General features: G+C 36.3%; 2 protein-coding genes and 1 long non-coding RNA gene across 6 annotated transcripts; 1 reads left to right on the top strand and 2 right to left on the bottom strand.

The window, feature by feature from the left end:
• The first annotated feature begins 32,619 nt into the window (after positions 1-32,619).
• LOC132600223 (uncharacterized) lies at positions 32,620-35,449 on the top strand. The gene is made up of 3 exons (XR_009567158.1): positions 32,620-34,248; positions 34,794-34,865; positions 34,945-35,449. It is a non-coding gene; the product is annotated as an uncharacterized LOC132600223 (long non-coding RNA).
• A 1,888-nt stretch (positions 35,450-37,337) lies between these two features.
• On the bottom strand, positions 37,338-42,177 carry LOC132598991 (probable cinnamyl alcohol dehydrogenase 1). The gene is made up of 5 exons (XM_060312185.1): positions 41,978-42,177; positions 41,733-41,846; positions 40,282-40,509; positions 39,088-39,527; positions 37,338-37,761 (listed from the first exon to the last, which is right to left on the bottom strand). Exons 1-5 carry the CDS (start codon positions 42,064-42,066, stop codon positions 37,559-37,561), a joined length of 1,074 nt encoding a protein of 357 aa, XP_060168168.1. The 5' UTR covers positions 42,067-42,177; the 3' UTR covers positions 37,338-37,558.
• An 11,502-nt stretch (positions 42,178-53,679) lies between these two features.
• LOC132598989 (RNA pseudouridine synthase 4, mitochondrial) lies at positions 53,680-59,388 on the bottom strand. Of its 4 annotated transcripts, none has more exons than XM_060312181.1 (10): positions 59,018-59,387; positions 58,306-58,350; positions 58,007-58,147; positions 57,836-57,883; positions 57,670-57,768; positions 57,036-57,149; positions 56,824-56,925; positions 55,338-55,449; positions 54,467-54,513; positions 53,680-54,380 (listed from the first exon to the last, which is right to left on the bottom strand). In XM_060312181.1, the coding sequence occupies exons 1-10, from the start codon at positions 59,294-59,296 to the stop codon at positions 54,021-54,023; spliced, it is 1,347 nt and encodes a 448-aa protein (XP_060168164.1). In that variant the 5' UTR covers positions 59,297-59,387; the 3' UTR covers positions 53,680-54,020. The 4 variants fall into 4 exon arrangements, with proteins under 4 accessions (XP_060168164.1, XP_060168166.1, XP_060168167.1 ...); XM_060312183.1 differs by having other exon boundaries at positions 57,670-57,750; positions 59,018-59,386; XM_060312184.1 differs by lacking the exon at positions 59,018-59,387 and adding an exon at positions 58,809-58,892.
• Between the last annotated feature and the right edge of the window lie 12,701 nt (positions 59,389-72,089).

The raw sequence follows: 72,089 nt of genomic DNA, 5'->3' as shown, positions 1-72,089 counted from the left end.
CAAGGCTAGTGAGTACTCAGTTGTGGATCAGTTGAAAAAGACCAATGCTCAAATTCCTATTCTCTCTTTGCTTTTGAGTTCAGATATGCACAGGAATGCATTGTTGAAGATCTTGAATGAAGCGTATGTTCCAAGCGAAACAACTAGTGAGGCGTTAGCTGGGATGATTGAGCGCGTACTTGACAGCCATCGAATCAGCTTCGATAATGAAGAACTGCCGCCAGAAGGATGTATGCATAACAAAGCACTCTATATAACTGTCAAGTGTCGTAACATGTTTGTGGCTAAAGTATTGATTGATGGGGGTTCTGGACTCAACATCTGTCCATTAGCAAGTCTGAAGAAGATCGGATATAATGTTAGTGAGCTCAAGACCAGTGATATGAATATTCGAGCATTTGATGGGGCTCAAAGGCGCCCTATTGGGGAAATAGAGTTGAAAGTGTTGATTGGCCCTGTTGAATTCATTATGGATTTTCAAGTACTTGATATTTCCACGACATACAACATGCTGTTAGGTAGACCGTGGATCCATTTGGCTGGGGCCGTACCATCTACTTTGCACCAAACTGTCAAATTCGAGTGGGATCAGCAACAAATATGTATACACGGAGAAGGAGACACGTCTTTCTATCTAGAGCAATCCACCCCATTCGTCGAGGCAGAAGGAGGGTTCGACGGAGCAGCTTACCACGCTTGGGAGGTTGTGAATGTCACTAAGGAGAGTGAAGTATGTCAAACTCAAGAGTTCAAAAGATCATGTGCCGCAATTATGGTTGCAAAAGAAATGGTGAGAAATGGGTACCAACCTGGATTTGGGCTAGGGAAAACACTAAATGGGCGGGTTGAGCCAGTCGTTCTCCCTACGCAACAATTTACATTCGGTTTGGGATATGAGCCAACTGAGGAAGAAGTGAAGAAAGCACGAAAGAATAAAAGGAAGGAGATTGCATTGCCAAAACCTATTCCTACCATTGATCAAACTTTCTCAAAACCTTCAGATCTGATTGTTGAAGTTGCCTATGATGATATCGTGGAGGGAGTCAAGAACCTGTTCGTCGAAGATGAAAATGATCATGCTGCGATAATCAAAGACTTTGCTGAAATATTGACTTTATAGGCTGCTGAGCCAGGACCTGAGTTGCAAAATTGAACTTCTATCTTAGCCCCGGTTCGTCGGGAGTTTCAGTATTTTAAGTTTAAATTTCCTTTTTGTAGTAGGCCGGAGGCATCAACTAGAACATTTAGTTCCTTTTGTCATGTTGCCTCTATGTTTTGTTACGGCCTTTTTAAATTAAGATTCTGTCATTTTGTTTGTAACGAACTACGTTTGGCCTGACTTCCTGTTGGATACGTAGGCAGCCCACATCGGGTTCGGCCACTCTTTTCAAATTATTTCAACGTCTTTGTTTTGTGGTTGGAACTACGTTTGGCCTGACTTCCTGTTGGATACGTAGGCAGCCCACATCGGGTTCGGCCACTTTTTCAAAATATTTCAGTGTTTTGTTGTATGAACGAACTACGTTTGGCCTGACTTCCTGTTGGATACGTAGGCAGCCCACATCGGGTTCGGCCACTCTTTTCAAATCATTTCAGTATCTTTGTTTGTGGTTGGAACTACGTTTGGCCTGACTTCCTGTTGGATACGTAGGCAGCCCACATCGGGTTCGGCCACTTTTTCAAAATATTTCAGTGTTTTGTTGTATGGGTGGAACTACGTGTGGCCTGATTTCCTTTTGGATACGTAGGCAACCCATATCGGGTTCGGCCCCCCTTTATTAAAAAAAAGAAAAACAAAAAATTCAAAAGTCTTTATTTTTACCACGAACTACGTCTGGCCTGATTCCTTTGGGATACGTAGGCAACCCGAGGCGGGTTCGGCCCTTCTATTTTGAAATTTTTATCTTCGGTTTGGCCAAACATTTTTGGTTCGTATAAAATACATAAGGATTTTTAACAAGATTTTGGTCTTCCCACCGTTTAAATTCATGTGTTTTAGTATCTTGAAACTGGGACAAATTTTTGGAATCGGTCAAATCACTTTCAATTTTTTTTCATTACAACTTTCTCACTTTTCGATCGTTTAGAACCAAGCGTTTCCAGGACTTGAAACTGGGACAAATTTCGAAGTCGGTCAAATCACTTTCGAAAACTTTCATTATAAGTTCTTATTTTTCAATTGTCCAGAATCAAGCATCTCTAAGACTGAAACTGGGACAAATTTTTAGAAGTAGCATAAAAGTGGTCTTAAACAAAAGTCCATCCATATTTCTAAAATGTGAGTAAATTCAAAAATCGAGTCTTCTTAATCATGTTACATATTAGAGCCACTAAGTATTTCCTTTCAAAGTCATCTAAATCTCATTACTTTTATTTTCAAAATACATTTTTTTTTTATAACTGAAACTCCCCGGCAAAGCAAGATATGTGGTGAGACATCGAAGAACGCGGACGCGACCGAGACAAAAGTCAATTCAAGGGCCAAGTTCCCCGACATGCACAAGTCAACCAATTTTCTTTTAAACTCACAATTTTTCTTTGTTGAGACAGGTCCAATTAACATGAACACGGTGCATGTATTAAATTATGGGCGTGATCAAAAGGTTAACTTTCTTCAAAATGCAAATACTCTTCAGCGTGGATGCAAAGGTAGCTTATGCCGAACGGTGGGCGTCGTTCCACTCATCACGAAATTTCAATTGCAACAGTGGACACAAGTTCATCTTCTCAACCAAGGGCTGTAAGTATAATTCTTTTAGACCCAGCTATTGATTCTTATCACTAACAGTTGTTTTAGCTCGTGACATTCATCGATGGATCGAATACATATAATCACGGACACTGACCTTGATCACCTGTTATTGGTTAGAATTCCTCAGTTTCGTCATCACTTCATACATGTTCAAATCATTATCAAATTCTTTTAGAATGAATTATGTTAATAAGATAATAAGATCGAAATATTGCATCGTATATCAAATTGTGGGGGTTAATTATAGATTTAACTTCCGTCACAACGGGACATGGATTAAGATGTGGATATCTTTTTACAATACTATTTCTAAAGTGGACGTGGATTTACATTTACATTGTGGATGCGAGCATGGAAGTGGAAATAGAATTATATCACAAAAAAAATAAATATACATATAATTGTAGAAAGTGGATACAGATTTATGTTTTCGAAAGTAAAAGTGAATTTATTTTTGCGCCGTATATTGCAGACGTGAAAGTAGATGTAAATTTACTGTTGTACCGTATAATACGTATGTCAAAGTCGACGTGGATTTATATTTTGTACCGTGAAATGCGGACGTAGATTTATATTTTGAACTGTGAAAGTGGACTTGGATTTATTTTTCTGCACCCTGAAAGTGGATATGGATTTACATTTTTTTGCCATGGGAAGTGGACATGATATAGGCACCCACCTTAAAATGCGGGTATTTCAATGTTCAATTCAGGCACCCACCTTAGAATGCGGGTATGTCAATTTCAATCAAGGCACCCACCTTAGAATGCGGGTATGTCAATTTCAATCCAGGCACCCACCTTAGAATGCGGGTATTTCAATGTTCAATTTAGGCACCCACCTTAGAATGCGGGTATGTCAATTTCAATCCAGGCACCCACCTTAGAATGCGGGTATTTCAATGTTCAATTCAGGCACCCACCTTAGAATGCGGGTATTTCAATGTTCAATTTAGGCACCCACCTTAGAATGCGGGTATGCCAATTTCAATCCAGGCACCCACCTTAGAATGCGGGTATTTCAATGTTCAATTCAGGCACCCACCTTAGAATGCGGGTATTTCAATGTTCAAATTAGGCACCCACCTTAGAATGCGGGTATGTCAATTTTCAATTTAGGCACCCACCTTAGAATGCGGGTATTTCAATGTTCAGTTCAGGCACCCACCTCCGAATGCGGGTATCTTATATTTCAAGTTCAGGCACCCACCTCCGAATGCGGGTATCTTATATTTCAGTTCAGGCGCCACCTCCGAATGCGGGTATCTTATATTTCAAGTTCAGGCACCCACCTCCGAATGCGGGTATCTTATATTTCAAGTTCAGGCACCCACCTCCGAATGCGGGAATTTTATATTTCAGTTCAGGCGCCCACCTCCGAATGCGGGTATCTTATATTTCAAGTTCAGGCACCCACCTCCGAATGCGGGTATCTTATATTTCAAGTTCAGGCACCCACCTCCGAATGCGGGAATCTTATATTTCAGTTCCGGCATCCACCTCCGAATGTGGATTCAACTTTCGAAGCAGGGGTCGCAAGTGTAACTTCTCCAACCCTGCCTTATTTACATATATTTCTTTATTGCTAACATTTGTTTTTAGCTGATGGCTTTTGGCAATATCAAAGTTGGCATCACACATCAAATCGTGGAACTATTTCTTCGGCAGCGAACTGGGGCAATTTGTCGGGAAGGATAGTCAAACTTCCCGACACGGGTCAAAGATCTACCTCGAACACTCGTCTCTAATTGCAAGTATTCTCTTGCGTTCCAGCAATTCAATTTTCAGAATTCTAAAGTTTCTATCACAATACCCAGTGTTATCATAATTCAGCACTGGGACAATATTTTGCAAGTTTTGCGCCAATTGGGGTTCAAGTGTCGTAATTGTCCCAGAACTACACTCGACCTGATTCTCGTATAGCCCGAGATATGTAGGCAACTCAGAGACCGGAGTCCAGTCATAATCCTCTCAAGTTTCCTTTAGCCGGGACAAAATAGGCTACTAAGTCAACGTCTTTGCCCGACAACTCTTTTCATCATTACCGGGCAAAGAGGGACAAGTTGTTGACACCCAATTTTGTCCCGTCTCTCTGCCAAAATACCTATTTTTAAGCTTCTAATATTTTGAAAAAAATAAAAAAAAATACATTCTGGTTACTATAATTATTAGCCTCTTATCAATACCGACATTTTATTATTCTATTATAATAATAATTATTATTATTATTATCATTATTACTATTATTATTATTATTATTATTATTATTTATTAATATTATTATAATTCACAATTCTTATCATTTCGGCATTTTACCAGCTTACGCATTTATCTTTGCATAAATAAATAATAGTATTTATTTAGTGCGGATTTTCAAAGAAAAGTAACATATATTATTACACGGCTATTATAACACCATATGATTTTATTACCCGAGTCTAGTAATCACATATTTTTTGGTATTAAGTAATATTTTGTCACCCTCGGTATGTTCATTAATTAAAATGGGTCTCTTATTCAAATTTAGAAGTCAAACTGTTTCTTGCACTCAGTCCGTGTTTTGACTTACCGGGCTCCAAATCAAAGTCCGATTAACCCCTAATATTTTTTTGGACTAGTCCATATCTCTTATCTCAATTTTTAGAATAACCTGTGTTTTAATTTATTAGCCTATTCTTCTAATACCCGGTCTAAAAGTTGACCCAGTCCATAAATGGACCGGGTCTGACCCGTTTCGCACCAAATAAGGGAAACCCTTTTAGGGTTTCCCCTCATTTCCGCCGCTCGTCACCTTCTCCACCCTCCTCCTCTCTTCTCCTCTCCATCTCCGCCCCTTCTCCACCATCCTCTCCTCCTCGTCGCCACCCGTCCTCACCGCCGCTTCACCTCCTCCGCCTCCTCTGCTCCACCTCCTTCACGCCTCCACCTCCTCCACCACTCAGCCTTGTCCCCCACTCTGCTCCTTCATCGTCATCGTCGCCTCACATCTCTGCTCCCCACGTTACTCTCCACTTCATCACCGACACCTCTGACACACCCCACGCCGCACCATACCTGTCTCCACCATCATCATCCCCACTCGCTTCTGACACCCCACCTTCTCCTGTCCCCCCACGCTTCTGCCACTCCATTTCGCCCTGCTCCCACGCTCATCTCTCTTCTAGGTAAAAACGAAAACCCTAACAAATCAGCTATAAATGGTCATTTCTGTTGACGGAAAGAGGGGGGAATTTTTTGGAGGTTCAGGAAATTACCTTCAAGAAACAGAGAAAAATTCGAACTAAGTAGGAGTCGCAACAAATCCCTTAAAAGTTATATCCTTTAACCGCCCATAACCCCCATAAAATTCGAGTTCGATTAATAGTTTTTATCTGGTTTTGTTATCAAGTCAAAAGATCGAATCAATTTTGTTGTCGTTTATCTTGGTATTATTGTGAATCCGAGCATCGCAAGTTCGAATTCGATAGTGTTCGAAGTAGATCAAAGATTCGAGGTCTCACTTCGCTGCACCCGAAGAAGGTAATACACCTTCCATTAGTTAAATTTTAGCAAAATGTTTTGAGTGTTTAGACTACTTATGTGATTCGTTTGGTCAGTCACGATTTAGTTCATGTTGTGTTTGTGGCATTATGCACGATTAAGCTTAAGTTAATCCTGTTTCTAACACTGTAGTCGATCAGCTCTATGCTCTGCCTCAGTTCGGGTTAATCATGTGCTAGCTGGGTCTGTATTGATTATTTAGTCTTCATTTTATTGGTCCTATGCATTAATTTCTAGTTTGTCAATTAGGTGCATGTGTTTACTTTTAGTGGTTCTGCAGTGTTTCAGTTTATTGTCTTATCTTGAATCAGTCATACGTATTCAGTTTTAAAGCAGTTTAAGTATAGCTTGTGTGTTCAAAAAATGCTTGTTCGCAGATCAGTTCAGTAGCTGTTGGGATGTGTCATACAGGTCCAACTTTGGTTGTTTATGCATCAGTTAACCTGGGGTTTTGTTTGACTATATCTCTATATGATATCACATGTTGTAGTTTATGATTATTCCTTATATAAATTTAGCAGAAATCCTGTTGGATACAAGCATAGATACTTATTTAGATATCTTAGTAGTTCAGGATAACATTGAATGTTGTTTCAGTCCGATTTCCCTATGTGATTCATGAATGCATTAGTGCTAGTTTAGGCCATCCACAAGGAATCTGTACAACTGTTTAATCTATCCTTATATATCTGGTGTCCTCATTAAGTGATGATTTGAATTAGAACTGGCCTCGTATGTCGTTGTTGTCCAAATGCAGTCATGTCACCTGTTTTTTCTGGATGGTTAACTTGTGTGTGATGTCTAAGAATGTCTACTCACCCTTTTTTATTGATGTATGAGATGCTATCATATGTTTGAGATGTTTTACATGAACACTTTGGTTCTGAATTTCTGTTCATCTTAAAGGTTGTGTTGGCTTAATTCTAAACACATTAAATAAGACCATATTTAATGACATCACTGGTATCCTTCTGTGTTTACCAATGCCTGTGATTTGAGTACTTGTCACGACCCAACCCCGTGGGCCGCGACTGGTACCCTAACTGGGTACCCGTACATACCTACCTGGCCGAATCTCATATCATACAGAGTTATATAATTTGTCACATGTCCCAAAAAAAATCTTGACGTGTGGGCCCCACCTCAGCTTACAAATAATTCGACGTTCGAAAATGCAGGATATAACATTCTCCCCCCCTTTTGAACATTCGTCCTCGAATGTTCGATTGACCTTAGGGGGTCTCGTGACACTTCGGGGAGGTTCCTTTCTTTCCTTCAAAATTCCTTTCAACGTTACGATTGCCATCAACATCTTTCACCTCTTGTCACACTTCTCGGTTCCTTACAACGTTATCATAATTTCACGTTACATCAAACAGGTTCATTACTAGAGGCAGACGCACAAAAGCATACCGGACAGATCCATAATCAGAGACAGATGTACTGCACTATGTCGGACAGATTCGTAGTCGGAGTCAGACGTATAGAATTATATCAGACAGATCCACGATCAGAGTTAGACGTACAAAGATGTACCAGACAGATTCGTAATCAGAATCAAGCGTACAGAGGTGCATCAAACAGATTCGTATCCAGAGTCAATCATACAGAGGCATATCAGATAGAAGCGTAATCGGATCTAGAAGTACAGAGGCGTAATAGGCAGAACCTCATCAAAGTCAGAGGTGCAAAAGTATAACAGATAGAGTTTTGATTAAAATCAGATCACTCCTATTAAGGCTCCAGTGATTTACGAAAATTTCCCTTTTGTCGACATTTCATTGTTCACCGTGACAATTATACCACGGATTATCTCGTCGAAATCTGTTCACTCATTCACAAACTTGTTCGTCAAATTGTCATACAAATCGTCTCACGTGTCGCTTATCGACTCTTTCAGAGATTCCGCTTATTCACACTTCTTATTTTTCATCTTTCCTGCTATCCATACTCATTTTCTTTTTCAGACATCGTCATACCAGACTGAATTATAATGGAATAGGGGTCTTTCTATTCTTTGACATTCGTGTCCTCACCCCCACTTCGTTTCATGTATTCGATTTAGTAAAACCTTCCGTCTATCACAACATTAGTTACTGGGACTCGGCTCTTGATTCATATGGGCACCAGACGAAAATCATACACATACATATACGCATATACGTATACATTTACTAATATCTTATTTGTGAGCGCCTTCGTCCGTTGTTCAAACTCGCCCAATTTCCAAGCAGTATTGCGCTTTTTCTTTTCGCCCATTTAGTCCACATCGGTCTGCGCGACTCCTGTAAGGGCACTAGTTACTCCACACATTCTCTTTTCTCATAGGTTACCCCAAATTTCCGTTTATATCTATCATACTTACACTTGTGAAAATTTTTGCATTACTTCCCAGGGGGGTCACCCATCCCAGAATTGTTCTGGCCTTAGCACGCTTAACCTCGGAACTTTCATGCATTTTAGCGCGTTACGGATAATATAATTTCATCGATTGCCCCGCACGACCTTTGTCACGTAATTTAGGGCAGATCGGGGTCTTAGCAAATTTTCGAAAAATTCTCGTAGCGGGTCCCACCCCGGGCCAAGTCATACAATTACCCTGTTGCTTTTCTGAATCTTCGATATTCACTTTCATACACGTATACCTACGGTTACAGACAGTCCACAGATTTAAGTCTTCGTCCCACGAATTCCATCTCCAAATAGTCGGTGAAATCTGATAAAATATCACCATAAGGTGCTCTCCAACCACCGACAGAAGAAAACTAAATTCCGACAAGTATCACGGAACCTGTTGGTACTTAATCTATATATATTTACTTCCATATCTCTAGAAAAATTTGGGCAGAGGTTCCTCTGTATTTCTTACTATCCGAAACCGGTACACAAGAAATACCAACCATGCCTCAGAGGGCCAACACATGTACGCATATATATATACATCATATCATGTCATCTCGTAGCCACACGGGGCTAACAATTACCGATAAAATTATACAGATGTCGAGGCTTACCTCACATGCCCTACTCAAACAACATCGGAGGCTCCTTCCTGTTCACTTTTCTGTTCGATCTTCAACCTTATATTTCTACCACACTTCAAACAACTTCTCCGACACACAGCTTTCATATTATTGCTTACCTGAGTACTGTGCGGCCTCCAATATGATCAGCCATTGCCTTCTGTCGATGCCGTCCTTTGGCTGAAATTAAAAGTTAGTCGAAAGGAATTCATATCCTACAGCTGGCTCTATCGCATGATCTAAGATTCAAAGAAGGGTAACATCCTAGATGCCCTGTAGCCTCCTGTTTATAGATGTGGTGCACAACACATCGATAAACAAGACTCTACTAGACACGGCCTGTAGACATTCCGAGGACTAACCGCTCTGATACCACTTCTGTCACGACCCAACCCCGTGGGCCGCGACTGGTACCCTAACTGGGTACCCGTACATACCTACCTGGCCGAATCTCATATCATACAGATTTTTTTTTAAACAGATGTTACAGAAGTAGGCCGATACAGATACGACAGGCGCGCAACATATATATATGTATATACCTGAACATGCAGACATTTACAGATAAGCCGATAAGGCTAACATACAGACAAAACCCGTAACCCACACATCTATCTACAGGCCTCTACAGACATACAGAATCATATGACGGAACAGGGCCCCGCCGTACCCAGAATTTCCATACATACAGAACATACGGAAGAACAGAAGATATATACCAAAAGTATATGCTCCGGATCGAAGGAGCTCTTCAACCAGCAGAGTCAGAAACCTACGCTGGCGGCGTATCACCTGGTGCGTCTGTACCTGCGGGCATGTAGCGCAGCCCCCGAAGAACCGAGGGTCAGTACAAAAATGTACCGAGTATGTAAAGCAGAAATATATCAAACAAAATCATGATCTGGACCGGAAGCACAAAAATATAATAGACAGGCTCATAAGCCGGACAGACAGAGTCATAGTCCCGACAGACGGACAGAATCATGATACAGACAGACAAAATCAGAATCCCTACGGACATACAGAATCGGAATCCATACGGACATACGGAATCATAACCAGTCGGACAGATAATCCGTACGGACAGACAGAATCATAACCAGTCGGACAGATGGTCCGGACGGACAAACAGAATCATAACCAATCGGACAGATGATCCAGACGGACAGACAGAATCATAACCAGTCGGACAGATGATCCAGACGGACAGACAGAATCGTAACCCGTCGGTCAGATAATCCAGACGGACAGACAGAAGCGTAAATCATACAGACAGACAGAATCACACATAGGGTACAGGAACGTGGTCGCCACTCCTGCCATTGGCACCACAATACGTCAGATATCAGAAATTCTTCTCCGATCTCCGTCACACATCATAACATAACCACGGTACCCGGGGGCGGACAGATAACACAGCACCCCGAGCCCGGACACATCATACTTCGTAATTTATCCTCGGTAACCGGGGACGGACATATAACACAGTACCCCGGAACCGGACACATCATACTTCGGAATTCACATATCGGGCTCGGCGGCCCACCGCACGATATACGTACCGGTCCGGGATCCGGTGAAAGGAATCATAGCACATGCACGAACTGATTAATGAAAAACCACATACATACAGATCGTCGTATAGATTCAATGGAACAGAAATAGGCCAACTGGCAGATCGAATCAAAGTATTCAGATAGTTTTCAAACTACGCGCCTACACGTCACTTGGGGAGGCACGACCGATCATAACTCGAACCTGATTTTTAGATATCAAAATCATATTGTGAGATTTATATAAAAACAGTCATATTATGTTCAAAATGATAGTTCAGATGTTTCCTGTGAAAAACGGACGGAAATGAGGCAATTTAGATCATTCACGGGGTATCGGGGCTCCGTGGGCCCAACTCGGGGCAAGATACATAAATTACTGATAAAAGACTTTATGAGGTCACCCATAATCATTCGGAAGTATTCCGACTCCGTTTAGGAAGGTTTCGTACAAAAGCATACTTTAAAGATATTTTATAAGGACATGGTTTCAATCTTACTGAAGGAATTGGAGCAGATTTCGATATCGAATTCCGAGGAACGGAGTCGTATTTAAGGCTCGCGGCCGAGCCTATTATGTTCAGAACATGCCTAAGAATGAAGGGAAAGGCTTTACATACCTTAGCTGCGTCTTACGCTTGTCCAAATTCAATTCCCGTTTCGCTCAAAATCTACAAATGGTAACATTTACCAATTGTCAATAGTAAGACTTTTAGCATTCTTTAATTCACTATTTGTCTACAGAAATTTGGGCAGCATCTCCCCTGCTTATATGCCTAGCCCGAATTTTTAATTCAGCAGTCAACAACACAACAACAATACCAACATCAATAATATCCTTTTTTCATATCAACATATTCCATAAAACAGCCCACACGCTGTTTTCCAACTTTCCTAACTAATTAACTCAGTATACAATTATTTAATCGCGTCTTCTTCGTAAATAAACTAGTATTAACACAAATAGGAAGAGATTCATACCTTTCTCCTTTTAATATTGTTGTATCTTCCCTTTTTCACCTTACTTTTATGCCACAACACACCGCCATACGATTCTGCAGTGAAAATTATACGCTATCCGGACTGAAATTGGGAAATTATACCTGGTTTGGGCTAAAATTTGGTGGTGGAAAGTTGGGAAATTTTCTGGGATTTTTGGGGTGGTGTTCGTGGTTTTGGACTGAAAATGAGGGGGTCTCCCCCTCTTTATAATTGTTTTGGAAGCTGCCAGAAGCAGCTAGAAAAGTGCTCATTGCGATCGCGCTGCCTTCTGGCGCGATCGCGTAGAGTAAATGATTTCCTTCTGCGCGTTCGCGCCCCCTCTGGGCGCGTTCGCGCAGGGTTAAAATTTCTGACTGGATGTTCGTTCAGTAAAACGGTCATAACTTTTGATCCCGATATCGTATGAGGGCCCACGACCTATGGATGGAAAGATAATTCAATTATCTACAACTTTTATTTCTGGGCGTTTTCCCAAATTCCAAACTTATAATACCGTTTTTTGCCCCTAGAAGTCAGATCATCCGAAAATGCTTCCTTAAATTGTCCTTTTGGAGGGCTTCCACTTTGATTTGGCCCAAGGGTCCTTCTTGAGTTGTGTTTAACTTCACATATATGAGTTATATAATTTGTCACATGTCCCAAAAAAAATCTTGACGTGTGGGCCCCACCTCAGCTTACAAATAATTCGACGTTCGAAAATGCAGGATATAACATTCTCCCCCCCTTTTGAACATTCGTCCTCGAATGTTCGATTGACCTTAGGGGGTCTCGTGACACTTCGGGGAGGTTCCTTTCTTTCCTTCAAAATTCCTTTCAACGTTACGATTGCCATCAACATCTTTCACCTCTTGTCACACTTCTCGGTTCCTTACAACGTTATCATAATTTCACGTTACATCAAACAGGTTCATTACTAGAGGCAGACGCACAAAAGCATACCGGACAGATCCATAATCAGAGACAGATGTACTGCACTATGTCGGACAGATTCGTAGTCGGAGTCAGACGTATAGAATTATATCAGACAGATCCACGATCAGAGTTAGACGTACAAAGATGTACCAGACAGATTCGTAATCAGAATCAAGCGTACAGAGGTGCATCAAACAGATTCGTATCCAGAGTCAATCATACAGAGGCATATCAGATAGAAGCGTAATCGGATCTAGAAGTACAGAGGCGTAATAGGCAGAACCTCATCAAAGTCAGAGGTGCAAAAGTATAACAGATAGAGTTTTGATTAAAATCAGATCACTCCTATTAAGGCTCCAGTGATTTACGAAAATTTCCCTTTTGTCGACATTTCATTGTTCACCGTGACAATTATACCACGGATTATCTCGTCGAAATCTGTTCACTCATTCACAAACTTGTTCGTCAAATTGTCATACAAATCGTCTCACGTGTCGCTTATCGACTCTTTCAGAGATTCCGCTTATTCACACTTCTTATTTTTCATCTTTCCTGCTATCCATACTCATTTTCTTTTTCAGACATCGTCATACCAGACTGAATTATAATGGAATAGGGGTCTTTCTATTCTTTGACATTCGTGTCCTCACCCCCACTTCGTTTCATGTATTCGATTTAGTAAAACCTTCCGTCTATCACAACATTAGTTACTGGGACTCGGCTCTTGATTCATATGGGCACCAGACGAAAATCATACACATACATATACGCATATACGTATACATTTACTAATATCTTATTTGTGAGCGCCTTCGTCCGTTGTTCAAACTCGCCCAATTTCCAAGCAGTATTGCGCTTTTTCTTTTCGCCCATTTAGTCCACATCGGTCTGCGCGACTCCTGTAAGGGCACTAGTTACTCCACACATTCTCTTTTCTCATAGGTTACCCCAAATTTCCGTTTATATCTATCATACTTACACTTGTGAAAATTTTTGCATTACTTCCCAGGGGGGTCACCCATCCCAGAATTGTTCTGGCCTTAGCACGCTTAACCTCGGAACTTTCATGCATTTTAGCGCGTTACGGATAATATAATTTCATCGATTGCCCCGCACGACCTTTGTCACGTAATTTAGGGCAGATCGGGGTCTTAGCAAATTTTCGAAAAATTCTCGTAGCGGGTCCCACCCCGGGCCAAGTCATACAATTACCCTGTTGCTTTTCTGAATCTTCGATATTCACTTTCATACACGTATACCTACGGTTACAGACAGTCCACAGATTTAAGTCTTCGTCCCACGAATTCCATCTCCAAATAGTCGGTGAAATCTGATAAAATATCACCATAAGGTGCTCTCCAACCACCGACAGAAGAAAACTAAATTCCGACAAGTATCACGGAACCTGTTGGTACTTAATCTATATATATTTACTTCCATATCTCTAGAAAAATTTGGGCAGAGGTTCCTCTGTATTTCTTACTATCCGAAACCGGTACACAAGAAATACCAACCATGCCTCAGAGGGCCAACACATGTACGCATATATATATACATCATATCATGTCATCTCGTAGCCACACGGGGCTAACAATTACCGATAAAATTATACAGATGTCGAGGCTTACCTCACATGCCCTACTCAAACAACATCGGAGGCTCCTTCCTGTTCACTTTTCTGTTCGATCTTCAACCTTATATTTCTACCACACTTCAAACAACTTCTCCGACACACAGCTTTCATATTATTGCTTACCTGAGTACTGTGCGGCCTCCAATATGATCAGCCATTGCCTTCTGTCGATGCCGTCCTTTGGCTGAAATTAAAAGTTAGTCGAAAGGAATTCATATCCTACAGCTGGCTCTATCGCATGATCTAAGATTCAAAGAAGGGTAACATCCTAGATGCCCTGTAGCCTCCTGTTTATAGATGTGGTGCACAACACATCGATAAACAAGACTCTACTAGACACGGCCTGTAGACATTCCGAGGACTAACCGCTCTGATACCACTTCTGTCACGACCCAACCCCGTGGGCCGCGACTGGTACCCTAACTGGGTACCCGTACATACCTACCTGGCCGAATCTCATATCATACAGATTTTTTTTTAAACAGATGTTACAGAAGTAGGCCGATACAGATACGACAGGCGCGCAACATATATATATGTATATACCTGAACATGCAGACATTTACAGATAAGCCGATAAGGCTAACATACAGACAAAACCCGTAACCCACACATCTATCTACAGGCCTCTACAGACATACAGAATCATATGACGGAACAGGGCCCCGCCGTACCCAGAATTTCCATACATACAGAACATACGGAAGAACAGAAGATATATACCAAAAGTATATGCTCCGGATCGAAGGAGCTCTTCAACCAGCAGAGTCAGAAACCTACGCTGGCGGCGTATCACCTGGTGCGTCTGTACCTGCGGGCATGTAGCGCAGCCCCCGAAGAACCGAGGGTCAGTACAAAAATGTACCGAGTATGTAAAGCAGAAATATATCAAACAAAATCATGATCTGGACCGGAAGCACAAAAATATAATAGACAGGCTCATAAGCCGGACAGACAGAGTCATAGTCCCGACAGACGGACAGAATCATGATACAGACAGACAAAATCAGAATCCCTACGGACATACAGAATCGGAATCCATACGGACATACGGAATCATAACCAGTCGGACAGATAATCCGTACGGACAGACAGAATCATAACCAGTCGGACAGATGGTCCGGACGGACAAACAGAATCATAACCAATCGGACAGATGATCCAGACGGACAGACAGAATCATAACCAGTCGGACAGATGATCCAGACGGACAGACAGAATCGTAACCCGTCGGTCAGATAATCCAGACGGACAGACAGAAGCGTAAATCATACAGACAGACAGAATCACACATAGGGTACAGGAACGTGGTCGCCACTCCTGCCATTGGCACCACAATACGTCAGATATCAGAAATTCTTCTCCGATCTCCGTCACACATCATAACATAACCACGGTACCCGGGGGCGGACAGATAACACAGCACCCCGAGCCCGGACACATCATACTTCGTAATTTATCCTCGGTAACCGGGGACGGACATATAACACAGTACCCCGGAACCGGACACATCATACTTCGGAATTCACATATCGGGCTCGGCGGCCCACCGCACGATATACGTACCGGTCCGGGATCCGGTGAAAGGAATCATAGCACATGCACGAACTGATTAATGAAAAACCACATACATACAGATCGTCGTATAGATTCAATGGAACAGAAATAGGCCAACTGGCAGATCGAATCAAAGTATTCAGATAGTTTTCAAACTACGCGCCTACACGTCACTTGGGGAGGCACGACCGATCATAACTCGAACCTGATTTTTAGATATCAAAATCATATTGTGAGATTTATATAAAAACAGTCATATTATGTTCAAAATGATAGTTCAGATGTTTCCTGTGAAAAACGGACGGAAATGAGGCAATTTAGATCATTCACGGGGTATCGGGGCTCCGTGGGCCCAACTCGGGGCAAGATACATAAATTACTGATAAAAGACTTTATGAGGTCACCCATAATCATTCGGAAGTATTCCGACTCCGTTTAGGAAGGTTTCGTACAAAAGCATACTTTAAAGATATTTTATAAGGACATGGTTTCAATCTTACTGAAGGAATTGGAGCAGATTTCGATATCGAATTCCGAGGAACGGAGTCGTATTTAAGGCTCGCGGCCGAGCCTATTATGTTCAGAACATGCCTAAGAATGAAGGGAAAGGCTTTACATACCTTAGCTGCGTCTTACGCTTGTCCAAATTCAATTCCCGTTTCGCTCAAAATCTACAAATGGTAACATTTACCAATTGTCAATAGTAAGACTTTTAGCATTCTTTAATTCACTATTTGTCTACAGAAATTTGGGCAGCATCTCCCCTGCTTATATGCCTAACCCGAATTTTTAATTCAGCAGTCAACAACACAACAACAATACCAACATCAATAATATCCTTTTTTCATATCAACATATTCCATAAAACAGCCCACACGCTGTTTTCCAACTTTCCTAACTAATTAACTCAGTATACAATTATTTAATCGCGTCTTCTTCGTAAATAAACTAGTATTAACACAAATAGGAAGAGATTCATACCTTTCTCCTTTTAATATTGTTGTATCTTCCCTTTTTCACCTTACTTTTATGCCACAACACACCGCCATACGATTCTGCAGTGAAAATTATACGCTATCCGGACTGAAATTGGGAAATTATACCTGGTTTGGGCTAAAATTTGGTGGTGGAAAGTTGGGAAATTTTCTGGGATTTTTGGGGTGGTGTTCGTGGTTTTGGACTGAAAATGAGGGGGTCTCCCCCTCTTTATAATTGTTTTGGAAGCTGCCAGAAGCAGCTAGAAAAGTGCTCATTGCGATCGCGCTGCCTTCTGGCGCGATCGCGTAGAGTAAATGATTTCCTTCTGCGCGTTCGCGCCCCCTCTGGGCGCGTTCGCGCAGGGTTAAAATTTCTGACTGGATGTTCGTTCAGTAAAACGGTCATAACTTTTGATCCCGATATCGTATGAGGGCCCACGACCTATGGATGGAAAGATAATTCAATTATCTACAACTTTTATTTCTGGGCGTTTTCCCAAATTCCAAACTTATAATACCGTTTTTGCCCCTAGAAGTCAGATCATCCGAAAATGCTTCCTTAAATTGTCCTTTTGGAGGGCTTCCACTTTGATTTGGCCCAAGGGTCCTTCTTGAGTTGTGTTTAACTTCACATATATGAGTTATATAATTTGTCACATGTCCCAAAAAAAATCTTGACGTGTGGGCCCCACCTCAGCTTACAAATAATTCGACGTTCGAAAATGCAGGATATAACAGTACTTGTCCTTGTCTAAATTAAACAGTGGTCTTATATGCTTATATCCTATCAGTGCTAGTTTGTAGTTTGCCTTCTGCAAAATCAGTGTCCCTCATGCCTGTTCCTGCTCTATATTATGCCAAATGCTTCCAACATATAAATGTCTTTGTTAAAAAGTCAGTAGCCTTCTCTACGTTGTGGTGAAATTGTGACCAGCATGATCCCTTCAGTATGTTGTATTCCCTGCGTGTGTTTAATATATTCCAAGTTTTACCCCTTTTGCATCCTGTTTCGTTTGACATGGTAAACCTTCTTCCTTAATTATTTTGTTTGTTTAAATTGACGTTTGTGCTGTTCGTGTTATGTGTTTAATCCTGTGTTAGTAATAAGCTTGATTGGGAATATTATGCTATTTCATCAGAACTATAGAAGTAGGCTTGATTAAGATCAGATTGTGACTTTGCTTAGTTGTAATTATAGTTTGGCTGAAACATTAATGGCTTGTCAAGAAAGTTACTCAGTTCTGTCCAGGTTTTCTTACATATCAATTCGCGTTGGTTTGTTTGGAAACTATTGATGTATTAATCAGGGGCAGTCCATTGTGTTAATTATAAGTCATTGAGTTTGCTCATAAATTGTTATGGTTAGTAAAGTCTGAAACCAGATCTGTGGAGCATGTTTGGGTTTGCTGTTGCTTGATATTTTGTCGTGATCCTTATATTGCAACCATGTTCGATTAGTTATGCATATGTATGTATGAAATATACATTCATTAGGCGCGGTATATACGTGATCTGTTTTGAGTTATATTTTTGCATGTCTAACCTCATTCGTTGATTATATACTAATCCTTTTCTTTCGTTTTATGCATGAATATCGTATACGAGTCGCTCGTACTCGTCATCCTTTGCATTCGGTGTTGGGCCAAGGCCCAACAAAATCTTCTTCTCGAATCACCCCCGTCAACCATAGTCCGCAGCATCGGGTTCGCCGAATCTAGCTAGGCCGAAGCCCAATAACAGGGAGCAGCGGCAGTCCTTCAAACGTGGGCTGAGCCCATTAAATTTTATTTCAGCCCCCTATTTTGTCTTTTTTATACATTTAATTTGTATTATTTGACTAACCCCTTTACTTTGTTTTATTTTTCTTAATTTATACAAATCTCAATGAATTAGTAGATTTGGTTTTAGTAAGGGTAGTCAATCTAAGTAAAACTAATAATTAGTTCCATAAGTCTCATTTTCTTCTTTTCACATTAAAATTATTTATAGAATCTATAATATTTACTTCTAGAATAATCGATAATATAAATTAATATTTTTTTAGTTAAAGGAATCCTGTTTTATTGTCTTAATTTCAAAGCATCATTAATATGCAAACATAAATTCAAACACTTTTCAAGTAATTCTTCAAGTTTTGAGTCAATTATGCATATTCTCAATTAAGCATAGTTGATAAAGATAATAAAATGGATAAAGGTAATCTATTAGCTACTTTGTATTCTTATTCGTATTTCTAAAACTCAAATTTAACTAATACCTCTTAGTTCGTTTAAGTATTTATTAAAACATTGCATAAATTCGCATCTTCTTCTACTTATATGTAAGTTATCATATTTTGTAAACTTCATTTTATTATGATATTTCCTTTAAGCCTATTAGAAACTATTATAAATTTTATTTCAAAAAATAGCATTTTAAGATTTCCTTTTATACAAAGTATTAGTCTTATCTTAATAGCCTTTTTATTTAAAGCCTTAGCAATATGTATAAGTCTCATTTTAAGCAGTTCATATTTTCCTTTTGAAACATTAGCATCATCACAAGTTCATTTCTTAAGATTTAAATACTATATCTTTAACTTCGATTAATTAACCTAAGTTTGGCCGGATAACCGTAGTTAACGGATTCTAAAGGATGCCTAACACCTTCCCTTTAGGATAATATAGAGCCCTTACCTAGAATCACACTGGTTAGCAGACCATTAACGGAGGTTTAGTTTTAACTTTACCTTAGTTAATATTTAGGTGTCCTAATTCACCATTAAATTAATTAGGTGGCGACTCCTTGAAACAAATAAACAGGAATCACCAATACGTCATACTCCCTAAATCAACCCGGTTAAAATGGGGTGTGACAATGCAAATACGGCAAGTGGCAATCATATCACATGCCATGTTTTCATGCCTTCAAGTGTTTTATCGCAATGGGAAAGAACGCCTCCCGTAAATGGCTGAGGAATATACAGTTGAAAATTATGAAAAAACGTATGCTGGCAGGTTCTACCCACTTGGTAGTGAGAGTTATTGGCCACCGGATCCATTTTCAATGGTTGCAAATAAAACATTTATCCGTAAATTTAAAATGAAAGCATACTTCCGTATTCATAATGAAATGGATGTTCCACTAGGGAGATACACTCGAAAATACTCATTTTGCAATTATGTTGGTCATGGTAAGCGCAAGTGTCCTTTACAGCATGATGGTCAAACTACATCTCGCGGTGGAATTACCTCTCATGGTGGAGGAAAATTTCGTGGTGGTGGCAGATCTAGTGGTGGTGGCACATCTCGCGGTGGTGGCGGAAGATCAACTCAAGGGCATTAATTGATGAATGTTTTTTAAGTTTTTTTCTTTCTTTGATGCTTGTATTTTAAAAAGTTTGGGTTTGTTATTAATGAACAAGTTTAAGTATTTTCATATTGTTATGAATGATGCCATTTAATTATTTTGAGATTAGTATGAATGCTGCAATTTTGACTAAAAAATACTACACTTAAATCTAAACCTTAAATCATAAAGAACTTAAAGCTAATGACACCAAGCCTTCAAATAAAAATGAAGTTCGAGCACTTTTTAACCACTAAAATAACAATCCGAACTTTTGCATATTCTTGATGTATTGAGCCCGCCATATTAATCGTACAAAAATAAGTAGGATTCTATATAAAATATTGATGTTCCAGAGTCTCAAAGCATGATTAATATGCGGCTAAAGTACGTAAAAAAGTGTAATAAAAGAGGGGTTAACCAAAAGAAAAAAGAACAAAAAAAAGGTACCCTTTAGCGCAGTAAATTATTGCGCTAAAGGCAGTTTTGTAACTTTTTTTTTTTTGGTATTTTGGTTCAAAAGCCCTTTTTTGGGGTCATTTTGGTTCCAGACTCTATTTTTTTTACCCAAATTTGTAATGAAAAATATTTTTAGCCCTTTTCTCAATATAAAGGGCATTTTTGACCCATTTCGTCAAAATAAAATTTCTCTAAAACCCTAATTTAATTTGACACATACTAACTTTATATTAAACCCCACATGGACCGTAATTTTTTAATATACTGAACTAAAATATCTACAGTAATATTTGTCTATCACCGTTAATATGGGAGAAATAGAAGAACGAACTTTGTGGACTGTGGGTTTATCGTACGTGAAAGAAGCCACCGAATAAATTCGACATGGGCTGCTCAATATCGAAGGGTTCTATAGCTAGGAAGAATTAAGCCAATACATTGGCTCTAAACGTAGCATACGAGGATGATAATGCTCATATTTACGATCGATTTACTCCGCTGTGTGATCCTACTATCTTGGGTGGTCCCGTCGGTCCAGTATCTGTTCCCATAGATCCGGCTGCTATTTCATTCCTTATCGGCGCGGGTCCATTTTGTCTGGTTGACTGTCCCATCAGGGGCGGAGGCACATGACGCCAAGCGGTGTTACCCGACACCGCTTGACTGGAAATATGATTTATTTATATATACATAAATAATCTGGCGAACCAAAACATATACTAGTTATATATAAATAAAATGACGCTGCTCAATAAAAGTGCTTCCTTCTGCGTGCGGGTTTAGGTCTTTAGTTTTACTATCGAGGTCGAGTGTTCGAGTCTGGTCAGCCCTAATGACCTTTTCAAAAAAATTAGCATTGTTTAGAAAATTTACTGAAATCAGGTTGTGATCATTTGATGCCTACCCAAAAACAAAGTTTCTAAACCAAGTAAACCAACATCCATCAAATTTATATTGCTGCAAAAAATAAGTTATTGTCTTTGATGAGCTTATGAGTGGTTGTTTTATGACTTGTATAAAAAAATTATTTAGTAATATTTTCAATGAGTGTATTATAGATATGCTTCATAAATAGAAGTTCATCGAGGAGAGTTGTAATTTTATACTAGAATTGTGTTTTTCTAAACTATGATGTCATTATAGTGATTTATAGGCTATTGTCTTTGTTGAGCTTCTGAGTAGTTATTTTGTGACTTGTAAAAAAAAAGTATTTAGTAATATTTGTAATAAGTTTATTACGGATACGTTTCAAAAAATAGAAGCTAATCGAGGAGAGTTGTAGTTAACACCTTAATTGTATTTTTCTAAATTACGCTATCGTTATAGTGACTTATTCATTTGTTCACTTCAGAAGTGGCTCAAGGGGGGAGACTAGTGAAGTCTTCGCTTTAGGCCCCAGAAAATTTGAGGCTCCAATTTTTTTAATTAATTGTCAATTTCATGATTTGAGCTTCGCTTAAACAATATTGTACTTTGTAGAAATATAAAAAAGTAAACAATAAAAAAAACTGTTTACTTTTATTGCAAAAATAGTTTAGAATTTTGCATTAGACCACTCATATCTTCATATTAGTAAATAAATTTTTATACAACAATATCCTACAGATTGTATTGTTAACGCATGGTTAACATCTTATTAACTTGAAATAATACTTACTAATATAAATGATAGCAATAATATTATTAAGTGAAATTAAAGACTTTATGTTGTTAAGGATATACACTATAAACAAAAGTATGAAAAAACATATAGGCCTCTTATTAAAAGTACTTTTTTTTTATAATTAAAATTCTTTAAATATCGACACTGCTTGCAAAAAATTATGCGTGTGCCACTGGGTCCCATTGCCGTTCCTTTTGCTCCTCCCTTCATTGTTCCCTTCATTCCCGGCCCTGGCAATAACAGTAGTACTTGAACGCAACCAGATTGAGGAAATACTTGCTGCCAACATTGTGGATTTAGTTGTGAGTGAGAGTGCATTTTTAATATCACGTTGCATTATTTGGGGAAAATCTTTGGGATGATTAAATTTGGATAATGGAAATTTGGACGACTTTGATGAACAACCCCAACCACTAAACTGGAATGTGCTCCAATACCCACCCCCACTAAACCCACCACCACTGAACTTGAATGAGCCCCAAAATCCACCACCAGTGGACTTGCACCGGCCCCCAAACTTGCAGGCTTCTACTGTTTGGTACGACACTAGAGTCATTCCCCATATCCTTTTCCCGCTAAGCATAGGTGATGCACCATATTTTGAATTTCAAATGCGAGTTGCCTCATTATTCCACAGAAACTTGTTGGAGGAATGAGTTGGGCATTGTTTGGGTCTTTTATGAATCGTGTAAAGGGGTGGGATACTACCGATTTTTGTCATGAATTAACACAACATGGAGGAATGAGTTGCGGCATTGTTTGGGTCCTTTTTCATTTTTATGAACCTTGAATGTAAAGGAGTGGAAGGCTACTGATTTTTGGTCTGAATTAACACAACATGGAGTAATGAGTTGCAGCATTGTTTGGGTCTTTTTTATTTTTTCTTATGAAAGTTGAATGTAAAGGCACTGCTGATGTTTGTCATGAAGTTTTTAGATTTTATTTTTTGCGTTCATTAATGGATTATCCTTTTTTTTTGCTAAGCGAAATGCTAGACTTCATATTGAAATTGTAGCTTACTGATAAGTTTTAGGTACTTAATTGGAAATAATATTATTAGGTACCTAATATTATTCGCTTGCAAGACATGATCGAGGTTCGTATCGTCAAATTAGTTTCAGATTTTTGTTGTTGTGTGTTAATTAATGAAACATGTGTCTTTCTACTAAGTGAAATGCTACGAAATTGTAGCTTACTGATAATAGTTAGGCAGTTGTGTGAGTCTATGATCGAGGTTTGTACCGTCAAATTCAGTTTTAGATTATTTTTTGTGTGTTAATTAATGGACTATTCATCGTTCTGCTAAGCAAAATGCTAGACTTCATAGTTAAATTGTAGCTTACTGATAAGACGGTGTTTGGTTGTAGACCTTTCCGTTAGGGTTATGGAGTTGTAATGGCTGGATTGATGAGTAGTTGAGGTGGAGGTAGGTCAGTTGTAGGTGATTATGTTGCAGGGAAACAAATCGGTGTTGGTTCTTTCTCGACGGTGTGTCATGCTAGGCACCGAGCTCATGGAGCCGAAGTGGCGATCAAAGAGATCATTACGGCTAGTCTTAATAATAAGCTTCAGGAGAGTTTAAAGTCTGAAATTGTTATTTTGCAGAAGATTAATCATCCTAGTATTATTCACTTGCACGATATGATCGAGGTTCGCACCGTTAAATTAAGTTTTAGATTACTTTATTTTTGGTGTGAGTCAACATTATATGCATTTTTGTGCTAATCGAAATGCTAGACTTCATAGTTAAATTGTATCTTATTGATAAGATTTAGGTACTAGTGTGAGTCTATGATCAAGGTTCGTATCGTCAAATTAGTTTTAGTTTTTTTGTTGTTGTGTGTTTATTAATGAAATATGCGTCTTTCTGCTAAGTGAAATGCTATGAAATTGTAGCTTACTGATAATATTTAGGTAGTTGTGTGAGTCTATGATCAAGGTTCGTACCGTCAAACTCAGTTTTAGATTTGTTTGCTTTTTGTGTGTTAATTATTGGAATATGCATCGTTCTGCTAAGCGAAATGCTAGACTTCATAGTTAAATCGTAGCTTACCGATAAGAGCGTGTTTGGTTGTAGACCTTTCCGTTAGGTTTTTGGAGTTATAATGGCTCGATTGATGAGTAGTAGAGGTGGAGGTAGGTCAGTTGTAAGTGATTATGTTGCAGGGAAACAAATCGGTGCTGGTTCTTTCTCGACGGTGTGGCATGCTAGGCACCGAGCTCATGGAGACGAAGTGGCGATCAAAGAAATCATTACTTCTAGGCTTAATAATAAGCTTCAGGAGAGTTTAAAGTTTGAAATTGCTATTTTGTAAAAGATTAATCAGCCTAGTATTATTCGCTTGCATGATATGATCGAGGTTCGCACCGTTAAATTAAGTTTTAGTTTACTTTATTTTTGGTGTGAATCAATGTTATATGCATTTTTGTGCTAATCAAAATGCTAGACTTCACAGTTAAATTGTATCTTACTGATAAGATTTAGGTACTTGTGTGAGTCTATGATCAAGGTTCGTATCGACAAATTAGTTTCAGATTTTTTGTTGTTGTGTGTTGATTAATGAATTATGTGTCTTTCTACTAAGCGAAATGCTATGAAATTGTAGCTTACTAATAATATTTAGGTAGTTGTGTGAATCTATGATCGAGGTTCGTATCGTCAAATTTCAAAATGGATTTTTGTTGTTGTGTTAATGGATGAAATATGCATTTTTCACTTTGTTAGCTATCTTTCTATCTCATATAAAATCAAGTAAGTTTATGGAGTTTGGACCTATAGAAGCACCTAGCAATATGACATTTAAGCAAAGACTCAAAGCATGTTTAGGATTTGAGAATTTCTAGGCTTTGTCGAACTAACGTTAATACTGTACTATGTCCATATCGACCGACTCAGATTATTCTCTTTGTTGTTTAATATGTCTGATTAGGCTAATACTCATTTTCAATCCATTCTGCATGTATGATATACATTTGGCTGTCTTTTTTTTATAAAGTATATAGAGTATCAATTTCCTGTTTTGCTTGTAGAAAATGCCATGGCTGAACTTGGTAGATTGCTTATGTATGAAGCTTCAAGAGATTGGTTGGTAAGTTATGATAGTGTGTGTTTTTCGTTATTATGTATGAAAAACTCTACTCCTTAGTTTGACTTGGCACAGAGTTTAAGAAAGTACGCCTTTTGAATTTTGTGGTGATGTGGTCTTAAACTAAAGGTAGAGTAACCTAGATGAGATACATGGAAAGGTGCTATAAATACCTGCTCTCACATGCATGCAAGTGATGAAAGATCGCATCAATTTATTAGAATATTTATTTATTTATTTATATCTGATGAAAAATACAGCTTTGTAAATATTTTTGCAACTACAAATTCAAACAAAGAAGACTGACCAGCTTAACTACGACCTCCTCACGAGTATGTATATCAGTACCTACACCACCAAGAAAACAATTGAGCCGGGAAAATAGAAAGGAAAAAGAAACTGATCACCCACTCACCATGATAGATCGTTCCTCTGCCTATTTTGCGATCAAATAGATACTTGCTACCCAAAACACCACTCTCCATTCCAAAACACAACGGTCTCGTTTCTTTTCTATGTGAAAAACATGAACCCTGGGGTAGAAAAGGTTTGGGCTTTATATAGTTTTAGGTGAGGAGAGATGTCAGCCGTTTTGGATCGGATTGCGGGTCGCCTAATCGGGGCGAATGGACTTTTGAATGTCCAATGTATCCTTCTAAATAGTTGAGAAAGTGATTTGACACGCCCACTCTCCCACAACTTGACCTCATTTGTTTGCACTTAATGGAGGTCTGAATCTGAATGGTTGAGACCTTAGAGCATTAAGTGCATTTGTTTACATTAAAATCCGAGCACTTATTTGATCTGAATAGATCTTAATGATTAAGATCTAGAATAAAGTCTTAATATCATTAAGAGGTATTTTGTATGGATAATTTTTACCACTAGCTCCACCCCCTCCCACCACCCATCCCTAACCCTACCCCCTCCCTCCCACTCACCACCACCCAACCCCTCACCCCACCTACCCAACACTACCCACCTTACGCTAACCACACAACCAACCAACCCACCACCACTAACCCACCCCAACCCTACCCTCCCAACTCACCACCACCATCACCAACTCCACCCTTACCCCCACCTACCCACCACTACCCACCCAACCCCATCCTATTCACTACCCTTACTCCCCCTCCCCCCTCCCCCCCCCCCGCTCACCCACCTGCCTTAACCCGTGAAAACCCTCACCCTACCCTCAGACCCATCGCACCACCACCACCCACCCCAACCTATCAACCCCCCATCCCACCCCCAAAAAACCCACCCACCACCATTATAAACATCTCTATCATTACTAGCAAACATAAATGATTCATTTTTTTATCAAATAATATTTTTATTTTATTAAATTTGCATTTATTTTCTAATATTTCGTTACTTTTTATTTGAATTGTATTTTTTTATGTTTAAATAAATACATTATGCACGTTCGGATGTTGAAAAACAAACAGTCTTAATCATTTAGTGTTCATATCTAAACGCAATATCATAATCATTCAGATGTGCATTCAGATTCAGATGTCTTAATCTTAATGAAAACAGATGAGGCCTAAGTGCATTTGTTTACATGAAGATCTAAGCACTTATTTGCTCTCAATACGTCTTAATCATTAAGATCTTGAACAAAGTCTTAATATCATTAAGAGGTATTTTGTATAGATAATTTTTACCACCTGCTCCACCTCACCCTACTCCACCACCCACCACTACCCACCTACCCCTATCTCACAACCCACCTACCCCTACCTTACAACCCACCCACCACCACCCCATCCCCACACCCTACCTACCTACCACCCATCCCTCCCAACTACTACCCATCTACCCTCACCCCACAACCCACCCAACACCCTACCTTTCGACCTATCCCACGACCCACCATACCTGACACCCAACCACCCCCTCACCACCACCCACCCCTCACCCTACCTCTCGTCCCATCCCACCACCACCACTACTCCCATACCTTCCCACCACCACCTACACCCCCAAAACGCCTACCCATTACCACTACAAAGCAATTCCATCATTACTATCAAACATAAAATTTTCATTTTTTTGTCAAATAATATTTTTATAGTATTATATTTGTATTTATTTTCTAATATATAGTTACTTTTTTATTTATTTATTATGTTTAAATAAATACATTATGCACATTCAGATGTTGAAAAATAAACAGTCTTAATCATTCGGTGTTCTAGATCATCTAGAGATAACATCTTAATCATTCAGATGTGCATTCAGATTCAGATGTCTTAATATTAATGAAAACAAATGAGGCCTAAGCGTCAAAACCTCATCTCAATTAATGGAGGATGTGACAATTGTTGACACCCAATTTTTTCCCGCCTCTCCTCCGAAATACCTATTTACGCTTCTAATATTTTTTGGCAAATTAAAAAATATATTTATATTTTTTCTATAATTATTAACCTCTTATCAATATCAGTGTTTCATTATTCTATTACAGTTACTAGCTATTGTTATTATTATTATTATCATTAGTTCAAATACGAGCCCAATTCACCCCCAATATTTTCGGATTAATCCAAAACAATTTTCATAGCCCACTACCCATTTTAATTCACCCCAACCCAATTTTCAGACCAGTCCACATTTTATTCCCAGCCCACATCTTCAAACCACCAGCCCATTATTTTAACCCAATACCCAGCCCACTACCCGAATTTATCCGACCCGGTCCAGCCCATCCCCTTATATTTTTTTTAACCCTAATCCCTAACCTCTTTCTCTTTCTCTCTTCAACGCCGCCTCCCCCCCCCCCCCCCCCCCCCCCGCTCCCTTCTTCTCTCCTCTCTCCCACGCTCCCTCTTCTTTCCTCCGACTTCCCTCTGTCCCCCACTTCGCCCTGTTTCCCACGTTCATTGCCACCCCCATTCCCTCTTGTCCCCCCGCCCCTCTCTCTCTTCGTCACAAACAAAACCCTAGCTGTTTCTACCCCCTATAAATATTTGCTTCAAATCCATTTTTAGGAGAGGATTTTGGATTGGTGAAACCCCCCAAGAACCTGGAGGATTTTTCGATTCATAAAATTCCCCAAGAACAAGTTGTTTAGCCGCAGAAATCCCCTAGGGATTAAAGTCGAAAACCCCAAAAGTTTTCCAAAATATCAAATTTGCAGTTTGTTGTGATAGTTCAAAAATATCGAATCAAAAAATACTCAAACAATTTTTCGTCTGTTCTGTTGGTTGCTGTGAATCCGAGTCTCGCAACCTCGGATTTGGTAGTTTTCGAGGTATATCGGAGACTCGAAACCCCTGTTCGCTGCACCTGAAGAAGGTGCGTAATTTTCCTTCCTTTCCTATTTTTTTTTTTTATGTGTTTTGTGTTAGTTGATTATTAGAGCATGTTAATTAGTTGGTTTAACTAGGGATTTGTGTGTATCCTGGTATTTTTTCTGATTTAGGCAATCTAGTATGTTAGTGTAATCGAAGATGTTTGCTGGTAATTAAGTAATGTTTGTGCATGTCCGTTTAATTTGATTTGTTTAGATCTACTATCTTGTGAAATTGGTGTCTACGGCAGTAAATTCAGTTTGTCTAGCATGCTTGTGTTAGTTTTAATGTGTATTGTTAAGTGTTTGATTAGGCTTGCCTAAACTGAGTATAGTCGACCTCACCTGATTCGCCTTAATCTGCTAATGCATTGGTTTGTTCTGGACAAGCATATTTATGTTAGCTTGAGCATGATGGTCAATTCAAGATATTAATGTTTCTATGCTAGTTTAACTTAGCTGATATAGCACACTTGTGTTGGTTTAATCTGTCTATTTTAAACATGAAAGCTCAGGCTGTTAACTATGCATTGTTCTGTCTGTTTGGTTCTCTTTTAGTTCAAGCTACTTATATAGTGGTCTTTGTGAGCTTGTTCATGTCAAATTAAACCAGCCGAGCATGATAGCTAGCTTACTTAGGTGTACTTAAGTGTTAGTTCAATTCGGTTAGCCAAATAGTTGCTTATCCAATTCGTCCCCCCTGTATGAGTGAACTGGCTCTGCTGTTTATATTCCTTTCTTCTCCCTCATTTTTGACTGAACGATTCAAACAACCAGCTCCTATTTATTAAAGATGTTTTAAGTCCAAATGATTTCCCTTAGCTGTACTATATTTAGCCTGATTCGGTTTTAATGGAGAAAATATACATCACTTGACTTGGTTGTGGAAACTGTGATCATAATCTAAGCTGGAAATGACATGTCGAGTTTGGGAATCATTCCTTTTTCTAGAATGGTTTTTTCATACCCCCCACATTCTGAAATTTGTAGATGATGTTTTAGGTTTCAATAGTCACTAAGATGTTCCTTTAAATGTGCTTAAGTGTATGGCAACCTTGTAATGCAGTCACTTAGTTCAAATTTGTTAAGTATAATTCTATAATTGATCTTTGCTTATTGATTGGCTAGCTGTAAATAAAGAGAAATCTGTCTAAGTGTTCCCTTTCCCTTATGTGTTATGAAACTTAAAATGGGCCAAGTATGATAGGAGGATTCTATGTTTGCCACCTTATTCGAATATGTGTATCTTAGCAATGATTCAAGATAAAAAGGGATTATGAGTAAACTATATTCATAAATGTGATTCTGATGTCTGTATTATCATTGTCCAGTCTTTCAAATTCTAAAAGTTAAACATAGAGTAATATATGAGTCAATCCTATGGTCTGTCGTAAATAGGAGGCCACTGGAGTGGATTACTGTTTAGGTGATTATTAGTGTGCCTTAGTTTCTCAGCCTTTGATTGAGCTTAAGCCAATAGTTTTTTTTTTTTTTTTTGAAAATGTATGTGGTAGATTAATGATGGTATGAGCATGAATATAGTTGGCTTCAAGTGTTTGGTGGTTTTATTCCATCTTTTCATTCTGTACAGTTTGGGATTGGTCTTATTGTAGAATTGAAACAAGACTCCAGATCTATCCTTGTTTGAACCTTAGGGATGGCTAACAAAATATATGACTTTGGAATATGGCCTTTGGTACATCTGTTGGTTCCTCCTTGTGTTGTTTGTATTCTTTGAAACCATAATCAACTGATGTAGATTGGCCAGGATAAGCCTTCTTGTAGGTTTAGATGCTGTCATACACTCATACCTAAATAACTGCCGAGCTAATTCCTCTGAATGCGTTTGAGTGTCTGGCAGTCTTAATAATACATGTTGCCTGATTAGAAATTGAGAGCTGATGTTGGTTCCCTTTGGAATAATTCCCCTCCAGTTAAAAGATGATATTTTGCTATAATTCTAATATCGTAAGCCACTGGCAGTGATGATATTTTGCTGTAAATATTGGTGCACTGCCTTGTCAATAATGTAGATTATGAACTAAAATGGGCCTACATGCTATAAAATCCCTCCTGAATTCAGTAGATATCTGCACATCATGTTCAGACTTGGTATGCATCAGGAATTGGCAGCACACCTTTTTTTTTTTTAAACTATGCACGAGTAACATATACAAAATGTCTTATTTGAATTCTTCAAGTTGTTGTATGTTGCCAGTATACTTAGTCTATGTTATGTGCATCTTTGTATGAATAAACAAGTATTAACAAGTCACGTGTATAGTTTGTTATCAGTTTGGCTTTGTTTAAATTTTGTGCGTTGTTGTTAGCATATCTCAGTTGAATGTATACAGGGTGTATACTCAAACATACATAGCATATACAGGTCGCTGATTTGGTTGTTTTGAATTTTTACATTATATAGTCTTATTTATGGATTAAACACTAATTCTTATCTTTCTTTTATGCATGAACCTCGCGTACGAGTCCGAGGGACTCGTTCTTCTCCTGCATTCGCTGTTGGGCTGAAAGCCCAACACAATCTTCTTGAGTCAGCCCCCCATCGGTTCTGTCCGCAGCAAAGAAAAAATAGAAAACAAAATTCTGGGCCAAAGCCCAATGAACAGGAACAACTCGTAGCAGCAACATATAAATTTATTGGGCCAAAGCCCAACAGCATGAATAGTTCGCAGCAGTTGGGCCTGGAAAATGGGCCAGATCCATTCAATTTTCTTCCCCTCTACCTTATTTTATTGTTGTATATTTTGATTTGCTTTGTATGACTAACCTTATCTTATTTTATTTTTAACTTAGATGAATATTAGTAGGTTTAGTTTAGTAATGGGTAGTTAGTTTAAGGAGGACTAACAATTAATTCCATAAGTTTTATTCTCTTCTTTTCATGTTAAAACTATTTATAATGTGTAATATTTATTTTATTGGGAACAATTGATTTGCAAAATAGCATGACTATATATTTTAAGTAAAGGGAGTCATATTTTATTCTTACTATCATAAACATTTCTAAAGCGTCACTAATACGCAAATATAAACTCAAGTATATTGTATAAACATTGTTTTCAAGATTAATCCAATTATACATATTTTTAGTCGAGCATAGTTAAATAAAGTTAAAAAGAGAAAGAAAACTCATCATCTTTTGCATTCTATTTATAAAATAAGTCTATGATTTTCTACATCACTATACCCATATGATGTAATTTTATTCTAAGTTTAAATTGGCTAGATCTTCTCTTAAAAGTTTTTATTTATATGCGTATCATTATATTTTGCAAGTCTCATTTTTAAAATAGCATTTTTATTTAAAGCCTTAGCATATTTTTAAAATCTTATTTTAAACGGCGTTATTATATTTTCTTTAAAACCTTAATAACATTATAAGCTATTTTCTTAAAATTTAAACATCTTATTTAACCTTAATTAATTAACCTAAGCTTGATCGGATAACCGTAGTTAACAGATTCTAAAGGATGCCTAACCTCTTCCTTTTAGGATAATATAGAACTCTTACCTAGAATCACACTGATTAAGCAGACTATTAACGGAGGTTTAGTTAGCTTTACCTTAGTTAATAAATTAGGTGTCCTAATTCTGTTAAATTAATTAGGTGGCGACTCTTTAAAACAATCTAATAGAAATCACTAATATGTTGTACCCTAAATTAACCCGTTTAAAATGGGGTATGACAACAATTTCATCTTCAAGGATTAACGGAGATGTGACACCTGATAATAGTATAGCTATAGATGGTGCATCATCTCTTTTGTATATCACCCTCCTCGTTATATTTATTTTTCATTATTGAGAAGAACACCAAGTTTTTATCATTAAATTTTCCCTACCAGACACATTCTCATTAAATAGCCATGGAGGTAGTTAATGAAGGAGACAATTATTCTCTCCTTTATGAGGCTGCTATGGTTGAGGCAGGCCGTCGATGTAGGTAATCTGGCCATCGATCTAGGTAATATTGCATCTTCTTCTAACAATAGTAGTCATGAAGTTCATAGTAATAGCGATGTTGGTGCAGCCATCCAGGCCATCGATGTTGGTAATATGACCATCGATCTAGGTAATATTGCATTTTCTTCAGACAATATTAGAAAAGAAGAACGTAGTAGTAGTGATGGACATATAACAACTGCTGAGGATGATAGTATATATATTAGCAGGTCCTGTTAGCAGTACTTACTATAATATTGAAAAAGAACTGTATGATTTTTACTTGAAACATGTTAAGAGTCTCGGGATTTGGTATAGTAAGACAACCTATTACAAGCCCTAATGGTAAATAACCTTTCTATGTCCGCTTAACATGTGAAAGGTCAGGTAAGCCGAAGCGCGATTATGAGAGTAGCAGAAAGATAAGAGTGTCCGGCGCGATTATGAGAGTAGCAAAAAGATAATTCAGTAACCAATTTTTCTTGGCTCATGCGAGGACATATGAGAGTAAGTAGCAGTTTAAAAAGGATGCTTGAGGTCAACGATAGAACCAGTATGAGAATCCGCACAAACATTCAAACGGCCCAGGTTTTAAATGGCGGCCCAGAACAAATGGGATGCACTGCAGTAGATTGTAAGAATTTATCACCAGTCAGTGGAATATTTTGGTGCAAAATGGGGATGCTGAAGCAATGGTGAGCTTCTTTCGTAGAATGGGAAGTTTGAGTCCTGAATTCTACCATACTTTTGAGTTAGACGAGGAAGGTAGACTGAAGGATGTTCTTTGGGTTCATCCGCGGACCAAATATGCTTATGTAGACTTCGGCATCTGTTTCTCTTTCAAGCTTGCCATATTTATGGTGAAAGCATAAATCTTTCATTGTATCATGACATTATTGCAATATTTATAGTGATAAAAGATTGTCTTCCAGCATAGTCTTGCAGATTGCTTGGGATTATGCTTTCATTGTCTTGCAGGTTCCTAACCAACAATTACCTTCGAGAGACAGCTCCAAGCAGTCATGCCGTGGAACAGCGGGTAGAATGGCAAGTTCAGAACCTTTCCATAACAAACTCTTCATATACTTAATTCAGTCTACTTCTTTCTTCTCATTCGGAATTCTAAAACTCTGCATCTAGGGTTAATGAAATTTCACTTTCATTTATGAACTTTCTCACTTACGCACTTTCTTGTCTCTCATGAAGGTTGTATGCATTTGATGTCCACTGCAACTCTTTCTTCCCTATGAATGTTTTGCTTTACTATAAGGGAAGTGTCAAGATGAAAACGTGCTGTTTGCGCATCTTCTGGCACAGTATATTAACAGCTACTGATGTTTTTTGTAATAAAGACTGATGGCTTTCTTTTTTGTGGCAGTCATACATTATTTTCTCTCCCCTGTTTTGGTAGTTTATGGTTTCATTCCTGTTTTGCTGTCAAATTTGCTATTCATGGTCGCAGCTGCCTACTATCATTACCTCAACTTTTTAGGTTATGATGGTAAGATAAATTCCGTAGCCTAAGAATATTTGCCCTTTTAAATTTCGTGAAAATTCAACATGAGGTAATCTTTGCGTATTCTAGTCTTAACTCTTAAGGGAGCATTTTCCCAGTTCGCTAAAAGCATTTAAGATTTATTTGTGCTGAAATGACATAATATATCTTTCTGGTTACTCTCTGTACAGAGATTTTCTGTGGCTAAAATTTGTTGACAACCTGTGTTCACAAAATAGTGATGAATTTTCTTGCTTCCTGATTTGTGTGTTCAAATTCAGTCGTTTCTGGTCCTAGATGTCCAAATTAAATAAGTCATTAATTGTGACTGGTGGGCAGTGCTGTATGAGTTTTTCTTCCCCAAGGTATGTTTCCAATGTTAGTTGGATTCAATGTGTTTCATCCCTAGGTACTCTGAACAGATAGTAAGCATGGTCTAAAAACACTTGTGAAACTTAATATTCTGACTCAATGCACGACCGTCTACTGGTATGCTTTTCGTTTATGTCAACTAGTCGATATGGATGATGAACTCATTCCCCCCTATGCAGTATTACCCTTGTTGGAGAAGACAACATTCTTCCTGTATCCAATAGGCATTGTGATAGTCCTTTCACCCATCTGTAAGTTCTTATATTAATTCATGATTGGGTCACGTTCATATTGGTCAATAAGGTGACAAATTTTGTTTCTTGCTTATAGTTATTTTGATTGGATTCAATCCATCAAGACACTTCATGAATATATACTTCAGCAGAGTGTTATGAACTCAAGCTAACACTGGATGAGGACATGTTAGGATGAAAGATGCCTTCAGACAGGTCGTGAATAGGTCATTATTGAAATCATTTGCAGAGGCTTTAATTGTTAATGTGATTGGGGAACGTTTGTTTAGTATCATCTCTGGTTAGGTAATTTTGATGTTACGAATGAGAAATATATCTGACGGGAGCCTTATTTGTATGTCAGCTATAAAACTTCACCCGATGAGTTCATTTAATGTAAAGATTCTATTTTTGATTTGTTGAATCACAGAGGTGACTGTAGCATTGCTCGTGAATTCTCGTTCTGCGGTTATTAACATTTCCCATTTGCTGGTGTCCATGACTAATTAGCTTTTGTTCAACGTTGATCGAAATCTTTCTGTGTTTGGATCAAGAATTGTTCCACCCTTGGTTAATTCAGTCTATTCAGCTAGTATAAATCAAGTCTTTTAGGGCATTGATAACCGGGGAGTGGTAATCACAAATTGAAATGGGAGGCCCTCTCGCACATACCAAATCAGATGAAGCGGGTGATCTACCTACCAACTTGATATATTTGAAGGAATCAAAATGTTGGACTTACTGGACCCTTAGCAATTACTGCAAGGATTGGTCATTGGGATCTCAGAAAGTTCTTTTATGAAATTTATGAGAAATCAAAATTATTCAGCCTTAAATCCAGAAAGTCAGGAAGATCATGTTTTTTCTTTCTTTCAAAGATCATGTTGTTCCAATTCGAAACCGTCTTGACTACTGCATGGAAATAGGTTCACATTTGAGGTATTTTTCCTATATTTGTATTGGAGCTTTCATATTTCTTTGTCAAACAAATATAATGATGCGAATCGAGCTTCAGTGAGTATGTAAAGATGCAAACATCAAGTGTTTCCTCTTTCTCGCTCTGGGTAAAAGCATTGTGATGAATTATCCTGACTAAAAAGGTTCATGAAAGAATGTTCTATCAAGTCAACGGATAGTGAGTCCTATTGAACATATTACTCCTTTGTGGACAATATATGTTCCCGGTAGCTTTGCCCATCATTGTTACCTTCCTAATGCCAACATTGGTGTCTGAAGATAATTTCTCTTGAAGGAGCGCCATGGTTTAAACCAAAAAATATTTGTGCGTATATAATTTAGATTAAATGCAGTGAGTGATTCCGTCCATACATGTTACACCTCCGCTAAAGGAAGGATAACATTCTCTTCTAGAAAGGCTGCTAAAAGTGTTTTAGATCTTAATTCAAACTTAATACTCATTTAGGACAAGTGATAAGAAGCAAGCGTGAGAGTGAATAGTGAAACATGGAAAAGCTCTTGCAGGATTAGGTTACTTCACTCAAGAAACTAGTGTATCTTGAATTTTAATATTACATAGGGTCAACACTTAGAGCCCGTTTGGATTGACTTATAAGTGCTTATAAGTTGCTTATAAGTTGTTTTCAGCTTTTTTGAGTGTTTGGTTGGCCAGCTTAAAGTCATTTTGTGCTTAAAATAAGCTCAAAAAAATAATTGGGCCCATTTGACTTACTTATCAAAAGCAGCTTATAAGCTGAAAACAACTTATAAGCCACAAAAAAATAAGTTAGACTACCCCAACTTATTTTTTTTAGCTTATAAACTGTTTGCAGTTTATAGGCATAAGCCCATCCAAACAGGCTCTTAATCATAATGCTTGTTGTATTTTCAAGTTTGAATTGGTCAAGCTGACATATTTCATTTTTTCCTAAACATGAAAGGACTTTGATGACACTCTCCAATCATCAGAATTTTAGAAATGGAAAATTCAAAAACATATAACCAAATGAACCCGGCTCTTACATCATTCAAAATTTCACCTTCCACCCACTAGGTTAAAATGTAATCAGCTATATTCTACAATTACATATAGTTGGTGAAATTGAAGGACCATCAAATCTCAGTATTAAGGTCAGATCATCTTCTTGGATTTGTTTGGTTACTTTAGTCATTAAGCTGATATTAATGAGTTATGTTGTCATAACTCACATTTTATTCAAAGAGGTTGGAAGAATAAATAAAATTTAGTGACGGATCCACCAATGAGCTTGTGGGTTTAATATAACTAGTGTTTCAGAATCAATCAAACACTATATATGCGTGTTGTGGGCGCCACCAAAAACAAGTATACACAAGTTAGATGTACAGTTCGAAATTTACTCTCTTAATTCAAAATCGACACCATCTAAATTTTGAATCCGGTAATGATAAAAATATAACAATTTTGTAATATGCGGTCACGAGAAGAGGAGGTCGCTTTCACGTACCAAACAAAGTTTTGGTTGGTATATTTCAAAATCGTCACCAACAACGAAAATGAAGTTTCACAATTATATTGCTTTCAAGAAAGAAAATAAAATACACTGTCACACTCAATCACCAAATACGAGAAATATAGGTGCAAATTGAAGAAAACAAAGGATACAAAGATGACAATATCAAAGTACTAGTTGAGTACTTTAATTTCTCTTATACATAGTTCATATTATAGCCTTTTTTGATGAACCATTCCATGTGTTTTTTTGTGTGTGTAATTACTGTTCAAGCTTGCTTCCAGCAACATCCACCACAAATCTGTACCTCACATCATTTTTCTCCAACCTCTCCATTGCAATGTTGATGTAATCCATTTTCACCATCTCAATCTGTGAAGTCACACCTTTTTCTTTGCAAAACTGTAGCACTTCCTCTGTTTCTTTCATGCTCCCAATAAAGCTTCCAGTAATGCTCTTTCTCCCTGATAAATATAATAATTAAAAATATAAGTTATACTGTTGATAGTATAAGAAAGTTTTACATGATTCAGCAACGGGGCTTAAAGGTTAATAAAGCGTTCGACTAAATTTAGTAATTTTAATTCAGATTCTATATTCGGAAAAGGGCCAAAATTACCCTTGAATTTTGAAAAATAGTTCATCCATACCCTTCGTTATACTTTAGGGTCAATTATACGCTATGGGGTCAATTATACCCTTCTGTCTAACTGTTGCCACGTGGCATCATCCCAGCCCTTCAAAATTATTTTACCCTCAAATAATTTTTTACTCACTAAAATAACTCAATCCGACCCGAAATTTTTTTTTCAACAAAAATAATACGGATAATTTTTCCAGAAAAAAATATAAAAATTATCTGTATTATTTTTGCTGAAAAAAAAATCGGGTCGGATTGAGTTATTTTAGTGAGTAAAAAATTATTTAAGGGTAAAATAATTTTGAAGGGTTGGGATGATGCCACGTGGCAACAGTTAGACAGAAGGGTATAATTGACCTCATAGTATAACTGTAAGGGTATAATTGGCCCCAAAGTATAACGAAGGGTATGGATGAACTATTTTTTAAAGTTCAGGGGTAATTTTGGCCCTTTTCCGTTCTATATTTGTATCAAGAAATCGATTAAATATGTGCAAAAATCAAATTCAGAACACAATTACTAACAATTGATGCCGCTATCGTAAAATCTCAAACACATAAAATTTAAATTCTGACTCTGCCCCTGACAATATTAATTATATTTAATATAATAAAATCCATTTAAGATGGTGTAAAAAATCCATTCAAAATGGTGAAAAAAATTCTTGAAGTATTATTGCCCAAAACTTAAAACTTGTATAATAGAAGGTTCCATTAAAGTAATGTTATCAAATCCATTAGCTTTAATACGTGTATGGTTACTGTTGTTAATGTTGTCAATTATTGCCAACATGGTTCCTTAAAGACAGAAAATCAGATAAACCCAGAATGACTTTGTCCTTATCCCTCTCAACATATGCCGCAAAAATAGACAATAAACTTTGGCATTCTTTGACTAAAGAACCACTCTTTGCAACCCTTTGTTCTATTCTTTGCACATGTATACACATCCTATGTTGTTAGAAACCAATATTAACTTATGGCAAGAAATATTTTTACACAATCAAAATATAATAGCCAATTATAGCAGATGCCTTATTTATTTATTTTGTTCAGTTTTTATGGACAATACATGTAGTTATCTTTTATGTGACCGGATAACATTTAAAAAGATTTACACTGTAAGTATAAATAAGTTATAAATGACTTACCAAGCATAACCATGGGGGAGACAAATTGCAAGGGGGTGTTGATAACTCCCATCAAGATTAACTTGCCGTCAACTTTAAGCAAAGAAAGATAAGGTTCAAGAGGGTGATAAACAGGGACAGTGTCAATGATATAGTCAAGTGAATCAGCTGCCTCTTGCATTTTCTCTGTGTCTGAACTAACAAGATAATCATCAGCACCAAGGTGGTCCAATGCCTCTTGTCTTTTCTTATTTGAAGAGCTAATGACAGTAACATGGTGTCCCATTGCCTTTGCTACTTTCACTCCCATGTGTCCAACTCCTCCTAATCCCAAAATGCCACCTCTTAATCCACTCTGGTTAAAACCAAAATGGTTCAATGGGCTGTATACTGTCACACCAGCACATAATAGTGGTGCTGCCTGTTCTGGTGCCAAACCCTCTGGAATTTTCACCACAAACCTATGCCAAGGCAGAAAGAAACAGTTTAGTCTCATTTTTTATTTTAAAAATTCAAGAAAAGCGATCAATTAACCAATCGAATTGTATTGATTTCTTGATCTCCCTATTAACATTTTTCTTGATTTAGTAGCCAAATGATTTAATAAATTCTTTCGGGTTAAATGTAAAGGATCTAACTAATATACACCAACATAATAAAATTTCTATGCTGTCAATACAATTTAACCATTATAGCTTTGGCTTATTTTTTACAATTTAACTAATAGACGTTGTTACTGTAAGTTTTTTTACATTAGGTCATTCAAAAGTTAATTGCATATATTCAATTTTTTACCAGCATGATCAATAACCTGTAAAATATGGTAAATAACAGATTACAACAAGTAAATTTACACTAACAACGTATACATTCTTTTATGCTATCAATCTATATAACATTAGTTTCATTTTTTATGGGCGATTAACTATATTTATCTTTTGAGTTTAAGTTTTATGCATTAATACCTCAACACAATTAGGTCACTTATAAGAGAATTATAAGTAAATTTCTATAATAAGCATTAATCAGTAACATGGTAATTCAATCTACTATAAGTGTCTATAACAGTTACTTACGATGACAACGTAAAAAATACTCTGTAATATATATATATATATATATATATATATATATATATATATATATACTTTAAATTCTTATCTTTTAGGTGATCTGATATAAAAAAAAAATATTCTATGGAGGGGGTAGGCTTACTTTTGCTCAACCACCATGAAATTAGCAAAACCACCCTGGGTGGGCTTGCCGTCAGTGTAGACATCATTGTAGTTCCATATTTTCTTGCCACAGTATTGCTCTATGTCTTGCTTGCAAGGCCTGCACTTCTTGCAACTTCCAACTAGCAATCCAACTCCAACTGTGTCCCCCACTTTGAATTTTGTCACCTCTGGGCCTACCTCCACTACTTCACCAACAACTTCATGTCTACATCAATTTTCACCACCACCACAAAATAAAAAGTTACAAAGGATAAGGATCAAAACAGACAATGAGAAAAAGACGTTATTGTCACCAACAACTTTACTTTGGCATCTAGGCCAACTAAAAATAATTTACATAAATGATTAACTTATATATTTTCAGTGTAAGCTAAGTTACTAACTTCACTTTCATTTGTAGGTGATATCAGTATATAAAAGTTAAACTCCTTAGGTATATAGTATATACTATAGGAGATGCCACATCTCTTGATTAATGAAAAACACTTCAAGATTCGAGCATAAGAAATTCTGATTTAAGAGAGATTGATTTATAAAAGTCCGGTGACGCCTCAACGGCTCAACCGATAGCTAAGCTTCGTTCTGCATCGGTTTTCAAGCTAGCACCTCTTTCAACACGTTATCTCGCTTAATTCCCAAAAAAAAAAAAAGATGCAATTTTTTATTATGTATTTTTTAAAATCGAAAATGAGCCATTGATCCCATGAAAACAACGTTGGCTTTGTTGCGGTTCGCATTTGTGTGATGAAAGAAAAAAAGACAAGATATTTGGAATAGTCAATCAAACCCAACAACTAATGGTTGCAAATTTATAAGGTTTTCGAGGATGGTGGACTGGTATTAAAAGGCACAAGGACCACTACATTTTGTTGACTTATTTAGCGGCTAAGATACGAATATCAATTTCTATATAAAGTATCAGATTGGCTAGATGGTTTTGTTTCCACCTCAAAATGTCATTCCTTTTGGTGCTACCAAGAAAACTGAAATTGACATCAAACAAATATTCAAAGGGCAGCATTTTGTTGTTGAAAAACAGCAGAATGAAAACTCCCCTCGCTGCTAAACGCTATTTTCCCTTCTAATTAATCAGATAGGGGTCTCCACTTACCCGTAGCGGAGTCAATTGAATTTTCTTCGTTAACTGTTATGCTGTAAAAGAATAAAATAAAAGCAAACTTTTTTTGTATGCATATGAATGATTGAATCCTCTTGGTAAGACGAAAGCTTTAACTGTAGTGGTAAAAATGATTCGGAAGTGACTACAAGTCGCCATTTCAGAATAGCTTTCTTGCATCTTTTTAAATCGCCTTATTAGAAATCTTGGTTCGGCCACTGTCATTTATACCCATACAACTCAAACTTTCGATCCTATGCTGTGGATACCGGAAAAGCAGGGGAAACAAGAGAAGTGAAAAGAGAAATTACCCAGGAACCATAGGGTAGTTGGACATGCCAAGATCATTTTTAACCTGGTGAAGATCACTGTGACAAAGTCCACAGTACAAAACTTTCACTTGCACATCTTCAGGCCCTGTGTTCCTGGACATCATTAAAAAGCAAAACAAGTTCATAAATAATCCTAAAATTGGTTGAATTGTTACAACAACTAACAAGAATGTAATCGACTATATGAATTCTCACTGTCTATATCGTAATGTAATTTACGTTACCTGAGAGTGTAGGTATAAGGTGAAAGTACACCAGAAGGGTCTCTTGCAGCCCAACCAATAGCTGTTTTCTCAACTTCCAAGCCACCCATAGTTCTTTAAACTTATACTTCTAGAAAGAAAGAAGAAGGACTATAGTTGGAGAGCAGAAAATAGTTCAAAGGGAAAGAGAAATAAAACGTTGTGAGTTATTTTAGTATCGTTTGGTTCACATATATATAGTTTTAAAGCAGGGGAAAGGCAGAGCTTAGGTGGCCTTTAGAGTTAAATAAAATTGATTTATTTCAGTAGCTAAGGTATTGACATCAAAGAACTATAATTAGATTGACTAATTAAATGATTATATTATAGAATTTCCACGTTTACGTGAATAGTAAGATAAAATTGCAATCCCTAAACTCTTTAATGAAAACTTTAATGGCGTTTGATTTAGAGTTATTGAAAGAAGTGTTTGTTTCAGCTTCTGTGGCAATATTTTATCCAAATAGCGGGCCGGATTTCACCCTTTACTTTGTCTAACTGATATTTATACATATATCATACATTTGTCCGCTATTTTTAATTTAAGCAATTGGTTCAACGGTTTATTAGGGTTAATAATTTTGAAAGATTTTTGAACTTAAATTTTCGAGTTTTCACAGCCATAAACCTTGCAAACTGAGTAAACCATCTTTAATATGCTAAGAATAAGCCGTAAAATCTGGTTATATGTGTTGCTTTATTGATACAACCACTTTAATTTCTCGTTTTCTTTTCCATCAAACATTTTTAAAAGCAATGTTTATTATAGAGAATTGTGATGTTTGACCAAGATTTTAGGAAAAAAGTAAGTGATGTTGAGTAGTCTTTCAGAAGAACAACAACATACTCAGTGTAATCACACGAGTGAAGATAATGAGAAGGTCAAGTGTTCGAGAAATTTTGTTTAAAAAAGGTAATTTTCTCGAGCAGCACTTTTCAAATGTTGACAAAATACAAATCGTATTCACTACACATATGACATAAGTTAGTCAAACACAAATGGCTACATTGTAAAAGTATTATTCCAAAAAACATTTTTCTAACATAAGCATATTTTGAAAGTTTGGCCGAACAAGCTATTAACTTGTTTTGTAATTTAGTAGGAAAATTATTTATTGTAAAACAAAATAGATCTAGAAAAAAATTGTCGTTCTTCATCTTCTAAATGGTCTCAATTAACTTGTAATAAAAAGAATTATTATATTTACAACTGTACATTCCTTAAGAAAGATTGTTTGTTCTCTTCTTTATTTTTTCTTGTTTAAGCATTTCCCTCTCACCAACTTTTAGATTGAAATTTTTTGGAAGATAGAGTGTTAATTTTATTTTTTCCCTTTGGCCGGTCTTTTTCTTTATTCCTCCAACAACAATATATGGCTTTTCCAATTATCATCGATGAATTATGATTTCTTCCTTAAAAGAAATATTGTTCGGGGGATAGTTTTGGGTCCCAAGGGATTAGGTGGAACAGTGCATCACTAGAACGTCAGCTTTTAGGTAAGGTTTTTCTTTTTATTTTGGTTTGATTTTTAATTTAGATTTTGTATTCTTAAAAGTTAGGTAACATGGGAAAGATGAAAGAGGTTGCTCGTGCAAAAGCAGGTAACAAACGAATTAACCCGATGGAGTTTAACTTATATCAGTTCACTTACAAGATATTTACTGATAACTTTTTATAAAAAATAAAATTTATAATTTTAGAAATAAATAATTTGGTACTTTAAATTCATGTCTATATATATTACTACTTAATATAAGGGTGAATCCTTGCTTTTTGTCGTCCTCACAAATCTTTGGTGGGGCCTCCTAGAAGAAATTCCTAATATATCCCAAAGCTTAGATTGTGATGTTATTTTAAAAAGACAACTTAGGCTGTGAAGATTTGTACAATGAGTTATGTAAATGGTACCTTGTACTTGGTCTTATCTCATACCATCACCATTAGCTTCTAAATAAACACGTGTGTTTAGTAAGGAAATCACCATTGTGTATTTCTTCATATGTCCTTTTCATGAAAACAACAGTTGTCCTCTTATCTATTTCTTTTTTTTTTTTTGTTTTCCACTCGGTATTCGGTATCCGTATTGAAGCTCTATTTAATTCAGATTCGCGACACGTAAGGCCCATTCAGGGGAAGCACTCCCTAATAAGAATTTTTCCATACCCAAGGCTCGAACCCGAAACCTCTGATTAAGAGAGAAGTAGCCCCTTCCATTGCACCACATCTTTGGTGGTTCTCCGTTTCATTTCACAACAAATTTGTCTAATCTTATTAAAAGCCAATCACTCCAATAAGTACAACACCTAGCCAGCACAGGTACAACACGTAAAAAGTTTTAACTGCAACATTGAATGTCCAAATGAAGATACGATGGGTTACTTAAATGATAAGCACCCTCCACCTCCGACCCGAAGGTTGTGTGTTCGAATCATCAACGGAGCAAAGGGGGGAGCTCCTGCTCTTGGGGGGAGGGGGGGGAGGGGGTGTGTAAAAGAAAAAGAATATCCAATTGAAGACCTAATTTGATCTCTATCTCTTCATCCCTAATTTTGTCCTTCTAAACGGAAACAATATTGCTATCATGGGGTTTTAAACCTGTTGATGCTAGCTTGCCAATTTTTCTACTATCACTAGGAAAGTTATTTTTTTCGTTTTTAAGGAACTTATTTTCTACAAAACCAAACATGAAAAAATTGAAAAAATATTTTCTGAAATGTTTTCCTCCATACCAAACACACTAGGAGTGTGAAGAATCCGGTTTAACCGAACCGAACCGAGAAAAATGTTATTTATTTATCGGTATCGGATTATTGGGTTAACGGTTTTCAAATAGTTTTGTAAATATTTTTATTGGACTATCGGGCCGGTTTCCAATTTTGAGGTTTTAGTTAAAGGTTAAATCGATAACCCAATAAAATTATATTAAAATTACATTTTTATCTCTAATTCTATTAGCGACTTTAGCTTTTAGATACAAACTCTATTTCCAAAATTCTTACTTTTGTTCCAGGACCCTATTTCTGCAAGTGACACTTTAGTTCTCTCAAACTCGATCAGAAAGAAAACAAGTTGTTTTAGCAATAACATCTTTGAATTTGCTTCTGCTTGTAATTTGTGTAGACTTTTATTCATGAAGGCAATGTATAGTCGTCCTCACAAACATTTGGTGTGGCCTCCTAGAAGAAATTCCTAATATATCACAATGCTTAGGCTGTGATGTTATCTTAAAAAGACAACTTAGGCTGTGAAGATTTGTACAATTAGCTATGTAAATGGTACCTTGTACTTGGTCTTATCTCATACCATCACCACTAGCTTCTAAATAAACACGTGTATTTACTAAGGAAATCACTATTGTATATTTCTTCCTCTGTCCTTTTCATAAAAAACAACAGTTGTCTTCTTATCTATTTTTTTTTCCACTCGATGTTCGGTATCCATATTGAAGCCCTACTTAATTCAGATTCGTGCCGCGTAAGGCCGATTTAGGGGAAGCGCTCCCTAACAAGGATTTTTTTATACCCAAGGCTCGAACCCGAAACCTCTGATTAAGAAAGGAGTAGCCCCTTCCGCTACACCACATCTTTTGGTGGTTTTTAGTTATGCTTTAAGGCAAAGTCTGCCGCATAAGACAAACTTTTTGCAAATCCTTGCCTTGTGATTTTTTTTTATGACTGAGCGGGGGTTCGAAATTAGAACCTCGGGGTATTTTCGACCACCATTTTAAGCGAAGGGCAAAATTAAAGACCAGCAATTTGAGGGACAAAAATTAAAGACCACCCCAAAAGATGAACAATCCGCGCCAAAAAAAAGATTTTTAACGTCGGTTTGGCCCGGGCCAAATGACACTAGCCTTATGCTAACAAATCATTTCACAAGCTTATAACAATGCCAATTTGTTGGTTAATATTATTTTATGCAATATTAATTCTCATTTATTCTTTTATATATTCTAGTTGTTAAAATTTTTTTGGTCCGTTGTGTTATTAGAAAAAAAATTATGTTTTGTAGGCTTTGCACTTAATCAAACGCCTACCACCCTATTCATCTTGTACGAGTTAGGTCATAGGTGTAGAATTCAAATTGCACTAAAAGTTTTTCATCTACGCAATTTAACATGATTTCTAATTGAAGATAATTAGCCGCTTCAGCGATAACATTGTGCATAAAATAAATGTTACGTTTTAGTATTAATTAGTGTAAACATCGATTGTGAGTAAGATTTTTCTGTGGGTGTATCTAATCAGCATATGATCGAGAATACACACTCTCGTACTTTATCTCCAAATCTCTAATGGATAAAATTATTTTTACTGATTAGCTGTGATATCGAAATTTTACTTTCTTAGCTTGTACTATTTTCATTGCGTAAACCTAAATCTATACATACATATATTTTCGTATATAAAGAACTAAAGGGATAAAGTAGACATGCCCCCACGACATGTCCTCTACAACTAACGAATCTGAGTTCACGTCGTTTCTTCTTTTTGGAATATATTTATTGTGTCATTTCCACAAGGTGATCTTTTAGTACAATATTTCCTATTTAAAAAATAGAATATATCCAATAATCGATCCATGCTATAGTAAGCTGTTATATATTTTTAACCAAAAAAAAAAAAAAGTTGTTATATATTGATGTGGCTTTCTCACCAACTCATGACCTCAATCACGATTATAACAACAACAATATTATAGGGGTGTACAAAGCAAACCGACAAACCGCACCAAATCGATAAATCGAGTTAAACCGAGAAAAAAAACTCGACTAGTGGTTTGGTTTGACTTGGTTTTGTGTTGAAAAAAAAAACGACCATAATTGGTTTGGTTTGGTTTTAATTGAAAAAAGTCAAACCGACCCAACATTACGTTATTCGATTTTTAAAATATTTTATACATTAAATATTTATTTGTAATGTAATTTGTAAATATTTCCTAAATTTTTTCATAGTTAAGTCTTTTATCATATTATTTTAAACTTGAACTTAGAATTTTGAATGTCAATACGTTTTATATCTCATGGATGTTAGTAACTCAAATAAAGTCCAAATCAAAACCAACTCAACACTAATGCTAACAAAAGAAATTCCATTCTAACACTAAAAATGACAGTAATGTTGGATATCTATTCTTTAGTTCTGCATAATTGGTTTAGAGCGTAAAAATACATAGCTTAATTATTTTCTCTGTCATGTAATTAATACTTATTAGCCGTACTTATTTAAGCATAACTTAGTATTTAGATTAAAGTCATTTTATTTATAGCTTATTAATTAGCAATACTTATTTTAACCGATTTTATTATCTTTTTTGTTGAATATTTTAATACGATGTCATCACCCATCTCACCATTTTGTTATTTTCTTAAGAAACACCTTAGTTATATAGTTGTATCTTACTAGGACTAAAGAAATATTTGAAGTAAAAGTCATATGTTTTGTATGAAGACTTTTTCGGAAAAAAACCCGAAAAAACCGAATAACCCGAGAAAATTCGAAGTTGAAAAGCCCGAATTTTATTGGTTTGGTTTGATTTATAAATTTAAAAACCCGACGCATTTGGTTTGGTTTGGTATTTGAAAAATCCGAACCAACCCTATTCATGTACACACCCCTAAACAACATGATTCAACTACACAAGCTGCTTTTCCCCACTAATTCTAACCCTTCAACGTGCATAAAATTCAGATTCCATTCCTCAAGTAGAAATAACAAAATCAAGCCTTGATGTACAGAGTTTAGGAAAAATGGATAGTACAAAACAGTTCTATTTACTATTTGAATTAAATGCGGGCAAGAATCCATCCATCTTTAAATTTCTCTATTACTCCCTCAGTCCCAATTTGTCTGGCTTTATTTATTTATTAGCTTATTAAAAAGAAATGACTCATTTATATATTTGAAAATAATTAATTTTAAACTTTTAAAGTTATCTTTGATGCATTTTTATAGCCAAATAAATATAATATCGTTTAAGATTACGAGTTTCAAAAATCTTTTAATCATACAAATGTTATAGCTAGCTTATATCTTTACAAGTTTTAAGAATATGCATTTCTTTCTTAACCTTCGTGTTGAGTCAAATTGTACCAAACAAATTGTTGTAAAGGAATACTATTCTGGTTTAGAATTTTAGGATTCTTTTTTATTAAAGAGTAATATTTCTCTAAAACCCACCTCTTCCATAACAAATTATCGTAACAGACACCTACAACGATCAGGCTTAAAGACAAACCAAAGATTTCTGTATGTCATACATATGCTGTGCACGACGTGCAGACAGCAGAATCATGAAAATATTAGAACAATTAAGATACTGACTCCTCTATGTGAAATACAAATTAGGGATATTCTTGTTGAATGTTAACAAAGCTGTATATCCGTGTGATGTTCTTCTATAATATGTCGGTGAATTCAATTATTAATAACATCGATATCATTTTGTTAACAAAGGACCGACCATCAGGTGATGGCTGAGAAGCTAATTAGTATGCTTAAAAGATTTTTACACAGATTATATTATGATAAAGTTGTGTCTCCCGGCACAGTTCAGACGTAACATTATTGTTACTTTATGAACCATCTTTTACTAAAATTTAATGCCCTACTTTTAAAATCATATTTTACTCCCTCCTTTGCGTTGGAACATTACTTCTTTCATTTTTCTAGTATTTCTTTTGGACGGGGTGGAATGTGGATGAGGGAGGGCACGAAGATTTTTTTGGGGAAAATGTGCACTTTAGCCAAAAAAAATCCAACTAATGGGTTAATTTATGAGAATTCCATAAATGTGCAAATCATATATTAGTATAATGCAACTTACAAGTTGGCTAGTGTAATATAAACCGACGTAGACACAAGGGAGATGAGGTTAACAATAAGTTGTGTTCAATAAGATTTATAAAGTTTACTTACAGAAGAGAATACAATTTGTAAATCGCGATTAACAGTGAAATTACTAGTCCAGCTATTCTTTCCATTATCTTTTAACCTTAAAATCACGTTATACTTATGCAATTTGCACACTTATGGTATTCTTGTAAAATAACACACCAACAACAACAACATACCCAATATATTCTCACAAAGTGGGGTCTGGGGAAGGTAGAGTGTACGCAAACCTTACCCTTATCTTGTAGGAAGGTTGTTTTCAATAGACCCTCGACTCTTGTAAAATAATACACCAGTAAAAAAAATTTGGTCCAAAGTGCACATTTTGGGAAAATTTTCGGGCACAAGGCTCAGAAAAGGGTCTAATAAAATTTGAACTTTACACCTCTTATCAACAAACAGCGTTAGAAACTCTATCAGTTAGATAACGCTCAAATCTCGGAAGTAGTACCAACTTTCTCAAATCGGGAAAAAGAAAAACAAGTATTCGCTTCAACAACTTCAATTATTCTTTTAAATGTCTTTTCAATAAAATCAATACGATGATAGCTCTAAACCTTTTATTTAAACTTCATGAAAGTCAATAACGTGTCTTTGTGGTATAAAGCACAAATTCTTTTCTTTTGTCCCTTTAGTCTTGGGGAAAATTAAGTTTGTCAACCGTTCTAAAAAAAACAGATTAGGACGAACGTCTTTAATCAAATGACAACGTTGTCATCTGACCGGAAACCTACCAATGCACACAATTGACTTCAAAGCGTGCAAGAAATAATGCAAATTAAATAAACCATAGCATCAGAATTGGAAGGGAAGAAAAAAAAGAATCTGGTGTTTTGATTTCCAAGAATCTCCACAAATGCAGTTGACAGCTTGGTCCTTCGATATTCGATCTCATCTTTTACCTAAATAGAAAAAGAAAATCCTATAGTTAGGAACATTAAGCTTCTTTTGCGGGCTTGATGCCAACGCCAAGACTAACGAAGAAGCCTTTCGCCGTCAGATTAAAGAAAAATGTAACCGAGGTATGAATCTGAGTAAAAATTTCACGGGCATATTATTTGTACACCACTATTTAACCTGTATTTAATTTTTAAACTTTTTATGCGTTTAACCACGTCAGAACAATTTTAGGCATGGTGTCTCAAGTTACATGTTGGTAATGGCAGAAATGACTAAATTCAGCACATATTGCTAAAATTCACGCAAAAATGATTATATTCAGCCACACATGACTGAAAGTTCAAGCAAAAAATTGGTTAAACTGCAACCATATATGTCTAAGATTCAGGGAAAAATGGTTCAACTTCACCTATATGAATGTGCCTTAATTTCAACTATAAAAAACTTCAGCCGTATGAAGGTGTCTCGAAGTAGATAAACTTGCAAATGTTTACCCACCCAAAATCAGGTATATGTGCACTTCAGCCGGAATCTGACCTGTTTAATGGGCCAAGTCCAGGTTCTGGCCTAAGGACTGATGCCCAGCCCACTCGGTCCAGTGGACATGGACCTGAACTGCAGTAATGTCTCTAAACTGAGAGTCCTCTACTAAAGAAAACCGGATACAAGGCTTATTTCACTCTATGGGCCGAATTCATGTAGGCCCAATACAAGCTTTTGACTTGACTAATACAACCAAAATAGTTTTAGAGCCTTAAACTCTAAGGGGTCGTTTGGTAGGAGGATAAGTTATCCCATATAGATGGGATTGGGTGGGATAAGATGGGATTACTAATCCTACCTTATCTCACCTTTTATCCCATCTACATTAGATTGGATGGGATATCAAAAAAGTTATCCCACCAACCAAACATAGGATTAATTCCAATCTCATTGGATTAATAATCCAGCTCATCCTATCCCTCCTACCAAACGACCCCTAAAGGAAAATGACATAGGGTACCTACTTAAGATTCTTTATTACAAAATATATAGATTATTTTCCTTATTTACAAAACATAACGATATTTTACCAAACATGACGGATTTTCATATTTTTTTGTTTTTTTTAAATATATAATAATTTTTATTTATTTTTAAATTATTTTTTTTTTTGCTCAAAAGCTTAAAAAATTACCTCAAATTTTTGTGTATGAAATATGTACGTGTGAGCGAAATTTTTAATATAGTTTTCATACAAAATGAACTTTATATACAAAAAATGTGAATGAAATTTTAAGTCTTGAGCGAGATATACACATTTCATACCATTCTCATACATAAAATTTTGAGCGTAATGTTTAAGCCTTGATCAAGATATACACATTTCATACGTTTTCATACATAAAATTTGAGTGAACTTTTTAAGCCTTGAGCATGATATATACATTTCATACACAAAAATTTGAGCGATTATTTTAAGTCTTGAATGTTGTATACAATGTTGTTGTAGTTGTATTAATTTTCCAGAAATCTAACATGAACTTTATACACGAAAATGTGAACGAAATTCTAAGGAGCCGTTTGGACATAGTTTGAATCCATGGTTTGAAACCATGAGATGAAACCATGATTTAAAACCATGTTTGGACATGCAATTAGGATTTCTTAAGTTGTAATTTTTTTTTATAGACATAAAAACCCCACAAGTTGTGAAAACTATCAGAATATTCTCAATTCTTATACAATATTACCAAATGAGCAAGTCATAGTTCATAACAAAATTAATACGCTACTAAAAGGCCTTTCTAAAAAATGCAATATCAATTGATCAAACTTTAGTTCAATAAAAAAGAAAAATTAACATGAATAGTAATGTAACTACTCTTTAATATAATCCTCCCACATAATAAACATAAATAAAGGTTGGTAAATGGTTGGTGGGAGTAATTGTTAAAAATATCTACCAATTTATAGGTCTTATTTTAATAAAATATAAACTTATGGGTCAAGTTTTATATTTAAAAATTTTGAAACCATGAGATGAAATGCATGTTCAAACGCTGATTTCCATCTCAAAAAAATGTCCAAACGCTGATCTCATCTCATGATTTCAAACCATAGTTTCAAATCGCATGTCCAAACGCCTACTAAGCCTTGAGCGAGACACAAATTTCATACCGTTTTCATGCACACAATTCTGAGCAGATTTTTTAAGCCTTGAACGAGATATACACATTTCATACATTTTTCATACCGTTTTCATACACTAAATTTTAAGCGAACTTTTTAAGCCTTGAGCGAGATATACACATTTCATACAACTTTCATACATAAATTTTTGAGCGAAAAAAAAAATTTCTTAAAAAAATAAAAAGATAATGTTTTTTTTCAAAAGTATATTTTGTATAGGATTTGTGATGTTATGTTATGTAAATATAAAACTATCGTCACCTTTAGTAAATATTTCTTCTTAATATTTATGTATACGTACTTTACCCAACTCTAAAATGGCGGGTTTTGGGCATCCTTAAACTATTCCCCAAACTTAGACTACATCCTTAAAATGTCCTTCTTAGTAGAAAACATCCTCCAAGTATTTAAAAGTTTAACAACTTTCATCCTTGGTAGAAATTGTCAGAAAAAAAACTAACGGATCCCCCAAAAACATGTGCAGGTATACGTGACTCTTAGCAAAACTCTCTAAATAAGTAAATCTTCAGAAACTATCTTGAAGAATTTCCTTACAGGCCAAAAGGAAGATCATCCATTTCCTTGCTCTTTCGTTTTCCTTCAAGGAGCTCTTGATAATTTCAAAAAGAAAGCAGAAAAAAATATGAAAGAGTAAAACAATTTTCACTGTGAAACAATTTTCATGTATTGATTTCTGTGAACCATGTATATATACAAGAAGGAGATGCCTTACGAAGGCCAAAGAACCTTCTCAGCTAACAAACTTTCTGAAGTATAAATACAAAAGGGATATTATAAATATACAAAGACTTGTACTAAAATACCTTAACTAAAATCTATCCAGAATGTACATAGCTGCCTTATTTTGAGATGAGACACAATCTCCATTATGCTTTGGCCAAGTTGATCCTTCAATTTGAAACCTGTATTGTAAAGAACCAAAGCAAAACGTCTATGCACCATTTCAATTCTCTTCAATAAATCAAGTCACGCTTTCGTCTTCATTCTGAGATACGCCCGATAATATTGTCCGGCAACTGCGTTTAGCATTATGCAGAACATGTTAATTAGCAAAAAATTTCCATGTAGTTTTCATGTGATTTGACATCAAAGAATTACCATTTGAAATGTGTTTCTTCTCATCAATTGAATCTGTGACCATAAGAAGTGGTGTTTGCTGGAGATTTCCACTTCTAATAATGGAGAACGAAACTCGAATGCCAGACATTAAGATCAGAATTTTGTCTCCTCTCTATCAAATTGCCCCTATAAAATTGTTGATCTCGCTATAATTTGACTTTGGAGAAGGTGAAGATGGTGTGAAATTAAGCTTCATTCCTTTCAGTTCGTAAAGGAGAAGAAGAGTAGATCATATCTCCTCACACCTTCCTAACATTTTTTGTTACACCAAACAATGGCGTCAGAGATTTCTAATTTTCTTTTTGAGTAACTTTTTACAGCATGTCACGGAATTATGGAGGAAATTTTCTGCTGAGAGTCACGTGAACTGCACATGTTCTTGTGTGGGATCCGTTAGTTTTTTGACAATTTCTAACAGAAGGATGGAAGTTGTTAACTTTTAAATACTTGGAGGATGTTTTCTGCTAAGGAGGATATTTTAAGGATGTAGTAAAGTTTGGGGTATAGTTTAAGGATGTTTTTGGCCCAAAACTCCTAAAATGACTATAAACCACGCTAAAAAGAATAGAAGAGATGTGTGGATGGAGAAAACTTTTAAAAAATGCCTAGAAATTGCCAGGGAACATTTACAGCACCAGCTGCAATCAAGATTCTGCCAACTTTCAGAGTAAATTATGCTCCAACTTCAAGTCAATAGCCCAAGAAACTCTCTTCATTCAGCGATGATCTTGTTAACTACAAGTGCATCACATTCGCATAAATAATGGTCTCGTGACTTGACGTTCCACAAGGAAACATCATCTATTCCCAAGTTCTCGCGGGAAGATGTAATAATATAACCATATGTTCTCCAGTTAGTATCCTCATTCCAGTTCTGTAGTGCACTTGTGTTCAGTAGAAGCTATCATTCTAAGATAAATCAAGAACTCAAGCAATCCCAACTTCTTTGCATGTGGAAGGGTAAAGGAGCTTCCAGCTTGATACTTTCAACATGTACGAGATCAGCATCTGAAACTACTTGAGCTCGTTCCAAAGCTAGAGAAATGTTGGGCAAAACCATCTCCTTGCAGTGAAGGTGAAGATGAGGCTGCTTGTCTGTAATACTTCCATTCCCTAAACGAAGGCTGAAGGGATCTGTTTTTAGCCTGGGACTTTGCGCACCTCGGTTCACAGCTGAAGCTGGTGAAGGCAGATGTTTCAGCTTTCTATGAGCTTGCCAACCATACTTGTAATCCCCAACTATCGGCGTCCCTAATGCCTCAGCACAATGAACCCGCAACTTCGAAACAGAGATGGCGAAATGATCAGTCACTAGCTTAACAGCAAAAATTGAAGTTAGCATTACAGAAAAACAGTTTCCTGTACCTGGTGCTTTCGGCCGGTAAGTGGAGATAATTCTAGCCATGTGTAGCCTACAGTTCCAAAAGAGAAAAATATATATCCATAGACAAAGCTGTTTGAGAAGATATGAGAGTTGATTTCTTAAAATCGAACGAGGAACTTCCTCTCCACCAAAACAAGCAACCAAATTCTTTATAAGTGATAGTGTACCAATCCAAATAACGCAAACTACACTAGTAACTAACTTTGACCATTGGCACATCTTTCTGTTGTATAAGCAACAGAAAAACTAAGAGTGATTTGGATAATACGTGCGTAGGTGCATTCTGCAATTAAAAATCTATCCTCGAATAAGTATACTTATGAGGAGTTTTTCCCGTTTTCCAATAAAGAGAATTCATGCTATGTCAAAAAGCAGCTCAACAATAGCATAAGCCCTAATTTTCCAACTATCCAGGACCTTTATTTGTTGCCTCCATCTTGAACTATTCAGAATTGAATATCATGCTTATTTATTGAAATGATTTGCAAAAAGAAGTTTTTCACCTATAGATTACTCTTTAGGTATGGGTGAAATTTGCACACTTCACATAATCATTTGAGATTTCAATTATTAACGAGAAATTGTTATGAAGTTGGAGTCCACTCAAAAGAATTACAAATCTCTTCAACAAGAACTTCGGTCTCTCTCTCTCTCTCTCTCTCTCTCTCTCTCTTTCTCTCTCATATATATATATATATATGAGAGAGAAAAAGAGAGGGGATGCAGAGAACCCTCAGCAAGTTTTATGATTGATCTGTGTAATTTATAAGGAATAAATAACTGACCGCATTTCATCCATCAAGTTACATGCCTTTGTTTATGTACGTATTCAGGTTAGCATCCAGAACTAACCTTTCTCGGAGGATCCAATGATGCGATACTCTGTTACAGCATACTGTGCCGATGGTTCTCTGACATCAGACATAATTGTGATGCGCTCAGATTTCCCATTGTCCAACACCAGCTGAGGGAAGGAAAGCTAAGAATTCAATCTTACAAAAAGCTAATTCCTTAGCAAAAAAAATGTTTATCAATGAATCAAACAATTGATGCAGGAGAAAGAAAAGAGTAGGTCGAATTTCTGTTATGAAATCCCCCCTACGGTCCCAGACATAGCAACTCTACAGCTCCAGCACCGATAATTAACTAGCTGGAGCTCCATTAGAAAATAAGGATGCATATGATACGATTGAGTACCGGTAGGGGTTCAGGGAAAATTTGGCATTTTCCCTAGATTCATAGTTATCATAGTAATTCATACCTGTGCATATATTAGTTGTGCATTCATCATTTTTCTAAGCAAGAAATTAAGGGGGAAAAACATCATAATCATATAGATTTTAGTTTGACATGTTCAATGCATTTCTTTTATACAACAACAACATACCCAGTGTAATCCCACGAGTGGGGTTTGGGGAGGGTAAGATGTACGCATACCTTACCTCTACCTTTATGGGGACATGTTCAATGCATTTCTTTTATGAGGTTGAGATATTCAAGTCAATTATGCAACTACATAGTAAAATTCATTGGAGTTAATGAGATTGAGTCTTGAATCACGAGGCTCCAATTAACAAAGAACGAATAATTTTTTATGATAAAAAAATCCATCTAGATTCAACTCTTGGTTGGGGCCAACAGCATCCTTCGAAACTCGGAGATGATGGGGTCCACCCCTTTACCATTTTCCACTTATATGCCAGACTTAGTTCGCATGATGCAGGACTCGAACTTGTGACTTAAGCCACAAGTCCCTCAACCTTTGCTAATTGAGCTAACCCCGAGCAACAAAGAACGAGTATAGTATACAGGTCAATGAACACGAATTGAAGTCCATCTCGGATTAGAATCTACATGATTATAATGAAGTCTTAACAAAGTTCTTAAAAGTTATTTCGGACATAGAGAACTCTTTAACTTTTCATTTGTTAAAATACAAGCCATCTTTTTTGATAAAGATATCGAAGCCATCTGTTACAAGGTTGTTAAAAATCTTATATAAGTCATCACTTCCCGAAAAAAAAGAAAAAGTTAAGGGGCTCACCCCCCCCCCCCCCCCCCCGGTCTTTTGTTTTCCTATTTGTTATAGGACTCCCCTTAAATTGTCTTAAAAGATAAATTATTTAGTATTGGGATGAACATGCTCAAATAGACTAGAATGAAAGTGGGAAATTCATCTAGACAATTCCAACTAATTTGGGATAGAAACATAGTTGATTGATAGATAGTTTTTCTAAGATTGATCGATACATCCTCTTTTTTATTGTTAAAATTGATTGATACATCTTAATACATGGAGTTGCTTAAATTCGCTAAAAAAAAGATCAGTTTGCCAAACCTTTCCCAGTGGTGCTGATATTATCCCTCCGGAGCGTCTCGGACATCCTATGACAAGTGCCCAGTATTTCTTTTGCAAAATTCTTTTCTTGCTTTCAAGATCCTTTAGAAGAGAAAGGCAATATATCAGGTTTGAAAAAGAAAATCGAATTGGGAAAATAGTGCGATCATTAGCAAGTTCACCATAATATATCGCAAGGAGTAACAGTATACCTCATTTTGTGTATCAAATGTTTTCTCACGGAAGATCGAATGCAGAGCTGAAGCACTTAATTGTGTTCTTCCCATCATCAATAGTCCACTGCTGTCTCTATCCAGTCTGTGTACCTAATAATCAATAAGCTTGTCCGCAACAGGACAGACAGACATAAGATTCACCAGAAGGGTACTCAAAAGACAAACAGAAGGACATTCAGAAATTAGAATGTCTTCTAAAATAAGTAGCTGAAGAAAGGGAAGAGCAATTAGAGTAGCTTTACACAGGGAAGAGAGATTTTCTTATTGTATAACATCCATGAAACTCGTGTCTAGCAATATGGAAGTCTTCAAACAAAATCTATTGTTTCATGTGCACAGTTTCTAGATTTTAGCTAAAGAGAGAGATGTCCATTTTATGCACATATTTCTTTTCACAGCAATGAATACAAAATGCTGCAGAAAAATTAGGACAAAAACAGCTACAGTTACTTGTTAAATCAATGAAAACAGAAAAACAAAAGAGAACAAATAAATAAAATGTTAATAGTACATCCTAGATATGAGCATTGTGATTTTGAACACACACTAAAGAAAGAAAAACAGGCAATTGATTTGGAAAAAATATAAACGCAGAAACCATGAAACTTACCAGGCGAGGGGCCTCTGAGTACTCGTATTTCATATACTTAGCAGCAAGTTCATCTAAACTACGTTTTATGCCAATTCCACCCTGTCCAAAGTTCCATTTCTGTAAGAAGAACATCAACTCTCACAACCCCAAAAAAAAAAAAAAAACTTGGGGGTTGACAACTAACCTGAACTGGCATTCCTGGAGGTTTGTTGACCACAATAATCTCTGGATCCTGAAATTTTTTCAGCAAAACAGAACTGCATCAGACTTAAAAAGCACATAGGTTGTGTTTGTTCCCCTTCATATGCAATTGGTTTGGGGATGTAAGTCCAAAAATGAGCAATAGATTTCGGACCTTATACAATTCGAGGCTATGTACAAACTTCCTTTCTTCTTCGCTAGAAGGGTAATCAACAACTTTCTCGGAGGGAAACTTCTCAACAGTTATTGGAAGAAATATTCGATCTCCAATGTTCATTGACTCCTTCGCAGAAACCTTCCAGAAACATGAGATATTAGATTAAGACTTTGAAAATGCATAGAATTGGTCAGATAGCAGTAGAATGCGTCTCATTGAGATGTCAAGAGATGAGACTAGGAAGATATCTTATGTCAGAATCAACAATTAAATCCCAAAAGAGAAACAAATCATACCCTCTTGGGTCTCTGTTCTTCAACATTAGAAGATTCTCTTCGAACCTGGAAAAAACAACATTGCTAAATCAACCATGTGACATACCGTAGAAGAAACGTTAGAAGTAATTCCCTTTTAGTTTTGATAAGTAAGACACGTAATAAGTAATTCTTGTCAAAACTTAACGAAGGCTCATAATTGAGAATAATCTGTTCATCCCTGACAATGGCTTTTAACATGTCGAGAGAGCAAGAGATCTCTAACTTAATAATACGTTTAGCAACAAATTCCATATATAGATTTTGCATCATTCAGCCTTGTCTTACTTTTGGTTAAAAAAACAAATGCAGAAAGAAACATAATATCTAACATAGCTGCAAAATATTGGGAGTTAGAATATCTACTAATAGTCGCGGAATTCGTCAGGAAATATTCTTCCATAAAGTTGTTAAAGAAATGTATTCTCTTTTACAAAGTATGCCCAGTCAAAAAGCTGAAAACAAGTTCAAATAAGATGACAAACTGTAAATATCAGGCATGAGCATTGCATTACGGAACTTTCTATTCGGAATATGCAACTGAAATAAATATCATTGGCATATTATAGGAAATTTAGGCAAAAAAAGTTGTATCTTTTCCTTTAAAAGTATAGAGTCATAAAAAGATACGACACCATTAATGTGTAAAGAAGCGTAGTAACAAAAATAATTATATATCGTAACATTATGCGACCTGTCTTAAGCGAAAAAGTTTCTGGACGAGGGACTTAGGCAACTCAGGGCAGCAACGCTGAATCCATTTAAGTGCTGTGACGGAATTATCCATTTTAACACCGGCGAGCTCCCTCCCTAAAGCAGCACCGTTAACGGCGGCAGTAAAAGGTGGTAGGGTGAACCACTTATTGCCTTTCTCATTTTCATTTTTATTATCAGTTACTGTGGTGCCGCAGTAACACTGACACCGGTAAAAAGATGAGTGCGGTGTCTTGACGACTCGCCGGAGTAGTGACATAGCGGTCGGTGGTTCTTTGGGGCTTTTGGGCTTTTGTAATGACCCGACAGGGGTTTTAACGGATTCCGTTTCAATTATTTGACCTAGAGCCCGTTTGGATTGGCTTATAAGTTGTTTATAAGCTGATTTCAGCTTTTTTGAGTGTTTGGCTAGTCAGCTTAAAGTCATTTTGTGCTTAAAATAAGCTCAAAAAAATAATTGGGCCCATATGACTTAACTTATCTAAAGCAGCTTATAAGCTGAAAACAACTTATAAGCCAAAAAAAATAAGTTAGATTACCCCAACTTATTTTTTTTAGCTTATAAGCTGCAAACAACTTATAGGCATAAGCCCATTCAAACAGGCTCCTATACCATTAGGGGTCTTTCAAAATGATCCTGAACTTTTGAACACTGTTACACTTTCGTCCTTGAACTTATGGCTTTCATTGTTTCCTCAATTTGGAAAAGTTTTTCAACAAGCGTTGAACGTCTTATGAAGTTAATATAATGAAGTTGTTTACACAAAGAAAAAAGTGTTGCCCGTCCTTTTTTTTTTTTTAATGGTATCAGGGATATACTTCGGAGTTCGACTAACTCAAATTTGCACTAGAAAATCTCATTGTAGAAGTAAAGATTTTCTATCAAATATGACTTCATTATCTCAAACCCAAATCTCTTGTTAAGATTGGGACGCCATTATCATCCCAGCCTTTGACAATATTGTTGGTCGTCCTTTACAAATATAATAATCCCAAATTATAAGTACACCAAATGCTAACAACCATCGGAGAATAAATTTTAAAAGTTGGAGATTTAATAAAAACTAAGTTAGATTAAAAACAATGTTGTAAATTGGACAAGGAACAATCTTAGTATTATGTACTATAGTCTATACGAAGCGTAAATAAAAAGATATTGTAATCTATCGGAAAATAAAAACAAGCGGAGATTAAAACTTAACTGGAAATTATATCAAGTTTTCTATATGTAATTTATACCAATAAAGAGTCTCACTCACAAACTTGACGCATGTAGTAATTTATCTCCATTCACAAAAGTTCTTTCAAAAGGACACATCTAATACACTTGGTTGAGCTGTAAAAGTGAGAGATTAAGTTGTAATATCAATAAATGAAGCTTCACCATTAATGGTGAACTTAAGCTTCACGAACAAGCAAACAACAAGAGAGAAGAAAACTCGGAGAGAAATATCTCATTTCATTAGAATGAAGAAGTATGTCGTGTATACAAGCATGTTGCTCTATATATACACCGCTAACCGACTATGCTAACTACCTTGACAGCTGGATCCTAGCTGTGCTAACTAACTAACAGCTGGCAACTAAACTACAACTAATCATGAGCTTAACTAACACTAATTAACACTAATCATGAGCCTAACTAATGCGAATATACAGAGGGATATACATATGCAGAAATGTGGCTAAATGTATCCATATATCTCGATACCCCCCTCAATTTGGAGGTGAGGTAAACACAGTCAACTTGTCTAAAATGGAATGGTGCTTGACACCAGTGAAAGCCTTAGTTAGAATGCCAGCCAGTTGATCACCAGTGCTAATGTGATGAAGGGAGATGAGGCCTTCTTGGAGCTTAGTCCTCACAAAGCGACAATCTACTTCAATGTGCTTAGTCCTTTCGTGAAAGACAGGATTATTGGCAATTTACAAAGTGGATTGACTATCACAGAACACACGAAAGGGATTAGCAAATGAGACAGTTAATTCAGCAAACAGTCTATGCAGCCAGGCAAGTTCACCAACCATCTTTCTGAGGGATCTGTACTCAGCCACAGCTGAGGAGAGGGATATAGTTTCTTGTTTCTTGCTCTTCCAACTAATTGGATTGTTGCCTAGGAGCACAATGTAACCAGAAACAGACTTTCTAGAGTCAGGAGTACATGACATGAATATGTCCAGGGTAGGATCATTCTTAAGGTATCTAAGCATGTGGAAAGCAGCTGATAAGTGAGGTTGTCTGGGATCTTGCATGAATTGACTTAAGTGTTGTACACCAAATGCAATATCTAGTCTTGTATTAGTGAGAAATTTGAGTTTCCCAACTAGTTTTCTGTAGTAAGTAGGATCATCCAAGAGTAGTCCTTCACGAGCTCTGAGTTTGATGTTAGGATCAAGTAGTGATGATAAAAGAGACTGAGAATCACAGTGATACTCTTTGAGAAGATCCAACACAAACTTCCTTTGAGAGATCAGAATCCCATCATCCTTGTATATTACTTATAAGCCCAAGAAGTAATGAAGTTCCCCAAGATCCTTGATCTTGAACTGCTGGTGTAGGAAGGCTTTGAGTTGAGTGATCTCTTCAAGATCAGTACCAGTAAGCAAAATGTCATCAACATAGACTACAATAAAAACAACTGAACCATTATGTTTTCTATGAAACAAAGAGTAATCATGCATAGAATGATTGTATCCTCTAAAGTTCAGGGGCAATGAGTGACCTTCCAATAGTCATTTTGACAACAGGACTGAAGGTTTCAGTATAATCTATGCCATGGTGTTGAGTGTCTCCTTTCACAACCAACCTGGCTTTGTACCTTTCTATGCTACCATCAGACTTGTGCTTAATCTTGTATACCCATTTACATCCAATAGCCCTCTTGCCACTAGGCAGTGGCACAAGATCCCAGGTGTTGTTATCATGAAGAGCTGTGAATTCTTATGTCATGGAAACTTGCTAAGCAGGGTCCATGGCAGCTTCTCTATATGATGATGGTTCACAATCATGACAGATGTTCATGGCAAGTAATTGACTTGTGGAATCTAGAGTATCAGGAGAAATATGGTGTTTGTACAAAAATGAAACTTGTAGAGAATGACCAGGTGGTGGTTTGAGTTTAGGCAGAGTGTAGACATAATCCTTAAGGTGAGATGGTAAGTTGTGAGTCCTATTGGATGTCCTAGTTAGTAGAGTAAGAGAAAAGGGAGTAAGAGTAGGTACAAGTAAGGTATCATTTAGGTAAGATGAGCTAGGTGTATGTGTAACTGAACTAGGAGGTGAAATGAGAGGTTGAGTATTTGAATGTGCATGTGACATAATGGGAGTAGTAGGATGAGGACTGGTTGGAGACTGTTCACAGGTAGGACTCTGAGTAGAAGAAAAATCATGCTCAAAAGGAGGGGAAGATGCATGAATGGTAGGAGATGGAGTGGATACACATAAAGGGAATATATTCTCATGGAACACTATCTCTCTTGAAACTTGAATTTTCTTGGTTATCAGACTTAACACCTTATAACCCTTTGTTCCAAAGAGATATCTTACAAACACATGTGGAGTAGCTCTTAGATCAAATTTGGCTATGTGTGGCTTTAGGGTAGGGGGATAACATAAGCAACCAAAGCTTCTAAGGTGTGAGTAGAAAGGTTTTTGGTTGTATAGGATCTCCAATGGGCATTTAGACTTGAGGGGTGCAGATGGTAGTCTGTTCACAATATAGGTTGCAGTTAAGATGCATTCACCCCAATATTTAATTGGAGTTTAGATTGGAAAAGGAGTGCCCTTGCTATCTCAAGTAAGTGCTTGTGTTTTCTTTCTACAATGTCATTTTGTTGTGGTGTGTAGGGGCAGGATTTCTGATGTATGATGCCTTTAGATTGGAAAAATAATGTGGACTCATTGTTATTGCATTCTAAACCATTATCAGACCTGAGAGTTTGTACTGTTGTTTTGAATTGGTTTTCAACCATGTTCACAAAGGCTTTAATGACATGTAGGGAATTGCTTTTACAGCTAAGTAAATGTGTCCAAGTGGTTCTACTAAAGTCCTCTACAAGGGTGATGAAGTATTTAAACTTGTCATGAGTTGGAGTCTGATATGGACCCCAGAGGTCAACATGGAGGATCTCAAATATCTTAGTGGTGTTGTGTGTTTTAAGGGGAAATGGCAATCACTATCTTGCCATGGGGCGAATAAGGCAAAAAAAAGGTTGTCTAGAAGAGAACTCCACTGATATTGAGGATATGTTTTTCATTTTCACAAATGGAACATGACTAAGTCTGTAGTGCCATAGCAAGTTATCATCAAACTTATGAGAAACAGTAGAGAAACTATCAACAACATTGTTTTTATTATTGTGAATGGAGTTTATTACAAATGAGTAGGGTTGATAGGAGTGGGAATGACTTGGACAATGCACCTTGCTAACATGAGATGGAAGACTAGGAACAAGATTTGGATGACTTTGACATTGCACTTTGCTATTACAACAGAAATGACTAGAAACATGAAAAGAAACTTGAGTCTTATTCTGATCTTCAGGAGTGTTCCTTTGTATGCAGTTTGAACAAATGAAGTATAGACCATTAAAGACTTTACCAATTTCCAGAGGGCTCTTCATTGAAGGGCCCTGCAAAATACAAAAAATGTCAGAGAATGAAGCAACACATTTAAGATGCATCACTAAGGAATGAATGGAGATCAGATTGTACTTACTTGGTTTGAACTCTCTTTGCTTCACATCTTGAATTAGTATAGCAAAGGCCTGTGCCATAGATGGCAAGGGATTCATCATCAATATGCTTCCCCTAATCATGGTTGTTATACCCTATTTTAACCGGGGTCAAAATAGTTTACAGCATTCCGATAATTTCTGGGTTATTTAAAGTTAGGGAGTCGCCACCTAATTATTTACGGTGAATTAGAACACTAAAGTTCATTAAAGTTATTTTTAAAATTAACTCTGTTTAAGATCTACGAAACTTAAGATTCTAAGTAAGGGTTCAACTAATCTAGAGAGAAGGTATTAGGCATCCTCTAAGATCCATTAACAATGGTTAACCGATCGGACTTAACTAGTTAGACTAAAGCTCGCTAAAGTTCTTTTGTTTTTTAAAAAAAAGATACTATTGTTTTTTTTTTTAAAAATTACTAAGTGGGTATATAAAATTACTAGTTAAGTAATAAAATAATTATTAAAGTGAGTTTTTCAAAAAGTGAGGGTGTTTGATTAGCCAATATCTGAAGCATGGGTTGATATTAAAATTATCTAACTTTTCAAAACATGAGACCACACAAATTTTGACTCAAAGGTCCAACTTTAACAAAGCAAGCCTTTTTTTAAAAAAAGGCATTATATTTGCACCTGTAGGAAAACAACTTAAGAAATTAGAAAATTCGAGTCGAGTTCAAATTATCACAGCAAACTTCGAACACTTTGGAAAAGACTAGATACTAGGAAAATAGTTTGAGAAAGTCCTTTTCTCTTCAAATGCCCCCAAAATGAAGTAATTTTATATTCAAACTTGAAATCTTAATTTGGATTCATAATCTTAAAACGTATCCAAGGATCATATTCGACGAACTGTAAGTCACGAATCGACTTGGCTAGCAATTAATAATCACATAACTGAGATAAAAATGTTAGTCACACCCAACAAATAAACAAGTAAGGTGAAAATAATCAACAGCCAAACTCGACTCCCAATAGTAAGATTATATTTTTCTGTGGTGCGCTTTTAAGGCGATGTAAGGCTGGCAACGAGCAAGAGAGGATGTGGATGTGCGGACTCATTGTGATAGCGGCGTCGTTGAGTTTCAAAGTGAAACTCGTTGGCTCCGGTATATCATGCAAAATAATAAAAGCATTGTGGTTAGAAAAAAGAGATGTGATTTTTTAGTATTTAAGATCTTCAATACAGGTAGATAGATGTCATCAAATAGTCATTCTCCAATGAGTAAACATCGAGACAGAATGGAGCAACTCTAAACATTTAACCATAGCAATTTCTAAATCAAGTACATGAAGAAGAGACACAATATCGTTGAATAAACTATTTCAAGAAACTTGAATTTCATCCAAAGTCCAGAACTTGGAAGAGACCAGACTAATCAACATGGATAGTATCCATTTTGAGCATCTCAGCCATAATTCAACCAGAAAATGTCATCGAACATGTAGAAGATTCCTTGTGGTGCTAACCATTTGAATTACGGACATAACGAGATAGATTAATTAACATCACCCACTACGACTCAGGCAGTAATGCATCAAGACAGTATGAACTACACGAGCAGGGAAGTCATAGATCATTTTTGGTATTGATTAAAAGATTAGCCATTACTGCTAGTATAATAATGTCTGATAAGGAAAGTACCATGATTTCATAACCAAAGCTTCGAACAGAGACCTAAGAACATACTTTTTTTTTGTATAATAAACTATAAATCGGGACAGTAGCATATCGAAATGTGAACCAAGACACTAACATTTTATCAAACCTTCATACATGTGATTAAAGGGATGAATAAAAATAACCCATCAAAAAAAAAATCCTTCCAAGCCTTCCTAACATTTATGCTTATTCACGTAGTACATGAAAGAAACAACGAATAAGATTTCAGGAAGATTTAGGCGTGACATGTAGCAGAAGAAAAACAAATTAATTTAACCAAGCAGAATCATAATCACGCTTTAAACATTCGCTACCAGAACATCTGAAAATAAGATCTAAACCAGCAAAGGTAGTAGGCATGGAGGGTGTAAATGAACAAAGCAGAATCAGATTTACTCAACACAAACTAGATCATGAACATGGATTTTCTATTCCGAAGGCATGATTTTACACTAGGGAACTCTAATTCATGCTTTTATTTCAAACGAACAGATTCATTACACACTACCAATAAAAGAAAACAGAGAAAAAACTAAAGCTTAAGATTCACCGACCTTTTGTGGGTGTAGTGAACGGGGTTTCAGTCTCCGATTTACACTCGATCTCAAAGTAACAGTAGAGTAAAACTGCTTAACATTTCAAATGGGTATATCCAGATATAGTGATTGAAAGTATAAGTATTTCAAGTGGGATCTGACCGAACTCGAAACAGAATGGTATTTTAACAAATCCCCGATTTAGAGTAGTAATGGAAAAATAGAAAAATTGAGGGTAGTAAAGTATCCGTCCTGTTCTGTTCCCCTCTTTGGCTGAGGACTTAAAGACGTACTTATAGGTGTCGAAAACTAGGGTTTTGAGCGAGCGGGAACTTGAAAATCAAAATTCGAAAGTCGAGTCAAAGCTTCTGCCAATCTGAACGTTGGAATCCTTTCACGTGATTCAGATTCGGATGGCTAAACTCTCTCTGATTTTGGAGATTGTCGTGTCTTGAAGCAAAAAAGGGAAGGTCTTTCCCTTTCAACAACAGAATAAGCAAATAAAGTAGACGTAGGGACGATTTTTGCACGGAAATGGAAAGGCAAAGATCTGCCATTGCTAAAGGGAAACAAACCTTTTGTTGAAACAGGAAAACAATGAGAGAGATGAAGAAGAGAGAGAACAAAGGGTGCGGCTGGTTAGGAAAGAAAGAGATAGGTTTTAGGTTTCAACTGATTGAAAATAAATGGGCCGAACGGGTCAAGGGTGATGTGGGCTGGATCGGGTAGAGGAATAATGTGGGCTGATCTGTTTAAATAAATGATGGGCTGGTCACGAATTGGGCTGATTTTGTTGGGTATTTCTCCTTCTAATTAATTCGTTTTGGGCGTCTTCATCTTAATAATTTGGACCGGAATTAACCACTTTCAAATATATAATACAACTCCTTATTAAAATAAATAATCGTGCAATAAATATTTGAAAGTATTAATATAATGCTTTGTTAAGTAAATTTGAAATAATTCGTCCGAATTATTAACGATCAAGAAACGCAGATAAATTAATTGAAGGAAAAGTGAGACAAAATTGCGTGTCAACAATGGTATAAACCTGATTTAGTCCCATAAGGAATTAGATTAACCTCCTATCCTGCTCAGCCTTGTGCATGTTATCCTTGGCACCACAATTACATGCACAACTACACTGAGCCTTGGAGTTCAGGTTACTCAGCTCGTCCCAAAGTTTCTTCATCTTTGTATAGCATGTGGTGATGTCCAAAACTCCTTGATTCAAGTCATTTATCTCCTTTTAAATTTGGAACCATTTTGCCCTATTGGTTTGACCATATCTATCCTCTAGTTCCCTCCACAGTTCCATTGAATCAGAGACATATTCTACACTGTCTGCAATGTCCTTACTGAGAGAGTTTAGGATCCATTGAGTCACCATATCATCACATCTCTCCCATTGTCGACAATTTGGGGAATTCGAATCAAGTTTCTTACATTCTCCATTTATGAAGCCTAGTTTGTTCTTAACTGAGAGTGATCTAAGTATACCTCTTGTCCATGAATAATATCCTATTCCTTCAAATCGAGTTAGAACTACGGAGATACCTGGATTATCAGATAGATGAATATACAATGGATTGGTTGCATCGATTGTGGTAGCACCAGTAGTTGTTTCTCTCCACCATTTTCCTTTTGTAAACTCGTATATCAACTAAACAATATTGTGTTTTCAACTGAATTTTGATCACAAATTGATTTAAGCAAGTTCATATGAGCCAATTGAAAGTATATATTGAAGAATTATCCAAAACAAACTTCGAACTTATGAGAAGAACAAACAATTCTCATAAGCAGCAAAATTGAAAGAAAATTGAAAAGGAATGCAGATAAGAGAAGTGTATATCGATATGGCATATCAGTTGTATACATGCTCTGATACCATGTAAAAGTGAGAGATTAAGTTGTAATATCAATCAATAAAGCTTCACCATTAATGGTGAACTTAAGCTTCACGAACAAGCAAATAACAAGAGAGAAGAAAACTGGGAGAGAAATATCTCATTTCATTAGAATGAAGAAGTATGTCATGTATACAAGCATGTTGCTCTATATATGCACTGCTAACCGACTATGCTAACTTCCTTGACAGCTGGATCCTAGCTGTGCTAACTAACTAACAGCTGGCAACTAAACTACAACTAATCATGAGCTTAACTAACACTAACTAACACTAATCATGAGCCTAACTAATGCGAATATACAGAGGGATATACATATGCAGAAATGTGGCTAAATGTATCCATATATCTCGATACCCCCCTCAATTTGGAGGATTGCTCATGTACGGTGCCACAACCTTTCTTTTTCCTCCCCAGGTACAATGATCCTCGGCCACATATTATAATTTCAGTATAACGTATTTCCAAATCAAACAACTCATAACAGTATCGTCTAAAAGGTACATCCAGATGAATTTTCGTGGACTCCTCCCAGAATTGGGGAAGAAACCTAACTAGCTTCCTCGAATTTGGACAAAGTAAAAAACTAGTGTATATGTTTGAATTTTGATACTTTCCCCTACGTACTAAAATATAAGCTGGACTGTATATGATATTGCTTTCACTTGTTAATTTGAATGGCGGCTAATTAAATGGTAGGCCAATCTACCCGTGGAAAACTAAAAAGTGTCACAGTAACTGTATAGTTGAAAATTCTGCGGAATGAGTTATGAGTGTACATTTACAACCATTGATATAAATATATGTGTACTTAAAGAAATTCCTTATTATTAAATAATATAATATGCGATAAACTTTAATTTCTTTATATATTGTTATACAAGAAGAGACCGCATCAACCTCTTTCACTATCACACATGAAGAATAACTAATTACGTACACAAACCACACTAAATGCATCAAACCTTTGACATAATCCACAATATCTGGTACAAGTGATCGACACGTAAAACCTTTTTTGTCTTCTTAAGAATTGCTGAGTTTTATTGACAACCTACGTACTTGTTGCTTTATAGTATAGTACTATATATTTCTTGACTTTTGCATGAGATGAACCACTAATTATAAGTTTCTTAAAATTATGGCTAACTCTGAGGAAATTTATTACTTATGGTGCCCCTCACCAGGACTAGGACCAGAATGTAAAACATCAACTTCAAAATCATCACTAGGTTTCTCAAAATCTCCATATCCGTGATGGCCAATTCCAGGACTAGGCCCAGAGTGTTTCACCACAACATGAAAATAAGGTTTTTTTGGGTTTTGCTCCATTAATGGCCTAGCTTCTGTGGCACGAAACAAAACGGAGCTCATCAAAAGGAGATGAAGAAAGAAGAATATTGTGAAGTATTGAATTACCTGAGCCATAGAAAGTATTATTTTATTAATAAGGACGAGTACTTTGTGTGTAGGCTCTTCTTACTTTGGGAATATTGTAAGAATGGTTATGCTATAAAAACATTCATGCTTGGGTATTTATACAGAAATGAATGGGAGTTTGCATGTAATACTATCAATATCGACATAAATTTTGACTTAGAAAAAGCATTATTTAGGGTCCTTCAATATTATTGACAAGTAGCCAAATATTGAGTAAAGAAAACTGGTACATTACCCAAAGAGTGTATTTAAGAATGTGAAGTAAAAGATCTAGTTTGGAAGATGACTCCATCAATAAGGTAGGATCAAAAGGTACTGAAAGTTGTCTGTGGAATATAATTTTTTGTCAACGTTTTGTCAAGTTTCAAGGTCACGTGTCACCTAATTAAGTTGCTATATTGAGCATGAAATATGTCATTTTTTGATAGAATAATGAGAACGAGGATGATCAATATTGGTAGCTGGAGATCAGATTGGAGAAGCTTTTATTTTATTGTTGTTTTAAAGAAAAAGAATAAAAGAAGAAAAGGTTGAATAGTACCAGTAGCAAATTCCTTTGAAGTGAAAGCGTTCTATTTTTTTTATTAACTTAAAAATCACCAAAAAAATGATTGATGAACAAGATGTAAGGGTTCTAAAAATTGGACGCCTTCATTTTTTTTATTTATAAACGCTATCAAATCAACGCAGGAAGATCAAGAGGGAAACTTTAGTAGTAAAAAAGTTAGCGCTTCGGTTTGTAACAATCTTGCAAAACCTGGTAATCTTAGTATTATCAACTCCTATGTACCTACTACTTAGTATTAAATAAATAAATCTTTAGTTAAAAAAAAAAAAGCCTATCAAATCATCCAAAAAAAATAAAAAATCAACACGTAATTAATTAACCTCCATAAAAAATGGAATTTGTGATCTTGAAATTAAAATATGATAGGTTACTTTATATAATATGAAAATGTAATTTGGTAGTGTGAAATATTTTTACAGTATATACAAATTAAAAGTGAACAAATCCCTGCCATTACATATATTTTTCATGCTTTTGTCCGTAATAAAATTCAAATCAATAACGTGCATCTAATCCACAGGAAAATTCCCTTCATCCTTAGCTTCACGGTGAAATATTTGACTTAGACTACAGCATGCTGACATTAGAAACTATTGCGATCAAATGAAATTAATTAATTAGCATCTAACTATTTGAAAGTAAGAATGTTTTTTAACGAAATCAAGCTTTTCTTTAAGTTTCTCTAAAACTCGCGCTATGCATGGCATAAATTGTCCTGCATGCATGCATCTGTCCACATATATTCATTTAGTAGGATTAGCAGTGCCTTTTTCTTCCAGCACATTAATTTATGCTCAACAACAAAGTTTGTTAGCCAAATCGCGTGTACTTAACTTTATTTAACTATTTGTAAACAGTAATTCAAACCTCTGTTTCTCTTTTAAGAAAATATTATTAATACTCCCTATTCCATAAGAATCGCGAGCGATTGACTAGTTAACAAAGAGGAAGTGATTTTAAGAACGCAATGTACCCGTCCATGTTATTGAAACTTGCAAGTTCGTTAAAAGGAGAAAGGACTTTGGAATAAATGGCAGACCCACTAATTATCACTGTTTTAACTTGAAAAATCGCAACCCCTTTACCTTTTTGGGCTGTTGAGATCTCACGATTTAACAATCTTATAAGTTACTAAGACTTTAGGAAAAGGACCTAACTTATTTAATTCCCCTCCCCAAGAGGGGGGGGGGGGGGGGTTGCAGTGTGCAAGGGTGAGGAGAATTGGTTTTGAATTTCGGTACTAAATACTTCATAAAAAAAGTTGATTTTTATGCATTACATGAGTGTATAGATGTTTTACGATCAAGTTAAATCAACTTACACCAACTAATTTGGTATTTCTCATAACAAGTATTGTAAAATAGCTTAAAACATAAACTAATAAAGGGTTGGTAGTTACAAGGAATAAAAACCACTTTCTAGATCATGAAGTATTGATTTAGTAGGGGTGAAGACCACTTTCTCTGCTTAATAATCATAATCAATAATATAATTTAGTATTATTAGTTAAATATTAAAATGTATTCCAACAGAAGATATATCTTAGATAAGGAAGGAAGATATAATCAATAATATAATTTCGCCGCACCGTTAGTAGTCGTGGCGAAGAGTACAAGGAAGAAGAGGGCAATTGGCGCGAATGCCCTTCAAATGCGCTGGTCTTTAATTTTTGCCCTTGTAATGCGTGGTCTTTAATATTTGTCCTTCTAAGCTAAAAGATAATAAGAAAAAGACGTTACTACCTCTACCCATAACATATAAAAACCTGAAAGTCTGTTACGAACCCCAAACATCCAATTAAACCTATCCATCATTCCAATAACAAACCTTTCAATCGTTCCATCATTCCAACATTTCACCGGAGAAATCTCCATTGATTTTGCTGCTACAACATCGGAAAAGGTAAATACATAATATATAGCGTTTAAATTGAACGTAATTCAACTCAATTTGATGCTTTATTAAGTTTAGATTTGTTAATATTTGAAAATAACAACAAATCATCTTCTATGAACTAAACAACTGATATTCAGTTGAGATTCAACATTGCGAATCATAATTTTACTCAACAACATAGAATTGATCAAATTTATTGCTTTGTTCTGATTTTGATTAGTTTATACGTTCCATTTGATTAGTATACAATGCTCAATGACTTAGACTTGAAATTACAGTAACTTCAGTTGACAAAAAATAATCAG

Source organism: Lycium barbarum, chromosome 6, assembly GCF_019175385.1.
Source record: "Lycium barbarum isolate Lr01 chromosome 6, ASM1917538v2, whole genome shotgun sequence".
Lineage (NCBI taxonomy): Eukaryota > Viridiplantae > Streptophyta > Magnoliopsida > Solanales > Solanaceae > Lycium > Lycium barbarum.
This window is presented reverse-complemented; position numbering and strand designations above follow the sequence as displayed.

Excerpts from the sequence above, each read along its gene's own strand:
- LOC132598989 (XM_060312181.1), bottom strand. The coding sequence starts at position 59,296 with ATGTCACTACTCCGGCGAGTCGTCAAGACACCGCACTCATCTTTTTAC. Across the intron at positions 58,148-58,305 it reads AAGAACAGAGACCCAAGAGG|GTTTCTGCGAAGGAGTCAAT; the intron begins GTATGATTTGTT and ends TGTTTCTGGAAG. Across the intron at positions 57,769-57,835 it reads CTCCAGGAATGCCAGTTCAG|AAATGGAACTTTGGACAGGG; the intron begins GTTAGTTGTCAA and ends TTCTTCTTACAG.
- LOC132598991 (XM_060312185.1), bottom strand. The coding sequence starts at position 42,066 with ATGGGTGGCTTGGAAGTTGAGAAAACAGCTATTGGTTGGGCTGCAAGA. Across the intron at positions 39,528-40,281 it reads TTCATGGTGGTTGAGCAAAA|GTTTGTGGTGAAAATTCCAG; the intron begins GTAAGCCTACCC and ends GCCTTGGCATAG. Across the intron at positions 37,762-39,087 it reads CTCCCCCATGGTTATGCTTG|GGAGAAAGAGCATTACTGGA; the intron begins GTAAGTCATTTA and ends TATATTTATCAG.